The sequence below is a fragment of the Malania oleifera genome, chromosome 7 (genome assembly GCF_029873635.1).
Source record: "Malania oleifera isolate guangnan ecotype guangnan chromosome 7, ASM2987363v1, whole genome shotgun sequence".
In the NCBI taxonomy this organism is placed as follows: domain Eukaryota; kingdom Viridiplantae; phylum Streptophyta; class Magnoliopsida; order Santalales; family Ximeniaceae; genus Malania; species Malania oleifera.
Genome location: NC_080423.1, coordinates 110,096,270 through 110,168,358, shown reverse-complemented (window position 1 = coordinate 110,168,358; position 72,089 = coordinate 110,096,270). Strand labels below are relative to the sequence as shown.

The 72,089-nt window shown below is 36.0% G+C and overlaps 3 protein-coding genes and 1 pseudogene across 4 annotated transcripts; 1 reads left to right on the top strand and 3 right to left on the bottom strand.

The window, feature by feature from the left end:
- Positions 1-29,266: 29,266 nt before the first annotated feature.
- Positions 29,267-62,433, top strand: LOC131160730 (uncharacterized). Of its 2 annotated transcripts, none has more exons than XM_058116606.1 (4): positions 29,267-29,748; positions 35,961-36,171; positions 43,281-48,013; positions 62,217-62,433. In XM_058116606.1, exons 1-3 carry the CDS (start codon positions 29,560-29,562, stop codon positions 48,011-48,013), a joined length of 5,133 nt encoding a protein of 1,710 aa, XP_057972589.1. In that variant the 5' UTR covers positions 29,267-29,559; the 3' UTR covers positions 62,217-62,433. The 2 variants fall into 2 exon arrangements, with proteins under 2 accessions (XP_057972589.1, XP_057972588.1); XM_058116605.1 differs by lacking the exon at positions 62,217-62,433 and adding an exon at positions 52,147-52,564 and having other exon boundaries at positions 29,291-29,748.
- Positions 49,302-50,384, bottom strand: LOC131161009 (uncharacterized). Its single transcript, XM_058116867.1, has 2 exons — positions 49,697-50,384; positions 49,302-49,534 (listed from the first exon to the last, which is right to left on the bottom strand). Exons 1-2 carry the CDS (start codon positions 50,382-50,384, stop codon positions 49,302-49,304), a joined length of 921 nt encoding a protein of 306 aa, XP_057972850.1.
- A 4,087-nt stretch (positions 62,434-66,520) lies between the features above and the next one.
- LOC131160729 (beta-glucuronosyltransferase GlcAT14B-like) lies at positions 66,521-67,776 on the bottom strand (annotated as a pseudogene).
- A 661-nt stretch (positions 67,777-68,437) lies between these two features.
- LOC131160728 (NAC domain-containing protein 83-like) lies at positions 68,438-70,276 on the bottom strand. Its single transcript, XM_058116604.1, has 3 exons — positions 70,031-70,276; positions 69,128-69,405; positions 68,438-68,817 (listed from the first exon to the last, which is right to left on the bottom strand). The coding sequence occupies exons 1-3, from the start codon at positions 70,221-70,223 to the stop codon at positions 68,605-68,607; spliced, it is 684 nt and encodes a 227-aa protein (XP_057972587.1). The 5' UTR covers positions 70,224-70,276; the 3' UTR covers positions 68,438-68,604.
- Between the last annotated feature and the right edge of the window lie 1,813 nt (positions 70,277-72,089).

Sequence of the window (72,089 nt, the reverse complement as noted above, 5' to 3'; positions counted from 1 at the left end):
AACCCTCAAATGCCTCGTGGACCCCACATGACTTGTGGGCCCCACATATCTCCATTGGGCCCCACATAGTTTGTGGGCCCACATCTCCTGATACGCTAGCTCGGATTCCTACATCTGGTATGTAGACACCCCATTTTTTTCCAAACCCAATATAACAAAAGTTGTTGTTATTATTATTATTATTATTATCATAATTATTTTTATTATCTTACTTTATTATTATTATTATTACTTTACTATTATTTTTCTTATTATTATTGTTATTAATATTATCTTTATTTTTAAATATTATTATTATTATTATACTACTATTATTATTATCATCATTGACCTTATTATCATAGTTTTTATTTTGCATTATTATCCTTATTATTGTTATTATTATTTTTAAATATTACTTTATTATTATTATTATTATCGTACTATTATTATATTATTATTATTTTCAAATCTTGTCATTATTACATTACTATTATTATTATTATGATTATTATTATTAAGAATTATTATTAGTTGCTATATTTATTATTACTATAAAAGTATAAAAATAAAAATAAAGAAAATAAAAGAGAAGCTTTAGGCTTTTGATTTTTTATAAATAGGATGGAAAAGAACACTTTAAGGGGCGCACACACAGCCAAAGGGGGGCGCAGCGCACAGCTCAAGGGAAGCGAAAAAAAATAAAAAAATTTCTTTCCATCTTCTCGGCTGCTTCTTCTTCTTCGTCTTCTTCTTCTTCCCTCGTCCACAGACCACCATCATCATCTCTACTCCAGCCTCCACAGACGACCATCTTCCTCGGCCAGCCTCCATAGCTCCTCCGGCCATCCTCTACAACTCCGGCCACTTCATCCTAGGACCAGAACAAATCAGGTCCCGACCACCCTGTTGCTACAACCGCCACAGCCGAGATCCAGCTCCTTCGGCAATCCTCCGGCCGTCTGTTCCGTCGTCCCTCATTGCCACACCACTTCACGACCATCTTCTCCGGCAAACGGCAACACATTTGACGCACACTGCATCACTCCCCTCATATCTCCGTCCATTCTCTAACTCTTTACCTTTCATGCAGGGCAGCAGTCATACGACTTCACGGCACAGCCACGCCGTTGACTCTCGAAACACCATTGCCGCCACCATCACGCCAGCCTCCGGCCACGCACAGCAACTCAGCAGCTCCCTCACCGTCCTTGCCGTCGCCGTCGCCCCCTCACTCTCGCTGTCGTTATCGCTGCCACACCAGCTCCTGCTCCCGGCGAGATCCCCCTACACACACAGTAGAACACACACCAAAGCACACACTTTTACTCACAGCAGAACACACACCAACACAGGCCAAAGCACACACTTTTACACACAGCAGAACACACACCAACCCACACCAGAGCACACACTCACACACACGCACACTCACGGAGCCCACGACCAGTGAACACACCCACATAGACAGTAAACACACACTACACAACGCACACACGTACTCATTTGGCACATCATTGGTTTATATATTTGTTTATTATTTACATATGATTTATTGTGATTTTGTGCATATTGATTGCTTATGTTTATTTAGGTTTTCTTTTTTCAGATTATTCTTATGGTGCCATGGATTTTAGGGTATTGTTCTTCATGTTTTGATTTATTGTGTTATTCTAACACTTAAGGTGTTTATATTTAATATTTTGGTCATACATTTGATTTTTATCGTTTGTATATTTATTAAACGTCATGATATTATTTACGATTGTAAATTCCGGTTTATTGTATAGATTATTGTTATTGTGTAAGTTTAAGTTTTTATCATGTTCATTGCATATATGGGTTTTGGATTTATTGTCATCGTACTGGTAATATATTTAGGGTTTTTGATTTATTGTATTCACATCATTAGGTTTGTCTTATTATTGTTACATTATTCATATTTATTGTTTACATTTAAGTAGGGTTCTTGATTATTTAATTTTGAAGATTATTTACATACTTATACAATTATTGTTATTAATCGCATTGTATATTATTTCATATTAATGTGAAGGTTAATTTGTTATCATACTTATCCTTGCATATCTATATACTAATTCTAGAATTGATTTGTTTCCATATTGTATAGTTTACATGTTAATTGTGGGATTGATTTGTTTCTTTACTTTCATTAATTATTTCCATATTGTATATATCATCATTAATCGCATGTTAATATTAAGGCAGATATTGTATTATTTAGGTATGCCTATTATTACTAATATTATTATTGCTATAATTATACATATACATAGGTATATTTTTAAATGTGTGTTAACATTGTATTCCCTAGTACGCGGTATTATTAGTATTATCATTTTTGTGCAAATACATATATAGGTAAGTAGATGGTGTTATTACTATTAGTGTATGTACATATATTTGAATTACATGTTATTTATTATTGTCATTCATATGTATACATATGCTGGGATAGTGTTATTATAACCATGTATTATTATTATTAGCTTATAATTATTATGCCATAATTATTTACCTAGTGTCATTGTGATATTATTGTATGCTACTGTTGTATTATAACGTTGTACTATTGATATGATAATATTAGAATAGGGTTATGATTATAGTAACCTGTTTTTATAATTGTTTTTTGCAACGACCTCCTAAATTAACATGATTTTTTTTTCCACTGTAATAATTATCATACTCTGATACCATAACATTATCCTAAGCAGCGAGAAGCATAATACAAATAAACATTTCCATACATAATGATATACCATACTGTACAATACCAGAGTGCTATCATGTTTCCCAAAAAAATATATACATGTGTTACTAAATCCCCAAAATTGCCCTCAGCTAGCTAGGGCAAATACAAAAAACCCACCCTCCACTGTACTCACTTTGTTGTCAAGGCACTGCAGACGCCCCTCTACCTGCGAGCCTGATCTGCTCACCTACCTGGTTCACTTGAAAAAGGTTTCAACACTGGGATGAGTCAACGCTCAATAAGACGATATATGCTATTACTAGTGTGTGGCAAATGAGTCATCATCCGTTTCTATATAATCATGTATATCTAGATTTATAAATACTGTACAAATCATAATATTCATTACCATTCTCATGTCATTTAACACATCTGTATTTAAGTTACTATTCAAAATACTTCTAACATACATAAGTAATTTCCTTGTCTCTGTAAATCAAAATACATAATAATAATTGTAAACTTTCCCCTGTGGATATCTGTAAGTCATGATTTAACCCTTTATGACAGGGTTGTGCGGCCCGTAGGCGGGATCTACACTGGTTGGCCGATCAGGTAAATCACTATACTCCCTCGGTCGATCTGCCCACCTCTACCCATATCTGATGGGGAGCCTGTCCACGTCAAGGGCACTATACGATCAACCTACAGCCTATTATTTGAATAAGCGGTTGCACTTTGTAAACTGTATACTGCATGTAGCTACGGTACCGTGTTCTGTAAACTGTATGGTCCAACAGGGTCTGATATTATATACATATTCATATATATACTCTTTCACTGTTTTCATCATGTTTTCAAAATTATAATAACGCTATCTTTCTATTCCGTACATACTATAACTGTAGCATCTCGATGCTATCTCTGTATAACTGTCTATATATTCTGTAAATGCTCTCTCTGTATACTTTGAATGTTACGGTAATAGAAAACACGGCATGCTTTAAACTCTGTAAATCATAATACTAGAACTACATAATCATAATACAATATCCGTAATTCGTATAATCATGGTTTTAAAATCCGTAAAATCATGGTACTGTAATTCACATAATCATAGCCCTGAAATACATAAAATCATGAAACTACAATTCATAAAACATACTCCCATACTACATACATATTCTCAAGCCACACCATACTTGAGTACATAATTTTCATAAATAAATATACTGCATAATATTTAGAAATTTCCTAACATAGCATATATCCCTTACCTTATCTCTGAAAAACCCTTACTGTACTCTAATCCGATACCCGCAGGGCTTCCTACAAAACACCCTAAAACCATTATTTGCCAGAACTAAACATCAGTATTTTTCTACATGTATCATTTCCTATAACTACCACAAGGCCAAAAGAAGACTAAAAGACCTTACCCTAAATTTGGGATGATTTCCAACTCCGATTCCCCGACGATCCGCTCCGGTAGATGCGTGGAGAACTCCACCAGGAGCGTCGTGATAGCTTCGAATCGTCGATCCGACAACTGGTGGGGCTAAAATGAAGAGAGAATGGAGAGGGAGTCGTAGGAGAGAGAGAGAGTGGCGAGAGAAATGGTAAAAATCCCAGGTTTCCACTATTTATAGGGCCAGGTTCGTCGACAAGACACATCACCTCGTGGACGAGCCCTTCACAAAATTCGTCGACGAGACCCTGTGTTTGTCGACGAAATTCAGAGCAGCTCAAACCGTCTCTCGGTATTTTCTCGTCGACGAAGCCCTGTGTTCGTTGACGAAATTTTGAAGACCTTCATTGACAAGACCCTGTGTTCATCAACGAAGCTAGGCAATTTCCTGAATTTATGATTATTTAATATTATCTCCAAAATGCAATGTCGTTGACGAAGTTTACGGCCTCCTTCTGTTTTTGTATCTATTTTCTCTCCCTCTTATTATTAAAATGCTATTATTCTTCGGGTCACTACATTTTTATTCTTGTTACTTTCTATTATTACTAATATTAAATATTCTTAGTATTTCTTTTCTTAGGTATATTTATATTTTATATCATATGTAAGATATTAATATTTATTTTAAATTATTATTTATTTTTGTGTATGTATTTCCCTGTGATTTTAATGCTAGGGTGTGAGCTTTTGGGCTTTGCGTACCTTTAGTTCTAAGGGAATATGTAAATATTCATATATTGCATATATTTTTGTATTATTTATTTATTTATTTATCCATTTATTTATTTATTTATACTGCATGTATATTTGTAAATCTACTAATAAAGGGGTAATTTGAAAGACTTATTAGATTAACTTAGGGATAATTCCGAATTAATTAGGTACCGTTCGTAAGAACGAGCGCATAGGGGGTGCTCGTACCTTCCCCTCGCGTAACCGAACTCCCGAACCCAACTTTGGTAACATGGACCCATTCTACCCCTAACAGGGTAGTAATCATATGTTCTAACCACACTAAAAGGTTAGTGGCGACTCCGACATTCCCTATTTTTTCTCGAAAATATTAAACCCCATTTTTTATTTCGCCACCTCGGGGCACATGCGCGCCGAGACGTCGTGACATGGTGCAAGTTACCCCTTTTGGTACGCTAGCTCGGACCCCTATATCCGATGCATGCTAGCTTGGATTCCTATAACCCTCAAATGGCTCATGGACCCCACATGGCGCGTGGGCCCCACACACCTCCGTTGGGCTCTGCACAACTTCTAGGACCCTCATATTATTATTATTATTTATCTAATTTGTCAAATGCAAGCATGCTTTGTTCCCTCATCAACACTCACCACATGTCTTGTTTCCTTCCTTTATCATTCATCCCATGCTATATTCCCTTCATCATTCTTCACCCCATACTTTGTTCCCCCTATCATCACTCACCACATGCTTTGTTCCTCTCTTTATCATTCATCCCATGCTATATTCCCTTCATCATTCTTCACCCCATACTTTGTTCCCCCCATCATCACTCACCACATGCTTTGTTCCTCTCTTTATCATTCATCTCATGCTATATTCCCTTCATCATTATTCACCCCATACTTTGTTCCCCCCATCATCACTCACCACATACTTTGTTCCTCTCTTTATCATTCATCCCATGTTATATTCCCTTCATCATTCTTCACCCTATACTTTGTTCTCCTCATCATCACTTACCACATGCCTTGTTCCCCTCTTTATCATTCATCCCATGCTATATTCCCTTCATTATTCTTCACCCCATGCTTTGTTCCCCCATAATTACTCCCTATGTCTTCTTTCCCATGCTTGCCCCAAGCTAAGTCTATAAATAGCCTTCTCATTCCAAGCACAAGGGAGGAGGTTTTTCTTGATGGTAGAAGAAGATTTCGAATATTGAAATCTTATATTGTGAGTTTGTGAAGTTTTATTTTTTCTTCTTTGTGGATAAGGAGTGAGGTTACATTTCATTCTCTTAGAAGATCAAGCGGACAACCGATCTTGTTTCCTACCGGGTCGGGTCACCCTATCTGAAGAAAGCACTCCGTAGTGCCTCGAGTTAAAACTCACGAACCACCCTCGGAAAGACGCTGTAGACTAACCCCTGCAGATTCACTGACAGGAAAGGAAGATCGGAGGAGAGGAAGATGAGAGGTAAAACTAATGGACTTTCTCTTCCTATGTTACATCTCCGCCCCCTTTCCCGAACCGGCTTCTACCGGTTTATTTGATTTTATTTCGATTTTTTATTTTAAATAACTTCCTTTTAATTCATAAAAAAATTTTCATAAAAGACACACAAAAATTCAAAAAAGTTCTCAAAAAAATTCAAAAATTTTTAAGTCTTTGAAACTTGTTTACATTTGAAAATTTTTGAAGAAAATCGAAGAAAATTTCCAACGTGTTTTGCAAAGGTTAAATTTGTTTCCTTACATTCAAAATTTTCAAAAATACGTTTTAAAGTCATATCTTTAAAACTATGACTTTCATGGTTATTGCCTCAAATTTTGTCGTATTCTGAAGAACATTGGAAAACTCCGAAAAATCAATGGTCTCGACCAAGACCTTAAACTGGTTTTCCCCCAAACCGATCAACGTTCGACGGTTCACCCCGGTTTTTCCCTATTTCGCTTGTATACTATTATTATATCTAAAAAATTCACAAAAATCACAAAATTTTTAAAAATTCCAAAAATATTTTCACATTTTGATTTCAACTGAATTTATTTGTGTTATTTTGAAAGTTCGGGAAAAATTAAAAAAAAATCACAAAAATCATTTTCACACTTAGGAAAAATCACAAAAATATCTTTTTAGGCACAGAAAATCATTTCAATCCCGAACAAATTTCAAAAACCTTTCAGAATAGTATTTTTCTTACTTAGAAAAACCTATAGATCTCAAGACCCCTGGGAGCGTATTTTATATCCTATTTTCCATTTTCCTTCCCGATGAAGCTTCTAAGCTTTAGGATAATAATAATAATAATAATAAATATAATAATATATTTAATTAATATTAATAATATATTTTATTAATAAAAATAAAAATAAATTTTAATTATTTTTTCCTTTTTTTAAAATTCAATTAATTAATTAATTAATTATTATTTTTTTGAACCACTCCTCTAATCTTCTATATCCCTTTTTGGGGTTATTACAAAGAGGCTTCAGTCAAGTAAACTGATCAATAGAACCTCCCATCTCAGCTGTGGGACGGTCCTACCTCCTAACATTTCGCGTAACCTTCGCCATAAACTACTGGGCAAAGTCTCAAAACACTATTATAGAGTCACTGCTACCCTCATAGGCAGCTCCCTCACTGTTACTGCCTCCAGCATTGGCAGTATTATACTTAGACTCCATCCTGAAGAGACAATTGAGAAAATTATTTAGAATCTTAGTACCTTATATATATGCTACAACTACAATACCATAAGACTTACTTTAATAACTTATCATCCCTAATGATGACATACTTTGCCAATTTAATACTCTAATTCTAACTCAAGTTCCGCCCCTCCACTTGGAAACAAAACCGTTAATGGATTGCCATAATTTTTAGAATCCGTTGACTGATCTAGAAAAACACAAAAGTCCGCCAATGGATTTCTGTCTCCAGGCTTACGAAGCAAAACTCAATGTTCCTATTCTACCCATTCCTATCTTCCTATACTCTGGTATGACCTCCTAACCTCATATAATCAAGTCTACAAGACCTAATAATCAGGTTAGCTCTAATACCAACTGTAACGTCCCGACCTACCACGTGGACCCGGAGTGCTAGAAAACATAACATAAAACAAAAATACTCTCTGATACCATAAATAAGAGGGTCCAACCTAAAAGGGTTCACGGTTGCCCTTTCCATAAACAATATACAATAAAGTAGCGGAAAAGTTTCAATCTCCAAAATACCATACCAGAGTTCTAAGTCAATATTATTACACAAATACTTCCAATATTTCTATTACAACCCCAAAAAGATAACCTGGCCATAGTCCAGTATTTACACAAGTACTTACAAAAAGGATTCCCAAAAATACTACATGTCATGCCCCGAACCCCGAAATGGGACCCAAGGGTGAAAATGTAATTAACATGTCCCTGTATCTGATAAAACATCCAAAGATACAGTACAGTGGATGAGGGTCCGACCCCGTGGGGTTCCCAAGCAACCTAAACACATCCAATCACAAACATATACACAGCGAAAAAAAAAAAAAGTGATTCTATAATAACATATACAGTACCATACCAGAGTCTATACAAGAGCAAAACATGGCTCTACCAAAACGTACAAATGGGTGCCCACATACATCTCAAAATGGCTACCCAACAAAGATACAGTCTTAGCACTTACCCAAGCGTTAAACGCAGTACACCGGCCACTACGCTCCCTACACCAGGACGCTAGTTTAGTTTACTCGAAGGACCTGTAAAAATGTACGTACAGCAGGGGTGAGACACCTCTCAGTAAGGAAGAACACAGGTTATATCGGTGTGTGACATTTGAGTGTTATCATGATTCACTAACATGCATGGATCAATAGTCAAAACAACCAAAACAATTCCAGTATTTTCACAAACCAAGCAATACAATCTGGTGTCGTCACACCCTTCGGCCAACGCCGGCAGTCTGGTAGTATTTCATACCCTTCGGCAAACGCAGGTACCCCCGATAACCTGGCATAGCATCAGCATTGAACCGGTGCAGATCTGGTGTTCGCACACCCTTCGGCTCGAAAGCCGACCAATCTAGTGATATTGTGCTCTTCGGTAAAAGCCGGATTTTCAAACCTGTAACAATTCGGAACCCCATTCCTATTTCACCAAAATACAACATATGCATGCTTATATAACCAAACAAACCACACCCATTTGGTAATCTAAATCATGATTTTCCAAACAAATACAGTTTAAACAAAGTCAAGGCACGACCATCCCAATATCACAGTATAAATCAACATATACCCACGATTTTTAACAAAACCAGGGATGCAGCCTGTTGCCTCATTTTTCCCAAAACTGTAATAATGAAAAACCCATAGTTTTTCCTGTTAGATCCCCCCAAATGAGTAGCCAAAACACACACAGGACCGTGAACCACAGTTCCACCGAGTCTAATTTCAAAAATAACCAATATAACACAGTTTCCCCTTACCTTTTCCCGAATATCAAATCCCGAACTCCAAGGTCCCTAAACAGCGAACCGAGTTCCAAAACCTACAAATCACAGTACAGAATATACTCACAAGACCGTTCTCTATTAAACTACCAGATCAGAAATAAAAACCGAGCCTTACCTCCATTTTTCTCCAAAACCTGAAAATCTCCGAAATGAGATTCCAATCCGTAGAAGTTGTAGAGAATAGTTCCACGATCCTTGTGGTAACTTTAGATTCTCGATTCCATCAACGATCGGTGAATAAATCTAGAGAGAGAGAGTAGGGAGAGGTTTAGAGAGAGAGAAAGAGAGAGAGAGATATCTTTGAAGTTACTTAGTGAAGAAGTAATGAAAATTTCCTTTTATAGCCCTTTGACTCGGGTGAATTCGTCGACGAAATTGTACCTTACTGACTTCATCGACGAATCGATGGCCTCGTCGACGAATCTGAGATCGCCGATTTTTCCGAGACTCCTCGGCTTCTCCTCGTCGACGAGTCTCTAAATTTCGTCGACGAGAATAACAAAGGCTTCGTCAACGAAATCTGGCTTCGTCGACGAAATATGCCAAATTCCCAATTTTGCCCCTCTTTTATTTATTTGACCCATTTATCACGGTTCGGGTTCTTACACTACACTCCAAAACCCACTAGAACGCTAGGTCTGATTTCCTGCAGACCCTGAAACAAGATTTGTATATTGGGGTGAGACACTTCTCAGTAAGGTGGATCATATTACATCAATGTGTGATCATATGAGTTTATTCCAATAGAAAACAATAGTGAGTTTAACTGAAATAAATTACACATTTAAAACATTCTCAACCCTATAATATAGAAGATATATATATATATATATATATATATAATTCCTGCAAAAGACAGTGTGGCTTATTATAAGCTAGAATTTCGAGGTTGGGGTAGGATACAAGCCCATACATTGTAAAATTTCTCGACTTGGTACTCAAAGTTGTAACTCCAACCATTTTATTTTTAAATCATGTATATGTATATCGAACTCATCCCTGCCTAAGAACACCACATAAACACCATTTACTTTCCCCATGGTACTGGTTATACTGTAACGACCTCAAAATTCTTATCATTTTTTTTTATATAATAAACATTTCTACGCAGCGGAAACATATATCATAAAACCATTTATACATAAGCCATACAATACCAGATTCTAGAATATACAGACCATACAAAAATGCCACTCCAATATCATCTATCCCAAAAACATACACAACTCTGCCAAAAACTCACCCTATAACCAGGGTGACCAAACACTCTCTTTATCCGCGAGCCTGATCTACTCGCCTATCTGACTCACTTGAAAAATGTTAGAATAGAGGGGGTGAGTCGACGCTCAGTAAGTGGAAATATGCTATCACTAGTGTGTGGCAACTAAGTTAAGGATACTTTTAAAATAATAACTGAACGGCAATGTAATAATTCATCTGTAAAACATATCTTTCTTTCACAATTTAAAACATATTGTATCATCTGTTGTTCTACTGTTTATACTGGTAATATCATACTATTCTGTAAAACTATAAACATATAAATATTTGTACTTTATCTTTGAGACTATGTACGTCATGATTTGACCCCTCATGATAGGGTTGTGCGGTCCGTAGACGGGACTCTATCTGGTCGGCCCTCCAGATAGGTCATCATACTCTACACTACCTCAACCCAGCCAAACTGCATCCTCTCCTAAGCTCGAGACTGACTACTACCTCGTCAAACTGGCCCCCTCAACCCAGTGTACTGGGGAGCTGCATTGTGATGACACAAATATATATATATATATATATATATATATATATATATGATTAAAGTACAATAATAATAAAATAATAAAAATAGTCATTAAGTTAATATCAATACAGAAGTATTTTTCTATAGGATCCTTGAGTCCATGTTTGATGCCTAAGAAAGTCCTTATCTTAGCGAGTGCTCAGAGACCATTGCAGCTCAGTCGCTCCTTGGAGGTCGGCTTGGTCAAAATTGAATTTCATAGGATAAATAGGATAGACACTGTTTGTACACGTAAATAAGTATATATAAATAAAATAGTGTTTTGACAGACATAATTTATAAAAATACATAATAAGATGATAATAATATAGGTATCATATGCGGGGCCCACAAGACTGTGTGGGGCCCACATGAGTCCCGAAGCCGTATGGAGGTTTACACAAGTCTCAAAGCTATGTAGGATGCATAAAATCGTATAAGAGTTATTCGAGTTACGTAGGATCCATTTGGATCTCGAAGTTGTGTGGGGCCCACAAGACCATGTGGGGTCCACATGAGTTTTCAAAATTTAAATTTAATTCTTGTTCAAAAATAAATAATAAAATAAATAAATACTAAAAGTAGTTTAAAATTAATAACAATGATAATAATGATTAGAAAAAAAATAATAAAATAATTAATTAAGTAATTGATTAATTAATTAGGTAAGTAATTAATAAAAAAAAATTATTTAGTGGGAATGGTGGCAAGCACTCCCACATGGCCTCCATCCCTATCCCATACTCAACCCATACCTTGCCCATTCTTTAATTTTTAAAAATTATAATTTCACCCATCTCCCCACACTTTTATAAATTTCATTTCTTCCCCAAAATTTTCTTATAAATAGGAAGCTCTCAACCTTCATTTTTCACAACAATTTTCCAAGGAAGAGAAGAATTAGTGAGTGAAAGAAATTGTGGTGGAGAGAAAATTTTTGAGTAAGTTCTCAATCACCCACTCTTTCCGATCTCATTTCTTAGAGATAGTTACAGTGTTCGTAAGGAAGAAGGTAAGTAAATTTTGATTATGTTAGTTTCTTTTTATTTTAAATTCATACCCGAGTTTATATTGTACGTAAATTTTAATTATGTTACTTAGTTCCACAAAATTTCTATGAGTTTATTTTTACGCATATTTAATTATACCAGTTCTATCTTTAATATACTTGCATCTATTTTTGGGTTAAGAAATGTTCCAATCCCCTCAGGTAAATTTTCAGCATTTCTTTCTATTCAAAAATAAAATTATATATATTTTTAACACAAAAATTGTGTGGCATGAGTTTATTTGTACTTTGCATTTTTATGAAAATATGAGTAAAGATGAGATTTTCACGATATTATTTTTAAATTGCATAAATTATAATAAGATGATTTTAAAACCCCTTATGGCAACGAAAGTTCAAAGTTACAGATGTTCGGTACCGCAGCTTAAAGTGTATACGGATCAGAGTACACCCACACTGTTTACAGAGTGGTTATTTATGTTAGTGGATTTCTCCTGAGTGCACACCTGGTTCCGGACTAGGACTTAATAAGGAAAATCTCACTTAAAGTTTACGTACGTTGATTTAGTTTGGTCGGCCAGCCAGTTAAGTCCAGTTTTCGGACCGCACAACCCAGTCATGGGGGTAAACATGACTTAGGGCAAAAAGGCCTAAGGGTGGTTTTTATAATATATGTTTATACATATTTAATTACGTGTACAAAGTTATTGATGATTTGAAGGAAAAGTGTAAGTTTACTTGAAAATGATCATTCTGATACTTAAATGACGATCTAAGGAAAACGTATAAGGAAAAGTATATGTATGTTTATCATTAAATATTTTTACAGTTTTAAAGTTAAAAGTTTAATTTACCAGTTATAGTATATGATTGTAAAAATTAACTGTTGAAATTGATGACAAAAGTTTTATGCAGAAATTTTTAAATTTATGTTTATTCTAAAAGCAGTCTTGAAGTTATAGTATTAAATATTGTTTTACGAAATTCTTTAAAAGCTCATTTTTGGCCACACACTAATAATAATCTTATTTACTTATTGAGCGTCATCTCACCCCAATCATATTTTATTTCAGATAACTTTGAAGGACATGTCGAAAATCAGACTTAGCAAGCATGCGGGTGGGGATTAGAAAAATAGAGATTGATTAGAAATATTAGTATGGTTTCAGATATTTATGTTTGTGTAATTTTTTTTCTTTTGAAATAAATGATTGTAATATGGATAATTAGCGCGCTGGTTTGATAAAAATTGAGTTTATTTTGCTTCCGCTGTAAATTAGTAGTAAAAAGTTAATATCCCAGGCCCCTCGGGGTCGGGGTGTTATATTTGGTATCAGAGCAATAGGTTATAGGTTCTGTAGACTTTAAAGAAATAATTTTACCAGAGCATAGGATATAGGTTCTGCATAATCTAATATATAAATTTTATCAGAGCATAGGTATAAAATATGATTTGGGTAGGATTGGGTAGTTTAGAATATTTATTTTAGTTTGTTATATTATTATACGTTAATAATAGATTTTTGATTTTAAAATAACATTTGATCATTATTTAAGAATGGATCCTAAAGATAGTAGCATTGGAGGAAATGAGATTTTTGTGAAGGCTCCCAAGGACAGGTAATAATTATAAATTCTCTAAGAAAATTAGTACTATTATTGAAGACACGTTAATTAATTTAAATATGTTATTTATGTTTGTAGAAACACGTACCCATATTGATGATTCATAATTAATTGTCAAATGCAATTAATAATTTAAAATTTTTTTAATATATGAATATAATAATAATATCTGAGATTTAATTATTTTTACTGTTGTTATTTTCACTGAATTTATAAGAAATAACCTATTAAACCCTACTGAATTTAGAAGTATTACACATACAAATAGATATGAATAAACGGTCTATTATGAAATCTGAATTTACCCAAAATTTCTTTGCATGTATAAGTTGGATATGAATATGTATTTTTACATTACATATTCAGTTATCAACAAAACATTCAAGCTTAATTTAGGAATATATATTTTGACAAAATCTTTAATTTTTATTTTGTATTAGTATATAAGGAATTAAATATCATTTAAATACTATTCAATATATATATAATCCCTTAGCATGTGCAAGTTAAATATGTATATCTATTTTTTTCCCATTACATATTCAATTTCCATCAAGTATCCAAGTTTAATTTAGGAGTATAAATTTTGATGAAATCTTTAATTTTATATAAATTTATAAAAGTTAATACAACTTAAAATTTTCTATATAAAAAAAAAATATTTTTTTTTTGAAAGCAATATAAAAATTTACTAATTTCCTTCAAATAAATAACCAATGTCAAATCTTCAATCGGCCAAACATGCCCAACATATATTTGATATAATAATAATAATAATAATAATAATAATGAAATATATATAAGGGGTACTCTTGCAGTTAAAAAAAAAAGCGGGCCTCATGGGTGGAAATCATCGGCTATAGCTCACTTACCCCCGAAGCAAGGCCAGGGCATGAGACCACTTGAGTGTAGTGGGGACTCGAACCCGCGATCACATGGATGCACGGCCGGTTCCTTACCACTAGGCCACCCACCCAAGTGGTGATCTAAGGATGAAATTAATTATAGTTAAAGCATTAATAAAGATGTAAAAACATAAAAAGAACCTAGAGTCTGCAAATTTTGCAATACGTGTCGCTCGCTCAATTTCCGCGACACATGTCGCTATCTCTCGATTTGTGCAAAACGCGTTGCTCAATATCTGTGACACGCGTCGCTCTCTCTCGATTCTCGTGACACACGTCATTCTCCCTCGATTTGTGCAAAACGCGTGCTCGATATCCGTGACACGCGTCGCTCTCCCTCAATTCTCGCAGTACATGTCGCTCTCTCTCGATTTCCACAACACGGGGTCATTCCCTTATAAAAAGGGTACGCCCTCCTCAAACTTTAAGCATTACAGTTTTCTATCATCTTGAACAATCACATTTCGGTTTGTAGTGATTAGCTCTTCCCAACTTGTCTCTTAGTTGTCTCATTACTCGAAAATGTTGCCAAATCACCCAACTCCCCAAGTTGCTGAGAGCAGTACTAGATCATCGATTCAAAGATGGAAATCCAGTAAGGCACAGCTGGAGATTCTAGAGGAGGCCTTCCACAACAGTCAAGGGGAACTCCCTTCAGTGGAGCAGACTATCTTACTTGCAGCACAACTCCGACTGTATGGTCCAATCGAGCCAAAAAATATACGCTTTTGGTTTGAGAACCGTAGGCGTAGGCGGGGATCAGTTGGAGAAGCCACTATCTCAACTACTGCCCCATCAATTCTCCATATTACCTCCTCCGCCACTACCGACCCGAGTAGTGCCACTGCCATTCTTCCAACCCTCTTCCCTATCGAGAATATTCCAACTGTGAAAATTACAACTAATATCTCACCAATGAGCCATATCCTTTACAATGGCAATATCGCAGTCACCACACTAAGAGTTTCGGATAATGCTGGCCTACTTCACCATTTCAAGGAAATTCGATTCGCAATGAGACTCATGTACGGGCCACCAATAACTCGGGAAGAGAGCAGCTTTTCCTCCTTCGCCAAACAAATGGGCGTCCTCTCCCTTTTTCCGACCCAAGCCGGCGACATTATAAGAGGTCAACTCTACCAAGAAAGAACCCAGGCGGTTAGCAGTGACACCGCTAGTACTGCGATAGATGTTGACGTTGATCTAAGGCTCTAAAGGCCAGATCTCGTATATTTTTAATTTGTAAGACATGTATAATATATATAAATATAATTATCCTTTCCTACATCTTCTGAATTTTTTTTCCATTTCAACCCCTATTAGACCGACGATTCACACTTCAATTCTCAAAATAAAATACTTCGTCAAATTAACCCTCAATCTATTCTAAGACTTAGTTAAATCGTTAATCAATTTACTTTTTCTAATAGCGCAACCAATTATACATTACTCATTTTAAATTAGCAAATTTCGAGGACGAAATTTTTATAAGGAGGGGAGATTGTGATGACCAAAAAAAAAATATATATATATATATATATGATTAAAGTACAATAATAATAAAATAATAAAAATAGTCAGTAAGTTAATATCAATACAGAAGTGTTTTTTTTCTAGGATCCTTGATTCCATGTTTGATGCCTAAGAAAGACCTTGTCTTAGCGAGTGCTCAGAGACCATTGCGGCTCAGTCACTCCCTGGAGGTCGGCCTGGTCAAAATGACATTTCATAGGATAAATAGGATAGACACTGTTTGTACACGTAAATAAGTATATATACATAAAATAGTGTTTTGACAGACATAATTTGTAGAAATACATAATAAGATGATAATAATATAGGTATCATATGTGGGGCCCACAAGACTATGTGGGGTCCACATGAGTCCCGGAGCCACAAGACACTGTTTATATACGTAAATAAGTACATAAAATAATGTTTTAACTGATATAATTTGTAGAAATATATGATAAAATAATAATAATATAAGTATCCTATGAGGGGCCCACAAGATTGTGTGGGGCCCACATGAGTCCCGAAGCCGTATGGAGGTTTACACAAGTCTCAAAGCTATGTAGGATGCATAAAATCGTATAAGAGTTTTCGAGTTACGTAGGATCCATTCGGTCTCGAAGTTGTGTGGGGCCCACAAGACCATGTGGGGTCCACATGAGTTTTCAAAATTTAAATTTAATTCTTGTTCAAAAATAAATAATAAAATAAATAAATACTAAAAGTAGTTTAAAATTAATAACAATGATAATAATGATTAGAAAAAAAATAATAAAATAATTAATTAAGTAATTGATTAATTAATTAGGTAAGTAATTAATAAAAAAAAATTATTTAGTGGGAATGGTGGCAAGCACTCCCACATGGCCTCCATCCCTATCCCATACTCAACCCATACCTTGCCCATTCTTTAATTTTTAAAAATTATAATTTCACCCATCTCCCCACACTTTTATAAATTTCATTTCTTCCCCAAAATTTTCCTATAAATAGGAAGCTCTCAACCTTCATTTTTCACAACAATTTTCCAAGGAAGAGAAGAATTAGTGAGTGAAAGAAATTGTGGTGGAGAGAAAATTTTTGAGTAAGTTCTCAATCACCCACTCTTTCCGATCTCATTTCTTAGAGATAGTTACAGTGTTCGTAAGGAAGAAGGTAAGTAAATTTTGATTCTGTTAGTTTCTTTTTATTTTAAATTCATACCCGAGTTTATTTTGTACGTAAATTTTAATTATGTTACTTAGTTCCACAAAATTTCTATGAGTTTATTTTTACGCATATTTAATTATACCAGTTCTATCTTTAATATACTTGCATCTATTTTTGGGTTAAGAAATGTTCCAATCCCCTCGGGTAAATTTTCAGCATTTCTTTCTATTCAAAAATAAAATTATATATATTTTTAACACAAAAATTGTGTGGCATGAGTTTATTTGTACGTTGCATTTTTATGAAAATATGAGTAAAGATGAGATTTTCACGATATTATTTTTAAATTGCATAAATTATAATAAGATGATTTTAAAACCCCTTATGGCAACGAAAGTTCAAAGTTACAGATGTTCGGTACCGCAGCTTAAAGTGTATACGGATCAGAGTGCACCCACACTGTTTACAGAGTGGTTATTTATGTTAGTGGATTTCTCCTGAGTGCACACCTGGTTCCGGACCAGGACTTAATAAGGAAAATCTCACTTAAAGTTTACGTATGTTGATTTAGTTTGGTCGGCCAGCCAGCTAAGTCCAGTCTTCGGACCGCACAACTCAGTCATGGGGGTAAACATGACTTACGGCAAAAAGGCCTAAGGGTGGTTTTTATAATATATGTTTATACATATTTAATTACGTGTACAAAGTTACTGATGATTTGAAGGAAAAGTGTAAGTTTACGTGAAAATGATCATTCTGGTACTTAAATGACGATCTAAGGAAAACGTATAAGGAAAAGTATATGTATGTTTATCATTAAATATTTTTACAGTTTTAAAGTTAAAAGTTTAATTTAGCAGTTATAGTATATGATTGTGAAAATTTACTGTTGAAATTGATGACAAAAGTTTTATACAGAAATTTTTAAATTTATGTTTATTCTTAAAGTAGTCTTGAAGTTATAGTATTAAATATTGTTTTACGAAATTCTTTAAAAGCTCATTTTTGGCCACACACTAATAATAATCTTATTTACTTACTGAGCGTCGTCTCACCCCAATCATATTTTATTTCAAATAACTTTGAAGGACATGTCGGAAATCAGGCTTAGCAAGCATGCGGGTGGGGATTAGAAAAATAGAAATTGATTAGAAATATTAGTATGGTTTCAGATATTTATGTTTGTGTAATTTTTTTTCTTTTGAAATAAATGATTGTAATATGGATAATTAGCACTCTGGTTTAATAAAAATTGAGTTTATTTTGCTTCAACTATAAATTAGTAGTAAAAAGTTAATATCCCAGGCCCCTCGGGGTCGGGGTGTTACATGCATACTCTCCAAGCACGGCTGACGGTGCCCATATACTATCTGAGCTATGTGGTTGCACTCTATCTGTATCTAGCAATGGTACTGTGCTCTATAATCTGTATCTGTCTGTGTAACTTTCCTCAGGGATCTGATACTATATACATATATACATATATATACTCTTTTACTGTTTTCATCGTGTTTCCAAAATTACCATAACTTTGTCTTTTTGTATTGTAAACACTGTATCTGTAGCATCTTGATGCTACCTCTGTATATCTATTTGTGTATTCTATATATATATTCTGTCTGTGTTCTGTATGTTATGGTAATAAGGAAAACATGGCATGCTATACCACTGTTTATATATATACTGTTCTGTAATAAGCTGTAATGTAAAATACTAATTTGAGTATCTGTATACATGTATATGGATATATGTATATAACTGTTTCATGAAACCATCCATATAAAATCTATATATGCATGTACATTTCTCTACGAATCTAAATCCATATCTGTATAATTTCATATGCTGGAAAGCTATATTAAATGTATATACTATCTGTATCTTTGCATTTAGTATAGTATGATGTTTCATAACAACTGTATAAATTCATTCTTCTCATGAAAGTCTACTTAGGCCACACAAACATTTATGCTCATTTTCTATAAAAACTGAATAATAAACTAACATAAAAATATGCTTATGAAATCTCTATTAACTCTATTAAAACTCCTAACATAGCATATTTTTCTTACTTCAACTTTGAAAAGCACCTATAAAAATCTAGCTGTATACCCGCAAGATTCGTAACCCGACATCCTGAAAACGCAATCCCCCAGAACAAAAAATTAGTATTTCTTAGTTTACATCATTTTCTATAACTGTCGGGAAGTCAAAAACTCAATAAAAGACCTTACCCAGAATTTGGGATGAAATTCAACTTCGTTTTCTCGACGATGAAGAGAGAAGGGAGAGAGAGTCGTAGAGAGAGAGAGGAGAGAGAGAGTCGTAAAGAGAGAGAGGAGAGAGAGAGCTCGGAAGAAAATGATAAAAATCCCGGATTTCAACTATTTATAGAACAGGAGATTTCGTCAACGAGACCCTGTATTCGTCGACAAGTCCTTCACAAATTTCGTCGACGAGGCCCTGTATTCATCGACAAAATTCAAGCTGCCTCAGAACCCCTCTCGGTATTTTCTCGTCGACGAAGCCCTGTGTTCGTCGACGAAATTCTGAAGACCTTCGTCGAAGAGACCCTGTGTTCGTCGACGAAGCTTGGCAATTTTTCTGAAATTATTTTTATTTAATGTTATCTCAAAAATGCAATGTCGTCGACGAACGCGAAGTCTACGGCCTCCTTCTATTTCTGTATCTATTTTCCTCTCTCTTTAATATTTGAATATCAATATTTTCTGGGTCGTTACATATACGGTTCGTAGACCAGATCTAGCTCTGGCGGCCCACCAGTCTAATCACTTCAATGTTACAAGTCTGTTTTGGTCAATCCCACCCTGGATCAAACACCAGAGTCGGTGACCAATTGACTTTTCAAATACCCAGCCTTACCAATAAGGTGTGGTTGCACTGTATCATCCACTAGCAACGGTACCATGCTTCCATAGTAACTAGTTCCTTAGGTGGTTCATACATCATATATATAATTTATAACGAAAGCACAGTAACCTGTTTCCATTCCATAAAACATTTAAGCAATTCCAGTATTTTTCACAAACTTATTCATTTATCGGCATTGCCAGGCATTCACAGCCCTCGGTCTTAAACTAGCATCTCGTTTTCCACAATTACTAAAAATAATTTGGAACCCTAGTTCCCATATCTCATACAAATATTTCACTAGTTCAGTTCATTCACAATTACAATCTCATGTCACACTCATTTGATTAAATATGCTATAATATAATAAATGGTTCGGTAAATATCATTTAATTTAAAAACAAGGGTTCAAGCATCTCCAACCTTTAATATAGTAAGAATATATAAGTTTAAAGAAAAATGGAGACCAAACCCCAAAACCCTAACTTTCCCAAAACCATAAAATATAGTTTAACCGGTTCAGATTTCAAAAGTAACTAATGTAAGACAAATCCCCTTACTTGGCTAATAAGAAAACCCACTGGAAACCCCAAACTCCACGCCCTACGACATTTGTAGTTCAAAATCCTGAAACCACATTTTTCCCAAATAAATCAATTCAAACTCTAGATCAGTAACCATTAATAATTTCCTAGGCCTTCCTATAGTTTACAACGACCATAAAACCTTAAAATAACCTACTTACCCTGATTTTAGAGTAATGCTCGAAGAGCTCGAATCAAAGATCTATTTCGCTGGACTTGTAAAGAATCTCCCCTAGACCCTCGTAGTAACTTCCGATCGTTGAATCTGGCAAATGAGCGATGAGGAATCGTAGAGAGAGAGAGAGAGAGAGAGAGAGTGTGGGTGCGGGTGAGAGAGAGAGAGAGAGAAATTACGTTTCTTAATGAAGAAGCAAAAAAAAATTTCTATTTATAGACCCCTTGACCTGGTCAAATTTGTAGACGAATGGTGCCTTCATTGATGAGCCACATAAGGTCATTCGTCAAACAAAGGAAGGGCCTCATTGACGAACCCTAAGCCTGATATTTTTCGGGCGTTCTGGATCTCTTCGTCGACGAAGCTCTGAATTTCGACGATGAACCTTAGAAAGGCCTTCGTCAACGAGAACATGGAGTTCGTCAACGAAGACTGCTGAAAATCCCCTTTTTCCTTTCTTATTTAGTTTCCTTATTTTCCTGGTTCGGGTCTCTACAAGGTTGCTTGAATCAGCCTTGCTGAGAAGGCATTGCACTGTGCTCTGATACTATGAAAGCATTCATGATCCAAATGAAAATAGAGTGAGAGAAAAAGAGAGAGGAAGAGATTTAATTGTAATGAGAGAGAGAGAGAGAGAGTTGCTGCACAAGAGGCCATAGTATGTTCTTTGCTTTTGTGCTTTTTATGTATATATTGAATACAATTAGAACCAATGAATAAACCTAACCCTAATAATGGCACAAAGACTAAAGTGCCCCTTAACTAAAATATTACTTAAATACTTAAGATGTTATCTAACACATAGCTCATGAAGGCAATATAGGAGTGAGCATGATTCACCCATAATGACCCATCTTGTAACGACCTCAAAATCTTAATATAAAAATGTAACATAATAAATGGAAAAGTCAACCCAAACCCGTGGATAACGGGGACACCTGTCAATCACAGTGGAAACCTAAGTAGCAGTAATATAAAATTTCAATCATCAAACCATAAAATATAATACCAGAGTTTACTACATCTTCAAAATACTATATTTATACACAACTTTCAAAACATCAAAATAACTCTAGGATTATACAGCAAAAATTTCCTGATCCTAGATCAAAATCTTACCCTCCTAGTGGGGTAACTCACTAAGCTCAACGGTGGCCATAACCCGTCGGTCTCTCAGGGTTTCCTGAAAATCATTTAATGTTTGAGGGTGAGACACTTCTCAGTAATGGAAAATAAACTAAATATAATTGTGTGACAACATGAGTATATAATGTAGTTATACATATACAATACATTTCATACATATGTAAATATTCGTTATAACATACTGAATCATCATATACTTTCATATTTTTCTAGTAACTCATATCATTCATAAATCATCTGTTATATCTAATAGTACTGAAAACATACCCAGGATGAATAGCTAGCTAATATCATGTATTACCCCCCTGACGGGTTGTGCAGCCCAAAGGCGGGACCCGACAATGGCTGGCCGACCACTACTGAGTCAAAAATGTTTGTAAGTATGATGGGCCCCCCACACCCTGGTCCGGACTGCCAGGTGGTCGTTCACACTTTACTGAAAGCCACATCGACTATCCATCTCCCACCCCCTCATGGGGTGGTTAGCACTAATCTGATCATAGATATCTGATCCGTAAACTATGGTACCGTGCTCCTGAACTGAACTAAACTAACATCCGGGTTCTGATATCATATAATACTTGATAATATAGCATTTTTCATAATTTCATAAATACGGCCTCGTGCCGAACATTTCATAAATACGGCCTCGTGCCAATCGTCTCATAAATACGACCTCGCGCCGAAATCATACATAAATACGGCCTTACGCCGAAATCATACATAAATACGGCCTCGTGCCGAATATTTCATAATTACGGCCTCGTGCCGAACATTTCATAACATTATGAAAATAAATCAATTATCATGTATTTCAAAATCATCATATTTTGCATTATATAATTTTTGAAAACATGCTTATTTGTAAAATTGTTGTAACGTAATACATTTCATGAAAAATAATACTCATGCCACACAATGCTGAATTAAATCATACGTTCCATCTTAAATCGTAATTCCTGTATACAACGGTATTTTCCCAAATATACATTTAATCCATAATACTCGTATATAATACATGTTTTTCTGAAAATAATTTACTCATACATAATGATAATTTGAGTGGAAAATAATTATTTTAGTTTATTCCCTTAGCTGGCTATTGAGAAAGCCCCCCAAAATATCCTAGTCTAACACTCATAGGATTTCCTGATCAAAACCCTAAAAAGGAAAACTCGCAGAACTAAACTTCAGTATTTTCATGTATACATTATTTTCTATAACTATCATAAGACCAAATTTGGCTTAAAAAGTTATACCTCAACTTAGGGATGATTTTCCAACTTACTTTCACCAACGATCCGCTCCGACAGATTTGGAGAGAACTTCTCCAAGAGCATCGTGGTGACTTCGGATTGTCGATCTAGGGTAAATTTGGCCTGAAATCAATGAAAGAGAGAGAGAGAGAGAGAGAACCAAAGGGGGGGGGGAGAGAGAGAGAGAGGAGAGAGATTGCTTAATAGTGAAGTTAGAAATCAGGATTTTGATATTTATAGAACAGGGGATTCATCGACGAGCCACGTCATTCGTCGACGAAATTCAGTCCTCGTCGACGAAATTAAGTCTGCTCAAAACCTCTCTCGGCATTTTCTCATTAACGAATCCTGTCTTCGTCGACGAATTCTCTTATACCTTCATCGACGAATCCCCTGTATTCGTTGACGAAGCCCTGATGATTCCCTCGGTTATTCCTTTTAAAGTGCAATGTCGCGTTCGTCGACGAAGTCGACCTCCTCCTTCTATTACTGTATTCCATTTCCCTTCCTCTTTATTATTTAAATTTCATTTTTATTTGGGTTGTCGCACATCTGATGAGCACAACTCATGAGACACAAAGGAGTGGGCACAAATCACCCATAATGGTCCTTCTGATGAGCACAACTCATGATGCCCTGAAAACTTACCCACTTGATGAGCACGGCTCATGAGGCATAAAGAGTGAGCACAACTAATCTGTAATGGCCCATCTGATGAGTACAACTCATGAGGCCCTGAAAACCTGCCCACTTGATGAACACAACTCATAGGGCACAAAGGAGTGAGCACGACTCACTAGTAATGCCCCGTCTAATGAGCATTGCTCGAATAAGGCTAGACTGGTCATAATATGCTTTTTAGAGCTGCTGACTTGGATTGAGCCACGTAATGCAGAAGTTGACTTGAAGTGAGCCCGAAAGTAAGCGCATAGACTCAGATCAAATCAATTGAGCCAAATCACCTAGGGTCTGATTCGAATTCCAACTCTCGAATAAAAGAAATTTATTTCAAATATTCGAGAGTGTAGGGGGGCGGGGGCGCGAAACTGATACACCCAAAATTGATAAGAATGCTCATAGGGTTGAACAATTATAAAACCAACAATTGATGTCTCACGTAACCGCTCTTAAGTTACCTATAACTCCTCTAAATTTAATTATATGGTTACAGTAGAGCTACTATTGATGTCTTGTACGTATAACTTTCCTTTAGTTACTTATAACCCCCTAAGCATAATAGCATACTCATAAATGTCAAGCCAAAGGAAAGTTTGCCTCCACCACTATAAAAAAAGATCGTTGGAGAAGGTAAACATTTCACTCATACTCACTATTTCTACTGTTGTAATTTAAAGTCTTAGAGTGATCACCCGGGGTACACCCTAAGTCCTCCAAGTCATTATTGTTTTATCCCTTTTAGGTGATCATGATCAAGGAGCATCTTCGAAAGTCGTTCAATTTTCAAGTAGCAACAAAAATTAATTTGGTAATTAATTGCAAAAAAAAAAAAAGCTGATAATTGAAAAGGCAAAATTTATCTTTCAAGTGGAAAATTGATGAACTAAAAAATAATTTGGCAATAAATTACAAAAAAAAATGATGATTGAAATAGATATAAAAGAAAAAAATAAAAAAAGGAAAAGTTAAAACATAATTTAAATAAGAAATTGAAATCTAAAAACTAAATCTCCTATTAACTTATTCTTTTAAGGATCAGTTTGGATCAAAGATTTTACTTGAAGAAAGAAAAGGAAGGAAAAAAAAAAAGGAGGAAACTCATTTTTCATTATATTTTTCTTTTATATTAAATTTTATTAAAAATAAGAATTTATTTTAATATGAATAAAAATTTAAAAAAAACTAAATACTATGGATGTGTTAAACCAAAATTCTGTTAATAAATTTGGAATATTTTTTTAATTTTCTTTCTTACTTTCTCTAATAGCCAAATATGAAAATGTGAATTCGTTGATATTTTTCTTTCCTTTTTCTAATATTTTCTGAGTTCCAAATGGTGCCTTAATATTTTAAAAATATTCCGACAATTTTGTTTAAAAACATATAAAAATTTTAGTTGGTAGCCAAAAAAGGACATAGACCAATCATGCTCACTAGGCAAAATCTGACCGTGCACATGTAAAGGATGGGAACCTAACTCTATATATAGTAAGAATTCTTATAAGGCTCCAAAGCTTTATCGAATCACACAAATAATTATACTTTTTTCCTCTTATTTTATTTTATGTTATTATGAATTCGGGTGATTGCGATTCGGTTGCCTGAACCAAACATCTAAAAATCCAACCAAATTGAGTTGAAAGTTTTAGTTCAACGTTTTTTTGAATCAAAATTGATCCGAACTCTTTGCTTAACCGATTGTTCACTTAACCAACGGTTCGATTCGATCCGGTTATCTGATTCGAACCAATTTTAAAATTACTAAAAAAAAAATGAGATATTTTAATTGGATTTTGATTTAACGTGTAGATTATACTTCATTTATATAAATTAATCACTTATCCTCGTCCATACTATTTTATATTTTTTAACAATATTCCCACAGGCAATGCATCTTTTTTTTTTCTTTAATCTTTCGGCTTCTTTCAAGTCCTGTCCTCAGCTTTTTCTAATTATTCCTTCTCTGTGAGAGCTTTCTTTGCCACTAAGCCAATTGCAAGACTCCTTTTGAGTTCAGTCAAAAGGTACACTGTGTTAATTAAAGAGGGAAAAAGATTGAGGAAGACTACTGCAAATGCAAGTCACCTTCTTCCTCAATTAAATCATGCAAAGCGAATTTGTACCTTGCGTTTTTCTGCCCCCCCCCCCCCCCCCTCTCCTCTTCTCTTCCTTAGAGCTTCTTCTTTCCAAGTCTTTTCATTTTCTTTTGTTTTATTTTTTGAAGTTGTTGCTTGGGCATGAAGCAAGCTTACTACAATTTAGCTTGGCAAATAAATAAATAAATATGTGAAGTGTTTAAGTATAGAAGAAATTAAGTTCCTTCGATAGTTAACCTGGTTCTTCGTTAGGAAGAATTATTAGATTGGTCGGATATATCTAATAATTTTTTTTAATAGGTTTTTCTAATTTGTGAGATCACTCCAAAAGTATGGATACCATCGGATTTCTTATGCGTCTTAAAATATATGATTCATATGTGATCTATTATTTGAAGTAATTTTATTAGATAAGAAAGTCTGAATAGAAGACCACACTAGTGCCTTTTTTCAGAGAGATTGAGGGGGTCGTTTGGTATCATTATCAAAAGCCATAATAACGAAAATCAAAAATCAAAAATAAAAATTAAAAATCAGGAACCAACAATCTCTGTAATTAATATGGAACTAAAATAAATTAAAAACTCAATTAAAAATACTTATTTTCTTATTTAATTCAAATGACATTATAAACAAATGATTTAAATAATAAAATTGCAAAATAATACATTTTAAAAACTAAGAAAAATATAAATTCTTATAAATATTTTAATTATAATTTAAAATTTACTTTACAATAAAAATTATATTCAATATGACAGTTAAAAAATAGTAAAAATGTTTTGTAATTGGCTTTATTATCTTTTATAAAATTTACGCATATTTTATTTCAATTATATTTGGATTTATATGTTTATTTTTTTATAATTTTAATTAAAAAATGTATAAAATAAATTATTTAATCGAAAAAATTTATTTCTAGATATTAAAATTTTTGACAATATGCTACTAAAACAATTGGAAATTATAAAATTTGATTTTTAGTTTTTTTCACAAATAGTAGAAAACTGACAATAAAACTAAAAAAAAAAACTATCAATATAAACAAACACATTTTTATAATATGTTTTTTCACTATGCAGAAATAGAAACAAAAAGTAAAAAACAACAATGATACCAAACAGACTCTTAATTTTTTCTTCAAATGGGTCTAAAATTTGAATATTAATATGACATCTTGTAATTAGTGGATATAAGTTTTGAAAACTACCAATTAAACAATGTTACGTCATTGTGAGTGTAATAGTGTGGTTCTGCATAACTTTAATGGATTCAAATAATAATGTAATCGTATATAATTAATGAATTTTCAAATCTCACAAAAAGATTGTTGGTTTTAAATATTACTCCCTCAAGTTTTTGGTCCATTTAAAAAAAGGTAAGAAAATTAATTAGGTGGGCACTACTATTGTCTTCCTAATTTTCTTCTATCCAATAATGTTTTCACCACCTTCACATTTATTCTTATCATTTCCCAAGCTAAAAACACATTATAATTCAATTTAAATATTAAAAAAGTTTTAATTCTTTTCGAGTTGTTGATTCAATAAATTAATGACTCTAATAGGTTATCATGAGATCATTTATTTTTAGAAAAATCATAGCATACAATGCAAATACATTTAAAAAAAAAAACAAAGAATTTATTCAATTACATATTTTTTAAATAGCTAATACTAGACTTGAGCTATGTAATGTAAAATAAGTTAATTTTCTCTCATCTCTATCTCTTTTCACCTCTATTAAAATTTTGCATAACCTAATTATCTCTCATCACATACCCCTTTTCCCCAATTTTATAATTCAAACTTCAAAACTCTAACATAAAATTTATTAAACTTTAACCGTCATTTGGAACTTGGTAAATATTAAAGAAAGGAAAAAAAATAAAAAGGATTCCACTGTTTGGTTACCAAGGAAACTAAGAAAGAAAAAAAAAAAGTATATTAAATCAATAAACAAAATTTTAATTCCGCACATCCTTAATATTTGGTTTTTCTTAATTTTTAATTATATTAGATTTTTTTTTATTTTAAATGGTATTTGATATAAAAAAGATACAGTAAAAAATTAATTTCGTTCTTATTTTCCTGTCTTTTCCTTCTCCTAAATAAAATCCTTGATCTAAACTTGCCATAACTATTTTGACATTTTTTAAGTAGACATAAATAAAATCTTACTTGTGCTTTTTTTTGCAATGATTTAATCTTTATCGTATTTTAAAATTTTATTCATGAAAAAAAATAAATAGTACAATTTTTTTTTTAAAACATTGTAAAACCTCATAATTGAGGATGAAAAAATCCGCCAACCTTAAGATCACACAAAATTTATTTATCATGAAAAATTACAACAAAAATTTTCACTAGCATCGCAAAAATTTATAAATAAGTGTAAAAATCTTAAGTTACTTATATAGGACTACAAATGAGCCGAGCTAAACCAGTTTCAATATGTTTGAGCTTGACTTAATATAGTGGAAACTCGGCTCGAGTTTGGGTTTGGCTCAATTCAAGCTCAAAATATTGGGCTTGAGTTAACTTGAGATTAGGATGATGACTTTGAGCTTGCGCTAAAATTTTATAAATGACCTTGTGGGGTAAGGTTAAAAAGAACTTTACAATTTGTTTTGAACCTTTTTGATAATTTACTTTGAAAGAAAAGTCACCGTTAGTGAAAAAGAATTGAAACTTTTAACCATTTTGTATTGAGTTTATTGCCAAACTTATTATTAAACATCTTAATGATTCTAATAAATAAGTTTACTCGAACTAATTGAACTACTCAAAAGTTAAAACAAGCGGAACCCATTTGCATTCAAACTCAATTCATTTATTAATGAAACCTAAAAATTAGACTTATAAATTACTTAAATGATGGACAAGTCCGAACGAATTTTTATTGAGTCGAGCTCTCGAACCACTCATGAACAGTGCAGTCTGCTCGCAACCCTAAAGATGCATCACTTAGGAAAATATCCTGTGCATCCAATTGTAAAAATTGAAAAAAAAAAAAAAGGAAAGTAAAAAGAGAATAAAAAGAAAGAGAAAGGGCAAAAGAGTAAAAAAAAAAAGAGAAAAGAAAGAAAAAGAGAGGGAAGGGACTTGCCGAGTTGGCGGGAAGAATGGGAAGACGAGGCGACGACTCATCGGAGACTCCGTTGCCCGTACAAAATGGCCACCTTTTCCACGGCTCTTTTCGTCGCGTCTTCCCATCGTACGGACGATCGTGTTTGTGCGCCCCACCCTTCCTTCCTTCCTCCGTAAGCTTCTCTCTATTTCTCGTTTAAAACCAGGCAAATCATGGAAGTCTTTCTCTCACTCGCGCGCTTTCGCTTCCACTCACTTCCACGGTTCCACAGTGATCGATCATCGCTGCTCATTTCTCTACCCCGCGCATGAATTTGAGCTGTCGATCGGAAATGGCGACGGCGATGAGGGAGCACGTAGAGGAGATTCGAAAAATGAAGTTCTCGATCGGACAAGAGTTTAAGAATCCACTCACCGAAGACCTTCACCAGGCGGTGAAGATCTTCTCCGCTGAACTCTATGCCAAAGACGTCCATTTCCTCATGGAACTCATCCAGGTTCATTCATTCACATATAAAATTTTTAATTTTCATTCCTTCATTGTTTCTAATTAATAAACTACCGTCGCCGCATTCACGTGTCTACATCCGTTCTTCGTAAATCTCAATTAAGATCCTTTGAGAATCCTCTAGTTTGAATTTTTTTTGCTTCGAAATACTTTTAAAAATATTTAGAAAATTAGTTGTGCCTCCTGTGCCAAATTCGCATAGCAAGTAATGCATGTTGGAGCTATTAACCTTCAAATGTTCTAAGAGGCGAGAAATGATCTAGAGATGAGCTACTTCCGTTGTGTAGTTTCATTTTACGACCTTCAATAAAAAAAAGGAAATGAAATGAAAATTGATTCTGAAAATGGACAGGGAAGAATATCAAATAAGAGATGAACTCAGAACAAGACAAAATTTGTAACTTTCTCTTGCAATTTGATATGATCGGTTGGTTAATGAACTCAAATAATTCTAGGCACATTTTCGAAGGCATGCTTCAAGTACCTTGCAATTGATTGTTGCTCTTATTTTTACAAAAAAATTATATTAATATGTACCATTCATATTTTTATTACTGTTATTTAGACGTTCACATAAACAACTTGAGTAGGTACAAATTCAGAAGATATAGTAATTTCTACTTTATATGTTGAAGATTTAGAAGTTTTGACTTTGCAAGTTGGTATACTTCCGTATATATGAATTTAGCATTCTAATTATGCATAGTGGCTATTTATACCCACAATATTGTAAAGCAAGTAACACAATGAATAATACCAAGATTTGACTTTGTATCAGAGCCTCCCAAAAACCTCCATCCAAACTGTCACGACAGCCGCTGCACATTATTCCGGCAAGGAGGTGTAGGCGCCCCATCACCACTGAATCGAACCACCTACAGCTCCAAATCGAAGCACCTGCAGCTCCGAATCGAACCACTTGCATCTCTCTCTCTTGTTGTAAATTGCAATTGCCTTGAACAACCATCGCAACAAACAACTACCACCATATGGTTCCCGAATCCTCTACCCTCGAACCATCAACCCCAGTAATCTATATCCAATTCGAAAATTCTGGCTTCCATGCTAGAGCTGTCCTTACCAAAGTTAACTATGATGTATGATCCCAAATATTAGAGATGCAAATTTCAGGACGTGAGAAGCTCGAATATATTATGGGTAAAATTGATACACTGAAGGAAACTGATGCTACTTATGCAAAGTGGTATGTAGAGAATCAAAAGGTCAAGGGCTGATTGCTGGCCTCCATGTCGTCGAAGATAATGAAGCATTATCTGCGACTGCATACCATAAGGGAAATTTGGAGTGCTCTTGCCAAAGCATTCTGTGATGGATCGGATGAGACACAACTCGACCTCCATCAACTTATTACGGTGAGCTTGTCAAAATTTTCCAAGAATTAGATTATCATGATAAAGTTATCATGAAGGATCCCGATGATATTGTCACCTATAAGAAATCTGTTGCACGGTTGAGAGTGCACATCTTTCTTAGTGGCCTGGATGTAGAATTCAAACTGATTAGAGGTGAGGTTCTTCGAAAGGACCCCTCGATGGACCTCGACGACACCTATGCCTATGTCCGTCGAGATGCTGTACACCGAGCTACCTTAAATGCTGAACCCGATAATCCCGAGTCTTCCGCTCTAATGGCCCAACATGCTAAGTCCTAGCCTTGACAATCTGCTCAAAAGACTAATTCAGACCAAGCACGATCTCATAAGGGCAGTTATGATATAGGTGCTGCCAAACCTAAACATTTGTGCACTCACTATGGTGCGACAGGCCATACAAAGGCATGGTGTTATGACTTAATTGGCTATCCGGAGTGGTGGGATCCAACAAAGGCACCACGCAAGCGTAATTCGAGGCCAAACCACCAAGTCTCTGTTGTCGTGATCAAACCTTCAAATGATGTTGCAAATGCTCCCTCTTTGATTGCTACTTTAGGTAACATTGGTAAGGTTTTCCATACTGATAATTGATTCCGGTGCTACGGATCACATGACCTTTGACAGTCAGTATATTCAGTCTATGAAACAGTCCACCACACATTTAGTCTCTATTACCAATGGCAATCGCTCACCTATGATTGGAGAATGTTCAATTCCTCTCTCACATAATTTGAATCTTGATTCTGTTTTAGTTGTACCTTCCCTCAACCATAAAATTTATTGTCTGTCGCTCAAATAACTAGTGCGTTGTATTGTGTTGTGATTTTCTGGCCTAACCTTTGTGTTTTAAGACATTTGAATTCGGAAGACGATTGGTTGTGGTACTAGAAGGGGGAAAGCTGTACTATCTAGATTTGAAACCTACTAGCTCACATCAGTTGGCTCAAGCTTTTTTAGCGGATTAGATCGACAAGTCCTTCAAAATTTCGTTGTGGCACAAGCGATTGGGTCTTGCATCTTTTGGATATTTAAAAAAATTGTTCCCAAAATTGTTTTCTTAGTTAAAAACTTCAGATTTCAAATGTGATATTTGTGAACTTGCAAAAAGTCACCGTGTATCGTTCCCATTGAGCATGAATAAAAGTCCAGTTCCTTTTATGTTGATCCACTCTGATGCATGGGGGCCGGCTATATACCCTTACTTGAATGGTTCTCGTTTGTCTCATTTATTGATGATCACACTCGTATGACTTGGGTTTGCTTGATGAAATCAAAGAATGAAGCTAGCTCCTTGTTTCAGAAATTTCATAAGATGATCGCCACTCAATACCAATCTCTTATACAAGTTATTCGCACTGATAATGGTGGAGAATTTGTTAATCAGAACCTGAAGAAGTACTTAGAGGAACATGGCACCAAATGACCTGCCCTTCTACCCCTCAGCAAAATGGGGTTGCGGAGTGCAAGAATTGCCACCTACTTGAAGTTGTACGAGCCTCTTTGTTTGGAGCTCACATGCCCACCAGTTACTGGGGTGAAGCGCTCAGTGTTGCGGCTTACCTCATTAACTGTGTACCTACCAGCTCGTTGAATTTTCAGACTCCCTTTGAACTCCTTCATTTGACTGTAAGTGCTCTTATTGCTCCAAATTTATCACCTAGAATTTTCGGGTGCGTGGCATTTGTGCATATTCCTAAGCCATTGCGTGATAGGCTGGAACCACGAGCCCTACGATGTGTCTTTGTTGGCTATGCCACACTTTAGAAAGGCTGCCGCTACTATCATCCCCCATCACGAAAAATGTATGTCACTCTTGACGTTGTCTTTCATGAAAATGACATGTACTATATTGTTCCCAAGTCTTCAAATGAGGGGGAGAGCCAAAATTGATTGCAGACTCTAAATCTAATTCCTTCTTTGGACCATTCGGAAACAAGTGGTGAATTTTTGGATTAAAGTGGTGAGTGTCCAGAGGAGGAAACCGAGCTGTGTGAGCAACCTGTTCTCGACTAACCTGGCGTTCGTTTGAATGAGGAAAATAATTAGAATCAGATGGAAGCAACTCACCAACCGTATGTTCGTTTGAAAGGGGAAAATAATCAAAATCATATGGAAGCGACTCCACTTCAAGTACCATCTAACCAATTGTTTTATGAGGTCAATTCCTCTCCCGAACCCCAGGTACAACCCCAGGTATCTGAATCTCAATTCCTTCCAAAAGTACTACCTAATCGAGTCACTAGAGGTATACCTAGAGTTAACTATGAACTTGTTCTTAGTTCCACTCCTAAGTATCCTATGAGTAACTATGTATCCTACCATAGACTGTCAAAGGAAAGTATGTCATTTGCAAATCAATTATCTGCTGTATCTATTCCTACTAACATGGAGGAAGCTTTGGGAGATCCTAGGTGGAAGGAAGCTATGAATGAGGAAATGAAGTCACTTCAAAAGAACTCAACTTGGGAAGTTGTTGAGCTGCCTAAAGGAGAGAAACTTGTTGGATGTAGGTGGGTTTTCACAATCAAATACATGGTAGATGGAACCATTGAACGATATAGAGCTAGACTAGTCGCAAAGGGGTACACTCAAACTTATGGAATTGACTACATGGAGACATTTGCACCAGTAGCAAAAATCAATATTGTCCATATTCTTATATCCTTGGCGGTGAATCTTGACTAGCTGTTGCACCAGTTTGATGTGAAGAATGCCTTTTTTGCATGGAGACCTTCAAGAAGAAGTATACATGGAGTTGCCCTCCGGATGTAATATGCAGTCAGAAGATGGAAAACATGACTGCAGATTAAAAAAGGCCTTATATGGTCTGAAGCAATCTTCGAGAGCATGGTTTGGAAAGTTTACAAAGTCAATGAAAGCTTTTGGATACAAGTAGAGTAACTCAGATCATACTTTGTTTGTGAAACATAATAAATGAATGATTACTTGTCTCATTGTGTATGTTGATGATATGATAGCAACAGGAAATGATACAAAAGAAAGGAGCGCATTGCAGAACCACCTAGCCTGAGAATTTGAGATGAAGGACCTTGGTCCATTGAAATACTTCCTTGGTATTTAAGTGTCAAGATCAAAGGAAGGTATCTTTCTATCTCAAAGAAAATATGCCTTAGATTTACTAAGTGAGACAAGTTTGACGGCATGTAGTCCAGTTAGCACTCCTATGGAAGAAAATTTGAAGCTAGGCATATATTCGGATCAAATTCTGACAAATAAGGAGAGGTATCAAAGATTAGTTGGGAGACTGATGTATCTTGCAACCTGACTTGGCATATGCATCAAGTGCCGTGAGCCAATTCATCCATTCTCCAAGCGAAGAACATATGAATGCAGTTACTCGCATGTTGCGCTACTTGAAGTCATCTCTAGGGAAAGGGATTATGTTTAAAAAGGGGAATAATCTAGATGTCAAAGGATACACTGATGTAGATTGGGCTAGATCAATCAAAGATTGACGGTCTACAGCAGGATATTTCACGTTTGTAGGAGGAAATTTAGTCACTTGGTGAAGCAAAAAGCAAACTGTAGTTGCTCTATTTAGTGCTGAATCTGAGTTCATAGAAATGGTTAAGGCAATATGTGAATTGTTATGGATTCGTAATTTATTAGAAGATCTGAATATTAAGCGTGACAGCCCAATGAAGCTATATTGTGATAACAAGGCAGCTTGTGATATTGCCCACAACCTAATTAAGCACGATCAAACCAAACATGTGGAAGTTGATAGGCATTTCATCAAGGAGAAACTAGAAGCAAGGATCATTGAAACACCTCATGTCTCGTCTCAAGAACAACTTGTTGATCTACTCACCAAGGTTGTATCAAGTCGAGCATTTGATGATGGTCTCAACAAATTGGGAATGAGCGACATCTATGCACCAACTTGAGGGGGGAGTGTTGAAGATTCTAGAAGTTTTGACTTTGCAAGATGGTATACTTCCGTATATAGATTGATTGTAAATGTGTGTTTCCTAGATTAGAGATATGCTCTAATGGCTGACATATTTGTAGTCCTAAACTTTAGCATTCCAATTATGTATGAGTGGTTATTTATGCCCACAATATTGTAAAGCAAGTAACACAATGAATAATACCAAGATTTGACTTTATATATAAGAGAAGTGCAGAAGACTACAAACTTCATTCAATGTTTTGAAAATTAAGTCATAGATTTTTTGTCTAGCTGGGTTTACTAGGCGTAATTGAATAGATGCCTAATAAGCATGGACATATGAGATTTAATTTTAATCAATTTAAACATTATATCAATTGAATAAATTTCTAAATCTGCCAAGGGACTCATTTAGAGGCGGATAGAAAAAACTTAAATCATATTTGACTCTAATGCAGATTGGTTATGAGTCAGATTTAGTGTGGATTAATGAATTGTTATTCATTTTATCAAGTATATTCCCAGTTTGATACTGTCTAAGTGAGTCTGAAGGGATTATGAAGTTGGTGTTCTGGGTCATTAAAAAAAAAATTTCCTTAAAAAAATCACAAATTTGTTTTGATATTTGATTTTTGATGCACTTTATTTTTAGAAAATATTTATCTTTTTTTGAGGAGTTGACTATCTTTTTAGCAATTATTTGGAAGATTTTATAAGCCTTTTTTTTTTTTTACCTCAGGAAAGGTTGAAGATTTTTTAAGATTACGTTTATTTGGTTCTTGGAATGTTTATTCCGAGAATAGATTAGTTTTCCCAATGTGAATTCTGCAAATAAAACTGTTAGACTTAAATTTCTTAATTAATAAATGTCTATATGTATGTTAATTGGTATTAGAATGCTGAGGACAACGAGTACCCGGAAGGGGTAGACCCATCGTTGGAGTTCATAATCACGTCAAGGGACATAACGGGCACCGGAGCATCCTCGACTTTGCTGGTTTTCAACAATGAGAAGGGATTTTTGGCTAAGAACATCGATTCTATCTGCAGCGTTGGTCGCTCCACCAAGAAAGGCAACCGCAAGCGCGGTTATATTGGCGAAAAAGGTACTTTTCTAGTTTTTCTGAATCCTCTTTGTTTAACCTATCACCTATCGGGATTTAAGTCTTAATCTTCTTTTGTTGTTAGTGAGTAAATGATTGTGCTTATTTGAGTTTGGAATATTCAAACTGCAATGCTGAACTTGAAACTTGAATTTGATTGTCTCAAAAATTTTTAACTCCATTGAACTCTGGGCCTCTTGCGAGCTGCAAGTACCTAAAATTTTAGTTCGACTCAATTAAGCTTAAGTTGATTATATATTGAGATTAGACGCAGGATAAAATATAGTTGCTATATATAATATTAAACATATTTATATATTAAACTAAAAAAATAAAGTTAAAAAGTTTAATTAGATTGAGTAAATTATAAAACTTAAAATCGAATGGTTAAGTTACTTGTTGAGTGTTAGAAATACTTTTTAACATTACTCAAATAGCTCGAGTTCAACTCAAACTTGAGTAAAATCAAGTTGACTTGAACTAGAGATTGAGTTGAGTTCAAGTGACTCGCATGTAGGCTTACTTCAATTACACTCTTAATAAATACTATTTTTTAATTTTTTTAATGAACTTCAATTATAAATTCTCATTTATGAGTTTCATAAAAGAAAAAAAATATTGTGCATGACATGCATTTATTTGATGGCATGAAAAATAAATAAATAAATAAATAAAAGCTTTGACTTTGTCCAAGGAGAAAATTTCAATATCACACTTATCAGAGTTATTTGACTTATCTATCTTTTTTTTTTTAATTTATATTGGAAGTTCTTGAACTTTAGTCACATTACACGTTCATTAAATTTCAATTCATTATAAACCTTTCATGGTGATGTAATGCATAGAGTTAAAGCAGGTTGGGTAAAATGGAGAAGTGCTTCAAGTGTGTTATGTGATTGTAGAATACCCTTAAAATTGAAAGGGAAGTTTTATAGGACAGCTATAAGACCAACTATGCTATATGGATCGGAATGTTGGGCAACGAAGAAACATAATATTCAAAAAATAAAAGTTGCCGAGATGAGAATGCTTAGATGGATGAGTGGTATAACATTGAAAGATAAATTAAGGAATGAACATATTCATGGTAAGTTAGGTGTAACTCCTATAGAAAATAAAATAAGGGAGGGATGACTCAGATTGTATGGACACTTGCAACGTAGGCCACATAGTGCACTTGTGAGGAAGAGTGACTTAGTTACTGTGGGGGGGAATAGAAGGGGGTAGTGGTAGACCTAAAATAACTTGGGAGGAGATAGTGAGTAAGGATTTAATATCTTTGAATCTATAAAAAGAAATGGTCTATGATCGCATGAATGGTAGAAAAGGATTTATATAGCCAACCCACTTAGTGGGACTAAGGTTTGGTTTTGTTGTTGTTGTATAAACCTTTCATGGTGCCTTTCTAAGCCTTTCTTTACTCATTTCCATATCCATTTATGTTCCTAACCAGAGGTAAAATGCAATAGGAAGGTGTAAGTGCTAATGTCAAAAACCTTAATTCAATTTTGCAATTTACTTTATTTTGATAAATAAAAATGTTTATTTCTCGTACTTATTTTTTAGGCAAAAGTCACAAATCTGATTTGAAGTTTAGAAAAAAATAGAAATCTCTCTTGAGATTTTAGTTTCCTAATGTTTGTCTAAAAGACTCAAAATCTCATTTTTCAAAAATCTGACAAACCACTCCAGTTAGTTTATTAGACTTGTCTTTTTGCTTAATAAATGGAGAGATACATGTGTTTTCGGCAAATCTTATTAATGTAAAAGACTTGTCTTACTAACAATTTTTTTTATAATAATATTAATGTAAATGACTTCATTTTAATGTTATCTTCCTGAGTTTGAGTTTGGTTCGTTCGCCATTGTCATTGTTAAAAAGCTATTCTAATCTCTCAAATCTCACTCTCAAATCTCACTAACAGTTCTAGGTCTAGTGATCCTTGAATAAGAAATCACAGCTTCGGTTCATTGACCTATAGCTTTAATCATCATTGAATCAAAACTAGTTTAAACCTTTCGTTCTTAACATTAAATAGCAATACAAAGTAAATGTGATGGCAAAGCATTATCCGCATTTTTATTTTGTCCTCAATTTGTAAATTGATATTTTCTTTTTATTTTTAATAATCTTGGATAGCATGATGATATAATCATTATTATACAAGTCAATGTTTGTATTCTGCAATTTTTAGTAGTTATTGACAGGAATTTTTGTAGTGACTGGGAGGAGCCCAAGCAGGAAAATGAAATGAAAAAAAAAAAACTTATATTGTGCATGCATGCAGGTTAATGGTGACATTTTTAAAATGATATGAGTAGCAATATTAATGATTAGGACCAAAAAACCTTATTCTCCTCTATTTGTATCCTTTTTATGCACAGATTTGTAAGAGTAAGAAAAAAGAAGTATGTAAAGTTCATTTTGTAGAATGTAGACAACTATTTTTTGGGATGACAAGTGGTAATAAGAGGAACTTCTATTTCCCAACTGCACCTGCTCTTATCCCAATTCTAATATTTAGCACTATAGGGTCAGGAGGGGTGGGGGAAAATTAAGAAATGAGTGGTAGGCTCTTTTGTTAAAGGAGCAAATCCTCTATTCTCATCATTTATTTATTGTATCTGACCTTGCAAAATCACTATTTCTCCTTGATGTAACATCTACTCTTGCAAACCATATTAACTACTTTTTCGATCTTTTACAATTATTTCTTTTATCTATGAACATGTTCATATTTTTCGGAGTTATGTTATGCATTTATCTCAACAATCTAACTTTTGTCTACACTTACCGTTTATAATTAGCTTTTAGGCATGCTATTATATTTTTTTTCCCCATATTAAGTTACATTTTGATTCATATGACGTAGTTGATCCAATAATCACCTTAAACAATTTAAAAAGAAAAAATTTAAAAATATTAAATGGCCAGACAGCAAGCTAGGCTGCACTTTTCGATTGTTACCAACTACTTCAATCTTATGGTTAACTTTTTCTTTTATTTTGGAATTTCCTTGTTTGATTGATAAAATCAAGCAACAAGACAATTATTTTATGGAATTTCTTAACCTTTCAAATTAAATTTTTGTTCATTATCCTTCAAAGAACTGCTAAAATTACATTTCGCATGTTTTTTGATATTACTTATTTTCAAAACACTAGATTCTAAAGCTTCTCTCCTATTGCGATTGGAAATTCCTAATTTCCTCCTCCAGTCCTTGTGCTGGTTATTACTCCTTCCTATATATATATTGCTGCATTGTATCTGTATAACTACTGCCTCTCCCACAAACTTTCTTATCACCCTATCCTTGAGCCATTTCTAATCCTAGAACAAACAGGTGTGCATCATTGTTTTCTTCTTAAATTTCTAATTAATTTTTTGAGAGTTATATATACTTCATGTTTGATCTCCTTGGCATAAAAAAATCAAATTTATTTCGTGTCACCCTCTTTCCTTGATATTTGTTAAATTATTCTTTTTTAATATTTCATTGTGTGATCCACAAGTTTAGTTCATTGTAATATGACTATTTTTAGATGTTTCCTTTGTCTTTTTAGGCAAAAACTCAAGTGCTTTTCCTCCATTTTGTCCTTTCATGTAAAAAAAAATTTAAAGCATAGGATCAATGGTTCAAGGCTAAATTTTTTAGATTTTGTTTGGACACGGAGCCCAATGTAAAAAAATTAGGCATTCTCATTGTTCATGGGAGGGTCCAGAATAATGAATTTTAGGAAAATACATCAAAGAAATATTGTGTAATACAAGAAAATCCCAATAATTTCAAATTCATATATTATTATTTTCTCGTGGGCTTGGGGCCCCTCGACCTAGGGCGTTGTTGGGTGGTCTAGGGTCTTCTCAACCCCAAAAGTTAGCTCATGGGGTGAGGCTTTCCCTTGTAGGGAATTAACACGAAATTTCCAAATCTTGTGAGAAACAAAATAGAGAATGAAAAACACGCCAAAGAAAAATAATCACACGCACAAGACAATATTTACATGGTTAAGCAATTTTGCCTATGTCCACGGAGTTGCAGGGTTTCACTATTATCAGGAAGAAAATATAGAGAGTGCGACAGTACAATATTTTCTCTCACTCTATTTCAAATTGCGACAGCCATTTAACCCTAATCACCATAACAACGAATTTATATCCTGTGCACAGCAATAGGCTACAAAACGAGCCCAAAATATTTTCCCAAGGGGCCCAAAAGTACAGCTTGGGCCATCGGCCCAATCCTTCACTCCATGGACTAAGCCTTAGGATAAAAATCTCTCATTAAATCTCCCACTTGGAGACTAGTTCAATCACCAACATCAACTGCAATCCTCCAAAAAGGAACAATCCCTTATCCTTGCAACTCAACCTCTTGTCCTCAAGCTAGAAGGCCAACTGAAGCTGCACACAGCTTCAGCTTCTCTATAGTGACACCCTTAGTCAACATGTCTGCCGGGTTCTTAGATCCACAGATCTTCAAGTATTACCAGCTTATCTTCAATAGGGTAATGGATAAAATGATATTTTGTTTGTATATGCTTCGACTTTGAATGAAAAAACCGAATTTTTAGCAAGAAAGATTGCACTCTTACTGTCACTGTGTAGAATGTCCATTTCCTACTTCTTACCCAATTCATCTAAGAAGCTATGTAGTCAAATCATCTCTTTTCCAACTTCAATTGTTGCAACATACTCAGCTTTTGTAGTAGACAAAGTAACAATTTTTTGCAGATTTGAAGCCCAAGATATAGCCGTACCACCCAGAGTAAATACAAACCTCGTAGTGCTCTTTCTACTATCATTATCACCAGCAAAATCAGCATCTACATAACCCTGCAGTTTCAGACTTGCACCTTTGAAGCAAAGACATGTATCTGATGAACCATTCAAATATCTCAAAATCCACTTGACTACCTCCTAATGCTGCTTTCTTGGCCTGCTCATGAATCTGCTCATAACTCCCACTGCATGTGCAATGTCTGGCCTTGTACACGCTATAACATACATCAAGTTGCCAATAGCTAAGGCGTAGGGCACCTTGCTCATATGGTCCCTTTCTTCTTCTATCTTCGGTGACTATACTTTACTTAGTTTGAAATGACTACCCAAGGGTGTGCTCACTGGTTTAGTTCCATTCATGTTAAACCAGTTGAGAACTTTCTTCACATGCTCTGACTGTGAAAGCTTCAATGTACCATTAGCCTTGTCTCTAATATTCTCATACCAAGAATTTGCTTTGCAGCTCCCAAATCCTTCATTGGAAACTGTTTTGACAATTGCTTCTTTAGATTATTAATCTTCTCAATGCTAGATCCTGTAATGAGTTTATCATCTACATACAACGGTAAAATGATGTAAGAATTGCTAAAGAACCTAACATAGCAATAGTGATCAGTTTCACATCTCTTAAACCCAATTCTATGCATGAAATTGTCAAATTTCTTGTATCACTGTCTTGGAGCTTGTTTTACGCCACACAAGCTCTTTCTCAGTTTGCAAACTAGATTCTCTTGTCTTTGAACAATGAACCCTTTTGGCTGAAACATGTAAACGTCTTCCTCCAAGTCACCATGAAGGAACGCCGTCTTCACATCTAACTGTTCAAGCTGTAGGTTTTTTGTAGCCACCATTCCCAGTATCAGTCTAATTGTTGACATCTTCACAATTGGAGAAAATATTTTTGAGTAGTCAATGCCCTTCTTTTGCTGGAACCCTTTGACAACTAATCTGGCCTTGTAACGCTTGCTACCATCATGCTCATTCTTTATCTTGTATACCCACTTGTTGTGCAAAGCCTTCTTCCCTACTGGCAATTCAGTCAGTTCCCATGTCTGATTTCCCAACGGGAATTCATCTCAACCTTCTTCATGGCTAACTCCCATTTGTTTCAATTTTCATCTTGTAAGGCTTCATCATAACAAAAATGGAGAGTAAACTTACAACAATTGAAATATGCTATAGTTTACTGATAGTTTGTTGCAAAGAAATAGTAGAGAATATAGGGCTGAACAATGTGTGATAATCATGTTGAGGAGTCTGGAAAAGAAAAACCTAGAGTACTCTGTTTTGTGACCTAGAAGAAGAAATTGAGAAGAGAAGATTATGCCCTTTGGAATCCTAAAGCTCTGATACCATGAAGAAATTCAAAGTCTAGAAATTCATAGAGGGAAGAAAAATAAAGAAGGAGAATTGAGAATTGTATATTTCTTGGTGTGAAGATTACACTATACAGAGGCTCCTATTTATACACATTCTCTGTAGACAAATTACACCAATTTAGCCTAATCAGTTACCTACAATCAAGCCAAATCAATCAATAATATCAATCTCAATAAATCAGCCCTTATTTGCTTCTTTGATCAATCTCAAGAGTGATTCTCTTTCATCAATCTTTAATACCAAATCTTCCATATCCTTAACAGTCTTGTCATTTGAACAATAGAGCCCTCTTTCCCTCGCTGTCCAGAATTTCTATAAAAGTTCTTGTTGTAGTCCGTAAATCATCTAAAACTATCACCAATTCTGTAATTTAACTAATAGCTATCAAAACCATCTTTACTTCCATAAACCTTAAAACTGAAAACCTAGCCCACCTATATTGTGAGGATAGGAGTTCCATCCATCAATTACACCCTTAATCCACGTGGGGAAAATCCTCGATTAGCCAAGAAAATGTCATTTCGTGTCTTTTGTATCTGTTTAGTATCCGCCCATAGGAAGTTTGGTGTTTTTTCCTTTTCCATTCACTTTCAATTTAAATTTTCTTCAAGCATAAAATGTCCCATCTTGTTTCATTGGTCATAGAATCCAGTGGTATATCCTTAATAAATCCCTTATTATCTACCTAAATTATGCTTCCATTAATTTGCATGATTATAGTATGAAATGAATCATAGTCAAAGGTTATTTGGATTACTTAGCAATATGAACACCTTCATGCGCATTCTGCAATTTAATTTAAGCTATTGCTAAAATGCATGTCTGCTTATCATTTAGATGTATTCATCTTCCATTTTCCCTTTGGTGGAGGGGTGTTGTTTGTGGATTAATAAATTAGTCATTTAATCTCAATTTTAATCCTGACTTTTTACTTGTTGCTACCCTACAGGTATTGGTTTCAAAAGTGTATTTCTAATCTCAGCTCAGCCTCACATATTCAGCAATGGCTATCACATACGATTCAATGAAGAGCCTTGTCCACACTGCAATGTTGGGTACATCGTCCCTGAATGGGTTGAGGATGACCCAATTTTATCTGATATAAAACGAGTATATGGTGCTGGTAATGCCCTTCCAACCACTACAATAGTATTGCCTCTGAAGCCTGACAAGGTTATTCCAGTGAAGCAGCAGCTCTCATGTATCCATCCTGAAGTGCTGTTGTTTCTTTCAAAGATAAAGCAACTTTCAGTCAAGGAAGATAATGAGGATCCAAGGCTCAGTACTTTGAGTGCTGTAGCTATTTCAAGGGAGACTGATTTTGTGACAAGAAAAAACATAGATGCTGAGTCCTACACTCTCCATCTCTCTACAGATGAAGATGGTGAGAAGTTTCAGAAAGAATGCAGATACTACATGTGGAGACAGAAGTTTCCTGTCAAGCATGAAAATAGAGTTGAGAGGAGAATGGAAGTAGAAGAGTGGGTGATTACACTGAGTTTTCCGTATGGAGAGCGTCTCCGTAGAGGAACAAGCTCACCTGGGGTCTATGCATTTCTGCCTACAGAAATGGTTACAAATTTTCCGTTCATAATTCAAGCTGATTTTCTTCTGGCATCATCAAGGGAAACAATTCTCTTTGATGACAAATGGAACCAAGGGATTCTTGAGTGTGTGCCCCATGCCTTTATTAATGCATTTAAATCTCTGGTGGTGGCAAGAGAAGGTGTTCCGGTATCTAATTTGCCTCCTTTGTTTGGGTTCTTACCCATCAATAGCTCTTCCTATTCACCTTTGAATGCTGTGAGGGAGTCAATTAAAGTAATGCTAGTTGAGGAAAATATCATTCCCAGTGAAACATACACAGACCAGAAGTTCTTTCATAGACCTTGTGAAGTGGGTAGGTTAATGCCTGCTTTCTGGAATATCTTGAGCAAAGCAAAGATGCAAGGGGTGAGCTTGCATAACCTCTCTTCTCATGGAAGTTATATCCTGAATTCTTCCTTTGATCAGTCGAAGTATAACTCAATATTGAATTTCTTGGGAGTGAAAGCTGTTGATAATGAATGGTATGCAAAGTGCATCCGAAGTTCTAATCTTGTATTGGGAGTCTCAGAAGACGTATATTTGGAGCTTCTATGCTTTCTCGCTGAGAATTGGTTGTTGAGATTTCAAAATTCCAACATGAAGAGCATACCACTGTTGAAATATGTCGATTTCAATTTAAATGTCTCTTTATGCACTATAAATGAAGCTGCACAGAGGAAGAGGATGTTTATATCCCATGAAAATCATTGTATCTCATGGTTGATAGATTGGAACAGGGAATTCAGATCTGTAGCTGGTTGGGATTTTTTACCCAAAAGCACTCAGGAAGCTATTTTCTCCTCTTCTCAGAGGGCGACAATATCGAAATGGCTTATAGATATGGTGAATATTACTGCTGTTAAAGTTTATGGATATGCAGACCTCCTCGCTAACTCGCTCAATGGTGACCGGAAGCTTGCTGTAGCGTATGCTCACTTATTATATCACTCTCTTTCAGGAGACTATTTGACTGAGAGGGAGGCTAAATACTTGTGTGATAAAATGCCACTTGTAGATAATTATGGTTGCATAGCCACACGAAGGAATGGGGTTCTAGTCCCTGCTAATGGGAGCCAATGGGTGGAACTAATTGGATCTAACCCATGGAGAGATGAAGGCTATTTGGAGCTGGGCGAGGATTATTTGCACTCGAGCAAGTTTGCAGGTGTATGTACAGCCGGAAAAGAGATGATCAAGTTCCTGAAAAAACATGTAGCAGCTTCTGACATCCCTAATCTAACACCTCCAGATGCCGTGATACCTTCTGTGTCAACTCCACTTACTAAGCGAAATGTATTCTTGCTTTTGGATTGGATTCAAAACATGAGATGTAAGAGGATTCGCTTGCCTAATAGATTTCTGAAGTGCATAAAGGAGGGGAGCTGGTTGAAGGTTTCTTTGAGTGGCAGTCCTGGCTATAGGCCTCCCTCAGAGTCATTCTTACTTACCTCTTCTTGGGGAAATCTCCTGCAAAATGGATCAGTTTTAGTTGATATTCCATTGATTGATCAGGAATTCTATGGGTGCAGAATCACGGACTACCGGGAAGAACTGATAACAATTGGGGTGCGGTTTGAATATGGAGAAGCTTGCCAATTCATTGGGGAGCGGCTCATGTTTTTGGCAGCTTCCTCATCTTTAACTAGAAGCAATGTCTTTTCAATACTTAATTTCATCAGATTTTTGAGAGAAAAAATGCTTCCTGTTGATGATTTTGTACATGCTGTCAGAGAAAGAAGATGGTTAAGGACTTCCCGTGGTGACATGTCTCCAGTTGGTTCAGTACTTTCTGATAAGGAATGGAGAGCTGCATCGCTACTAAGTGATATCCCATTTATTGATCAAGATTACTATGGCAAGGAAATCCTTTCTTACAAAAAGGAACTTCAGTTGCTTGGTGTGATAGTTGGGTTCAATAAGAACTACCAACTTGTTATTGATTATTTAAAACCTTCAATGCATATAGATGCTAGGACATCTGAATCTTTTCTCTTGATACTGGAATGCATTCGTCATGTGGGATCATCCAACAAGTTTTCCAGTACTCTGAAGGATAGAAAATGCTTGAAGACGAATGTTGGCTTCATGTGTCCTTGTCAATGTTTCTTATTCAATGCTGAATGGGGCTGTCTTCTGAAGGTGTTCAACAGTTTCCCACTTATTGATCTAGAATTCTATGGAAGCAATATTGGTTCGTATGAAAATGAATTGAAGAAGATTGGGGTTGTTGTGGATTTTGAGGATGCTGCCAAAATCTTTGTTCATCATTTTCAAAAGCAAGCATCATTGTCTTCCATAAAAAAAGAGCATTCTCTTTCGTTTCTGGCATGTTATAAACATCTAGCCAGAACGTCAAACAAATTCCCAAGAGATCTCAAGAAAAGCATCTCTGAGGTGAAATGGTTACGGACTCGCCTCGGTGATTATAGATGTCCCAAAGAGTGTATACTCTCTGGCCCAGACTGGAAAGCCATCTCCCCGATTGCTCTACTTCCTTTCATAGATGATGGTGAGAAACACTATGGAGATGATATTCATGAATACAGAAAAGAGCTGAAGAGCATGGGAGTTGTTACTGAATTAAAATACGGAGCAAAGTTTGTTGCTGCTGGTCTTTATTTTCCATCAGACCCTGGTTGCATAACTCCTGCAAATGTGATGTCATTGCTGGAATGCATCCAGATATTACAGAAACAGCAAGAAGGCCCCTTACCCGAAGCTCTTTTGAACAAGGTCTCTAAAAAATGGATAAAGACCCATTTTGGTTACGCGTCTCCAGACAATTGCTTGTTGTATGATGGTATTTGGGGCGCTCTTTTACAACGGAATGATGGTCCTTTCATTGATGAAGAATTTTATGGTTCTAACATTGCATCATACAGAAAAGAGCTCAATGCGATAGGAGTAACCGTTGATGTGACCAATGGGTGCCCGTTGCTTGCCAGCCACCTTGACTTCCATTCTGAACTTACTTCTGTCATTAGAATATATAATTATTTGAACAAATTCAACTGGAAACCTGATGGTGAAGCTGATAGAAAGATTTGGATCCCAAATGGGAGTGACAGCGGAGAGTGGGTTAGCCCTGAAGATTGTGCTCTTCATGACAAGGAAGGTCTCTTTGGCTCGCAGCTGAACATCTTGGACAAACACTACGAGCAGCAACTACTTTCCTTTTTCTCGAATGCTTTTGGAGTTAAATTAAATCCTTCTGTGGATGATTATTGCAAGCTTTGGAAGGTTTGGGAAAGCTCAGAACACCAATTATCACAGGCTGAGTGTTGTGCCTTCTGGGGACATGCCACAAGGCACTGGGGTTTGAAGACTCCAAGAGCTCTTGTAGATAGCCTGGTGAAACTCCCTACTGATTCTGATTCTGGTGAAATTTTACTGTTTAACAAGGGTGACGTTTTCCTTGCTGATGATCTTCTGTTGAAAGATCTTTTTCAGCAGTCTTCCCCTCGGCCTATATTTGTCTGGTGTCCTCGCTCAAGCTTGCCTTCCTTGCCTCGTACTAAGCTCCTTGAAATCTACAGAAATATTGGGGTACGCACGATATCTGAATCTGTAAAAAGCGATGATTTGTCCATGATAAATATTGATGAGAAACCTGTGAATTTATTCAAGAAGGGGTTGTTCAAGCTCATTCTTGGGTTTTTAGCAGACCCCTCTGTCCGAATGGAGGTAGAAAGAAGGCATGAAGTTGCTAAACGCCTTGTTAGTGTCTCTGTTTTTGAGACACCGCAACCAATTGCAGTAAGCTATAGTTTGTCTTTGTCTTCTGGGGAAGTAATAACTGTGAGCGCAAGCCGAATGATCCGTTGGGATAGAGAGAGTTCTAAGCTTCTCATACAGAAGGTGGACAAGTCTGAAAAAAAAGAAGTCATTGAGTTCGCGACATATTTTGCTGAAGTAATCTCTGAGGGATTATTGTGGGATAAAGAGGAATGCATACGCGGTCTCTCTGAGCTTATAAAATTGGCCAGCATGCTAGAATTTGACAAAGAAGCAATTGAGTTCCTGATGAAGTACAATAATCTGCAACTTTTTGCAGAGGATGAGGACTTCATCTCTACCACATTTCCTTCAGATTAGGTTAGCACCATCCCTTCTACCCCGCCCCCCACAAAATAAAATAAAATAAAATAAAACAAGCTTCATCTCTCAGTCCCTCCTTTCTGCCTGTTTCTTTTTCTAATGTCTGTGATGTGTGTTATGGTGTGCTAGTAATACTAAGAAAATGTGGGAATCAGTCCGTATGTAGATATTTGTGTCTAGTAAAACTTATTGGTGTTGCTTATGTGCCTGCCTTTCTTCCCTTTAGCTATATATTTTTCGCATCTGTTCCTCGCATAATGTATGCTCTTTTTGTTTGATAGTTTTCATTCTTAATAATCTGTTAATGCTAAATGGAGTACGCTGAATCGGTCTTAAATTTTGACCGATCCACATTATTCATTCAGCCCACTCCTAAGTACATAATTGTGTGGGTTGTAAGCAAAGGTAATTGAACAAAGCATAATCCCTATTGAATGGAGTTGCCTATGTACAAAATGAGTTCGATTGCTGTAGTCTTTCATATTCCAATGTACAAATTTTGTTATTTTTAAGATCCAAGGCCTACTTTTATTGTTCTTCATTGTCAACTGCACCAATCTATCACATACAGGATGCATTGCATGCATAATGTCTTTATTTAATTTGCTCATAAAATTAATTAACTATTTACTTCTTATTTTCATCTGTCAATGGACTATATTTTAACATGCTTAATTGTAGATACTAACAATATGCCTAGTCATGCATTAATATGGGTTAGTTATTGATATTTGTCTGTTAGATACAAGTAATCAGGCCTCTGCCCTCCATCTCTATCTATCCAAGGGATGGAAGGACAGGGCAGCTTTAGATTTTTTTTCTTTTGGTCAAGGAGTTGAATAACGAAAACGGATGGTGAGTGCCTAATTGAATTGATCGAGTCATGTAGGAACAAGGTTTAAGTCTACTGACACCACTTCGCATGCATGTAATAATAATAATAATAATAATAATAATAAAAATAATAATAATGCAGGGGAAATGGAATGAACTCATGAAGTTAGTTTAATCAATTAGAGTAGTCTAACTACATGGCAATGAACATGGCCATGGGACATCCTTTCTCTGACCAATTCATAGAGAGTTACATTACACCTTTACTTTTGGGTACACTTCCTGTTTATGCAAAAGAACAGGACTAGTGACCTAGAAAAAGACAATAGAGAAACCAATACCCCCTCCCACAGTCCCACCTCCCCCCGCCCCTGCCCTCGCCCTCTCACCCCCCCCCCCCTTCTCAAAAAAAGGAAAGAAAAGAAAGGCTGTTTGATTCTTCAATGCATAATCAAGCAGCTGCTTCTTTTGTAAGAAGATGGGTCCTGTCATGGTGACTGCAAGGTGGGTAATAGCAAGACCTCACATTCAATAGGTTCATTACAGCAACTGGCCTTCCTTTTGGTATCACCCTCCCAAATCTCCTCTTTTTACGTTTCTGCTTTTTAGTCTCGGAGTCGTCGCTCAAATCCTTTGACATATCCGTCTCATCATTGTGGGACTTCTCAGAGCTATCAGTCTTGCCTGCTTTGCACATATAAACAAGTGTAGGATGAGAAAAACAGAATGGTTTCTTAATCTTTATTCCAGAAACTAGAATATATAGATTGGGCATCTCAGCTCTTTGCGTGTTGGTATCACTAAATCTATTTCATTTTCAATCTAGGTTGGTAAATGCTCACTTACCATCATCATCGTAGTCGTCGTTTTTATTAGCCAACGAGTTTAGATAATAGATTCGGAAGCTCGGTGATCCAGGATAAAGGTATTCCAAATCCTCGACGTTGCCATTAGTTTTCTCCTCTCCTCCACCTTCCTTTTCTTCTTTAACCTTCTCTTCTTCCTTCGCCTCTGTCGTTGCTGTGCTCTCCATTGCAATCGCTCCGCATACTCTCCCTCTACTCTCATTCTCGGCTTCCATGCTTATTCCCTCCTGTTCTGAAGGCTCTTCCTCCATTCTTTTCTCACACTTGATCTCCCCCTCCATTGTGGGTTGCACTTCCATGGATGTTTTAGCCTCCAGCCCTTCCTCCTTCAAAGCTGCTACCAATGCAGAAACTCCATTTTCCTCTGCACAAGACACCAGATTCTCCTCTGCAGAAGGCTTTTCATTTGGAGAAGCAATATTTTCTCCTGCGGAAGAAGAAATACTTTTTGGGTCATCACAGTGGAGAGACTTGTCAGATGGGGAGGAGTTTTCATCCCCCTGTTCTCCTTTCTCTTCAAGAAGCAGCTCCTTGTTGGAGAGGGTTGGGCCTTTTATTGCAGATTTTCTGTGCCTTCGGATCTCCTCAAACCTACACCGGAGAAGAGGGCGGATGTGAACAGGCAATGCGTTGGCTTCGATGCCCAACTTTGAGGCCCGGCAGCCCATTAGAGAGAGCTAGAATTGTCAAATGAGAAAAATGAACAACACATAGGCAAAGGAGAAACAGAGACAGAGAGACAGAGGGGAAGACAGATTCAGAGGGAGATTGGAAGAAATGGGGGAGAATCGGGAAGTGGGGTTGGGCATTAGAATGCAATGGGTTTTGAAGGAAGAGTGGTCTTATAACGTACAACTGTAAAACAGTTGGTGGCAGTTATATTTAGATAATGAATTTTGGGACTGACTTGGATTTTCCTTTTTTGAACTTTCTCCCTTTGAAGATGCTGTAATGTGTAATTCCTCCCTGTATTGAGACTGGCTTTTGTGCATTTACAGGGTAATTATTAATTAGAGCCCCTTCAAAGGTCATAGGGTAGATCCCAAAAATCTCTCAGGACGACTGTTTTAAAGTACCATATCCTAAAGGCCTACAGTTGTTTTGCCCATTGACCATTAATTGAGGGAGTCCTGTGACTCCTTAAAATACGCCTAACAACTAGGAAGTCCTTGTCAAAAAGAGTAATTCTAAACAACTCACGGACCACGTGGCAGGATCAGGCCGGATCAAGCAAATGGGGTCAATTTGTTTCATCTGTTGTGATCCTGCCACGTAGACCTGTAATATCAGACTCATAAAACAGAGCCTTTTCCTATCAAAAATACCATAATAATATGGGTACTTCAACCCACATGTTTTCAAACATTTATCCTTTCAATAAATTTATATATATATATATATATATATATATATATATATATATATATATATTAAAGTAGATTTTGTGCTAGTATTTAGTGAAAGCATGTCATGTGAATTCAAACGATTAGAGATTCAATGTAGGACTGTTTGAAAACATGAATTTTAGGCTTTGGATTTGAATTTGCGTATGCATATAAGGGTTTTTTTTTTAACTAAAGGAGGGCAGCACTTCTAATTATTTATTGATATACCCTCACTTTTGACGGAGTAATACCGTAGTTACAAGACAAGTAATGGGAGATTACAGATAAAATAGACATTAAAGGTCTCCCAAAAACAACACCAACAATCAACTAAAATAGGATTACAAATTCAAACAAATGCATTTAAGTTTCAGTACATTTTTGGATTCCCGATCAAACATAATATTAGAAAATTTTCATCCCTAATCCATCAGAAAGTAATATCTATTGCCAAACATTTTCTCATGATGTAACCGCTCTGAAGACAAAACATGTCACGTCACATATGCAAGTACCATCCTACTTGAATATTCCTTGTTCATAAAAAGTAGAAGATAAAAACAAAAGAAAACTAATTTAAGAAAATAATATCAGATTATCCAGGGGAGCTGAAGTGGGTTCATTAGTACTCTCATAATGGAATTGATCTGTAGTAGTATTAACAAAACCTATGTTGCTGTATCTGAGTATGACAGTGGATGAATAAATTGATGAAGGAAATTATCTTCACATAGAATATTTCTGGATTGACCATTTGGTTTGGCTTCTTGATTCACCACATTAATTTTATCGGTATGAAACTAGCACTGCCACAGCAGTGTTAATTTGATGCAAGGTGTTCTGAAGCACATCATCAGAAAGTTAGTATGCAATAATTTGCTATCTCTGAGCATTTTGAACTACTCTTACATAGTTTTTCGCCTATTTTACTTTTCATTTGGTCAGCTTCCTTCACTATTTGGTCTCGTTGACCTACTTTGCTATTCTGTTGTCCACCTTAATTTTTTCCCTCTATAGATATATTGATATATTGTTAGTTCTCCAGCTTCCAGCTTCCATCTTCCTATTTCAACAACGGGATCGATAGCCTTCCTGAATTGTTCATCCCGGGATCATACCGGGGAGACTGAGGGTGTGACTCCAGGAAGTCTAGTTGCATCATCTCAAATATTGAGCGAGAGCTAAGTCTGAACTTATCCCAAGTTGCCAGTTACTGCACATTATGCAGCGAAGTGAGCCTCGGTTGAGTCGGCTAGGCATTCACAATACCAACACATCTACTGCTTCTCTAATTCTACAACGTCACGGGGTCGCAATCTAAATATTTTTATTTTTTCCTTTCTTTTGGGGGGTAGTGAGGAGGGAGGGGTGGGAGAAGTGTACGTAAAAGCATAGTAAATTTTAAGAGTCAGCTTATAATTTTGGCTTGGTTATGGAAATTCATGCTGCTGCAAGGTTGCATCCTTTTTAGTATCCCCTCTTTATTAGTAACGATTCTAACTTTATACAATGCCAAATTTATTATGGTTGATATTGTATTATATGTATGTGTGTATTTATGTATATATATATATATATATATATATATATATATATATGATAATAAATTGAATTTTCATGATTGTGTGCATGAATATTGATATTGCACATCATTAATATTTAATTTTTCTTAATTTTTAATCATATTAAAATGAGTTTTCATTTTTGATAAAATTTAATGGAGAAAATATATATATATATATATATATATATATAAAAGGGGAAATGAGTTTTTTCCTTATTTTCATTTTCTTTACTTTTTCCAAGTAAAATTTTTGATCCAAACATATAGTTAGGAATTATACTTTTTGAGCATAAAAGATAATATACCAAATTTATAAATAAAATATTGATATTACACATCATTAATATTTAATTTTTCTTAATTTTTAGTCATATTAAAATAATTTTTTATTTTTTTGAAATTTAATAGGAAAAAAATATGAGGGAAAATGAATTTCATTATTATTTCCATTTTCTTTACTATTCCTAAGCAAAACGTTTGATCCAAACAGACCTAGGAAATAGGAATTGTACTTTTTCAGCACAAGAATTTGAAGGGAAATAAACTAATCCCACGCCATACACACACACACACACACACACACAAAGTTGAAGTTGAAACATGTTGCGTCCAGCAGCCTTCCCATTTTTCCCCTCTTTCCATCGTCATTGTCCTAATTATCATTATCAAATTGTTCTTTTAACTTCAATTTTCATTTGGAAAAGTAAAGATTCTTCAAACCATTCATTAAGTTTATAGAACCACGTTCACATTAACATTAATGTGAACATTTAGGTATTTGCTTTGAGGTGAGACGTATATGCATTGGAATTATTGAAAAGTAGTAAGTGGGCTTTCAAACAAAAATATCACTGGAGATTTTCAAAAAGAATTAAAGATGAGCATCAAGAATTTTCACATTTGGCCTCAAATTGTCTAAGCTCAGAGACATGCACACTTTCATATTGATTGTTGTTACTTGTCATTGTTTGTTTTTTGTCATCGTCAGTGCTCTATTAGATCTCTTGCTATCTATGGGATCTCTCTTTCATTCATCGTTCATGCACGCTTATATCAACTCTCGGGCACCCATCAACACTATTCGCACATATCATCATAGGTTGCCAAACTCCTTTAAAAAAAAAAAAAAAACAAAAACCTCAAATTTATTGATAGCCATCATTTATGGCAGAGGAAAATCATGATTACAAATATTTTTATATTATTTTTTAACTAAAGGAGGGTGGCACCTCCAATTATTTACTGACATACTCACTTTTTGTGGAAGAATACCGCAGTTACAAAACAAGTATTGAGAGATTATAGATAAAAAAAAATATTAAAGGTCTCCCAAAAACAACACCAACAACCAAAACAAGAGATTTACAAATAAACTAGTAAAATCATCCCAAACAACAATACCAAAACAAATCTAACAAAACCCGTACCAATATCCAACTAAAATAAACTAAATAAGACCATATGAATCAAAACAAAACAAACGTTGAAAGAGTAAACTTGACGGTGGACGGTGGCAGCAAAAATTGACGACGGCTGTCGACCAGCTGCTTCTATTGATTGGCGGTCACAAACCTCATCTATCAGCCGCAATCTCTGATTATTTTGGTTTAGAATCTGCTACAAATAGATGTGTGTGTGTGTGCAATGTAGTATGTGGTGTAAAGATGGTGAATAGCCAGTAAGCAAGAGTGTTTTTGATTCCTCTGTAATTTCGTTTTGTGAAATAAATTGATAGTGTTTGTTGTGCAAATACTCACTGAGTTTCAGTCACAACCAGTGACTAAGTGTCCCTTCCACCCATCACTGGTATCAGAGCGTCCAGGAACGCCGAAATCTGCCAAACAGAGATGAACAGAGAAGAATTCAATTTTCTCCCAGATTTGAAGTTGCTCAAAATCCAAAATTGAGCCTACCATTGTGAAATTCGCCTCAAGATGATTCCAACGGTGGAAACCACATCTCAAACATACTCCGGGAAATGCTGCATGCGCTCACATGCACCTCCAGCATTTTCAGCGCCTTTTCCATGCGCCACATGTGCCGATGAAGACTCTAGCCGCCGGCAACACGTGCTCCAACTGCCTTACACGCGTCTTCCTCGTTCGGTTAGTGAAATCCGACCCAGCCACGCGATCCGACCCGGCCACCTGATCCGAGACTCGGCTTAGTGACTCGAGACCGGCACCCGGCTCCGTCTCCAAGGCCCGACCCGCCTTCTGACTCCCTTCCAACTGCCGACACACGGCATGTGCAGAAGCTGCCATGTGGCTCTACGGTAAGCATTAACGTTATTAAACGACCATTAAGTTAAACCGACCTAGTTTAAAAACCACCCGAAATTCCTATAGTCGGTTTAGTGATTTTTGGACCGGTTCTTTGCAACCCAAAATCGGTTTCTAAGGTTTTTCAACCTTCTAAACACATTTGCCAAAATCAACCCCCATATATTTGTTTTTATATATTAAATTCAATGGCGAACAGTGCTACCCAAGCAGTCATTCCAAAATTGACCCGGGAGAATTATGACAACTGATCTATTCAAATGAGAGCCCTTCTAGGTGCTCAGGATGTCATAGACATCGTTGAAGATGGGTACCGAGAAAGCCCATCAAAAGAAGTCGAAGCAGCTATGTCCGATGCTCAAAGAACGACCTTGCTAGCCGATCGAAAGAAGGATTGCAAGGTGAAGTCCATAATCTACCAAGACCTTGATAAGGTCACGTTCGAAATCATCGCCTCCGCCAAGACATCCAAAGAAGTTTGGGATTCTCCCCAGCGAACACACAAAGGTGCAGACAAAGTAAAGAAGATTCGTCTTCAAACATTGTGAGGTGATTTTGAATCTCTAAAAATGAAATCTACTGAATCTATTGCTGACTACTATACACGAGTTATGGTAGTATTAAATCAATTGAGAAGAAATGGAGAAACTCTAAATGACGATAGAATTTGTGAGAAAATTTTGCGATCTTTGGATCCAAAAATTGATTATATAACTGTAACCATAGAAGAAATAAAAGATTTGGAAACCATGTCTGTAGAAGAACTTGTGGGCTCACTCCAAGCCCATAAGTAGAAAGTCAACAGAAGGAGTGATGATAAAGTACTGGAGCAAGCCCTCCAAACGAAGTTGTCCCTCACTGCAGATAGATACGACAAAGGGGGGACGTCACAGCAAAGAAGAGGACGAGATATAACAACCTTATTATAAAGATAAATTCTCTACTATTTTAAATTAAAACAATTTCCTACACAGCGGAAAACAAATAACATGAAACACAACCTTATATATATATACACACACACACAATACCAGAGTGTCTAAATATTCCACAAATATTACATATTTCACTGTACTCTCAAGAACTACTCTTTTTAATACCAAGGCTAACAAAATTGTACCCCAAAAACACTCACCCTAAAAAAGAATAGACTAACAGCTCCTCTATCTGCGAGCCTGCTTTACTCGCCCAATTGGCTCACCTAAAAAATAATTCAACACTGGAATGAGCCAAAGCTCAGTAAGACGAAACATGCTATCACTAGTGTATGGCTACTGAGATGTGGATCTGTAAAAATTAATCCGAGTTAAGATTAGTACAAATGACTAAAGTTGAAAATGCTGATACTACATAACATATTATAAAACCTTTAACTACATAATTTAACATGTCAAACTGTATGAAATTACTTTTCATAATAATACTACTATTTCAGAAAATCTGATAATACCATAATATTTGAGAATATTTCCCTGGATGGCTGTATGCCATGATTTAACCCCTCATGACAGGGTTGTGTGGCCCGAAGACTGGATCTATCCTGGTTGGCCTACTAAGGTAAACCACTCTACTCCTTGGTCAAATCGGCCCTCCTCAACCCATATCTGATGGGGAGACTGTCCACAACTAGGCACGATCGACCTCATACCACTTACTACCTGAGTTAAGTTGTAAGAACCTGAATCGTGATAGATGGGTTTAAATAATTAAGAGAGGGGTAAAATTGGTATTTGAACAGGCTTCATCGACGAAGCCATAGTTTGTTGACGAAGGCCATGCATCTCTCGTCGACGAAGTTCAGAGGCTCGTCGATGAGGAGTTCGGGAACCGGTGATATCAGGGTTCGTTGACGAATCCTCCGTCTCGTCGACGAGAGGACTATAGAGCCTCGTTGGTGAGGACACCATCTCATCGACGAGTTTTGTCGAGTCAAAGGGGCTATAAATAGAAATTTTATTACTTCTTAACTAATAAAATTCAAATATCTCTCTCTCTCTCTCTCTTTAGAACTCTCCCTACTCTCTATCTCTTTAGATTTCCTTACCGTTCGTCATTGGAATCATGAATTTGAAGTTACCACGAGGATTGTGGAAGGATTCTCTACAAGTTCTACGGATCAGAATCCCGTTTTGAAGATTTTCGGGTTTTTGCGTAAAATCGAGGTAAGGCTCGATTTTTATTTCTGATTCAGTAATTTAGTAGAGAACAGTGTTGTGAGTATCTTCTGTACTTCTGGTTGTAGGTTTTGGAACTCGATTCGTTGTTTAGGGATCTTAGAGTTCGGGATTTACTATTCGGGGAAAAGGTAAAGGGAATTGTGTTTATATCGGTTATTTTTGAAATTGGACTTGGTAGAACTGTGGTTCACAGTCCTATGTGTGTTTTGGCTACTCATTTGGGGGAATCTAACGGGAAAAACTATGGGTTTTTTATGATTACAGTTTTGGGAAAAAGGGGGCGACTGGCAGTATCCCTGGTTTTGTTGAAAACCAAACGTATATGTTAATTTATACCGTGTTATGGAGATGGTCGTGCCTTGACTTGTTTTAAACTGTATATGTTTGGAAAACCATAATTTTAGATTACCAAATGGGTGTGGTTTGTTTGGTTATATGAGCATGCATGTGTATGTATGATTGTTTAAATGCTAGTAGCAAATGCGGTTCCGAATTGTTCCATGTACTGAGAGTGTCCGACTCTATATCCGAGGGCGTATGAAATCGCTTGCCATAGATTGGCAGAGGTCCGACTCTATATCCGAGGGCGTGAGCCTATTCCGGCAGATCAGGCCGAAGGGTGTGGATCTGTGACGACCTACTTCATTTTCCATATATATATATATTTATATATATTCAATATCACAAATCCCAGCTCAGCATATCATAATACACCTGGACCCGTAGGTACCAGAGATAAATCTGAACACAACACGGAAGCCTAAGTAGTAGGAAACATATAATCACAATATTATAAATACAATAACATCCATCTCATTACCACAAATACCAGAGTCACTATATCCACTGTATTTCAATATATACATCCCAAAAGAAGTAAAATCTAGGGACACTTCCACAAAAATCCAACTGTCCCTACTAAAACTTACCCTTCAAAAAGGGCAGACAACAGCTCTAGTTCAGCGGGGCTTTTCCCGCTCTATTATCTGGGGCTCTTGAAAAGTTTATAAATTCAGGGGTGAGACACCTCTCAGTAAGGGAAATAAACTAATACCAGTGTGTGGCAACATGAGTATTCCGTGTTCTACATATACCATACATAACATATGCTGTAACTGTTTTATCAAATATGGGAAAACATATATATATATATATCAAATCATGACAGAACATACTGCATTTTCATAAACATATCTCATCTCATATAATAATAATAAGATAGAAACAATCCTGGTAGGTTAGCTGGTTGTTGTCATGCATTACCCCTACATGACTGGGTTGTGTGGCTCGAAGGCAGGACCTGACAATGGTTGGCCGACCATTGCCAAGTCAAAAGTACAGTCTGTAAGTCTGATGGGTCTGCCAAACCTAGTCTTTACACCAGGGGCGATTACACACTTCTTAAAAACCACATTGACCATCCAATCTCACACCACTCCGTACAACGGCGTTAACACAAATATCATGATCACGAAGACCAATAACACATAACAACGGTATCGTGCAAGTGCTAGCCTAGACCAAGCCTATAATGACCCGGCCCTTTACACGGACTCAGGTGTCACTCACATACATCAAATACCTATACCTGTTCAAGATATGGAAACAACCCGCCCTAAACAGGGACATACAGGTGTAAATCATACATAATCATGATGTAAATGTTGCGGAAAAACATAAACATCCATTGGGATTACTACTAGTCTTATACCAGAGTTCACTAATACATCCATAATTTACATACATTCGGACTTAGAGTAATCGTCATATTACAACCCTCCAAAAAGGACTTTCATCAAGTTTAGTACAAAATTTAGATGCTTACGTAAGCTAACCAAAATAACCACCCCAGTCCCTTTATCTACTAGGACCGACGCACAGACAGACCTGAAAACAAAGGTTGTAAAATAGGGTGAGACACCTCTCAGTAAGGAAGAAGGAGTTACAACAGTGTATGACTGCATACATGCATATTTTCGTTCAACATCTGGAATATAAATCAAATATTTTCAATACAGTAATGCATCAGGTATATCATTATTCATATTACAAAATTCCCACATCTGTCTTTCGACCATTTAATGATTTATTAGATGACCAACAGCAAAATATCCCTATAATCAGTTTTACCCTGTGGCTCGGGTTGTGCACTGGTACTCGTCCAATGCCCTGTTCGTGCAGAAACTGCCGAGTACCTACATACGATCCGACTGCCCCCATTGGCCCAATATCAGCCAATGGTTTCACCCTGCTAGCCGACCATCTTGGTACCCACATCGTTTAATATGTGTGGTTGCACGTGTACATCTAGCTACGATATCGCGCCGTATCATATAACAGTAGTTTATTTCAACTCTGCAAAGAAAGTATTTTTCAACCCTAAATCAATAGTATAGAAATAATCCCAGTAGGTTCAAACCGGCGTCTTTCCACACAGTTTACCCCTCTTTGTTTACTGATGCGGCTCGGTGTATCACCAGCCTCTGTTTATCACATTGTCAGTATAACAAATTGGAATTTCATTCCCATATTCTATATCAGTAGTATAGAAAATACATTCATTTCCATTTCAACATATATCACACAAGTTTAATATAAAAACCCGCTAAATGATAGAAATTCAATATACATAGTTTAACTGAATAAATAAAGGATTCAAGTCTCTCCTACTATAGTATAAACACAAATAAACGATGCTTGTAAAATTTTGGAGATTACACGTCGAAAACCTGGTTTTTACCAAAAATCATAAAATCGTCAAACCGGCATCTCTGTTCGGTAGAATTTCACAAATAAGCAGTTAAATCATAGATAATAACATAAACTAGCTTTTTACCGATTTAATTTTCCAAAATAACTGTTGTAATCAAATTCCCCTTACCTTATATTCGAAATGAAACTTCGTACGAAAACGGTCCAAAACGACAAGCCGAGATCCCGAAAACCTAAAACTATAGAACATAACCTTACTATGTTTTCTACTGCTATCCAAATATCTAATCAAAATTAGGATCAGATTCCTACCTCGATTCTTGAGAAAACCCGAAACTCTCCGAAACGACGATCCGATCCACTAAAAGTGTAGAGGTTCCTCTTCTGATCCACGTAATACCCTCCGTTTTTGGAAACGGACGACGAACGACAAAGGATCTTAGAGAGAGAGAGAGAGAGAGAGAGAGAGAGAGAGGAGAGAGAGAGAGAGAGAGAGAAGAGAGAGAGAGAGAGAGAGATAAAAGGAGAGAGAGAGAATGAGATAATGAGAGAGAATAAGAGAATTTATAGAATAAATCCTAACTTAATCCCTAAGTAATCTAAATAAATATCTCCTCCAAGATATTTATATATAAATATCTCAAAATATCTCTTTTCAAAATATCTTCTCCAAAATATATATTTTATTTATTTATTATTTTTTTTTCTGGGTCGGGTTACTACAAAGCCAACCAGCTTATGATACCATATAACGTATATTGAAACTGTGATACATGGATATTTCATATCATTAATTTTCACATCAATCATATCATTTTGCATATATACGTATATCATGAAAATCATCGGCCCGTATGCCGGTATTACACATTTTATCATAGCACGACCCGTACGCCAACAAATCATAGCACAACCTGTACGCTGGCAAATCACATCATAGCATGGCCCCTACGCCAGCAACATATCATAGCACAACTCGTACGCTGGCAAATCACATCATAGCACGGCCCGTACACTGGAAAACATATCATAGCACGACCCGTACGCCGGAAAACATATATAAGAATCTTGGCCCGTACGCCAGTATTTTCCCATTATAAAAATCCGTATCATAATCCCATTCCAAAAAATAGTATTTTGTAACATTTTATACTCATGCCACACTAACAGATTTTCACATATTCAACATACCATCATTTTCAACAGCATTTTCCCAAATATAAATCATATATATATGTAAACATATTTACTTTCCTGAAATCAAATGCTATATATATACATTTTCTCAAAAGAATTAGTTTAGTTTATCCCCTTACCTGACTACTGAGAAAGCTCCCAAAATATTCTAGTCTAATACCTGTAGGATTTCTTGACCAATACCCTGAAAATGAAAACTCCCAGTATTAAACATCAGTATTTTCATGCGTACATCATTTCCTATAATTATCGTAAGACCAAATTTGACTTAAAAAGTCTTACCTCAATTTAGAGATGATTTCCAACTTACTTTCACCAACGATTCGCTTTTGCAGATTTGGAGAGAACTTCCCCAGGAGCGTCGCGGTGGCTTCAAATTGTTGATCCGGCATAAATTTAGCCTAAAATCGAAAAGAGAAAGAGAGAGAAAACCGAAGGGGGGAGAGAGAGAGAGAGAGGAGAGAGTTAGCTTCATTAGTAAGTTAAAAATTTGGATTTTGATATTTATAGAGCAGGGGATTCGTTGATGAGCCACGTCATTCGTCGAAGAATCCTTCAATAATTTCGTCTACGAAATTCAGTCCTTGTTGACGAAATTCAGTCGGCTCAAACATCTCTTGGTATTTCTTCGTCGACGAATCCCTTGTGTTCGTTGACGAATTCTCTTATACTCTCATCGACGAATCCCCTGTATTCGTCGACGAATTCTCTTAGACCCTTGTTGATGAGTCCCCTGTATTCATCGACGAATTCTCTTATACCTTCCAAAGTGCGATGTCGTCGACGAAGCCAACTTCCTCCTTCTGTTATTGTCTCCATTTTCCTTCCTCTTTATTACTTAAATTCCATTTTACTTAGGTTGTTACAGGATCCACTTGTTAGCGTCGGTACGAAGCCATGGGAGTCGGGTACTAGCCATGTGCCGGTGGCGCCATGTTACGCTGGTTGGCTACGGGCCAACGCCCTATGTCGCGATCTGGCTTCGGGCCGATGGGTGTGATGACAATGGGTTTGCTGATCATGTGTGTGCATGCGTGTATACACTGTGTAGAATTAGTACTGAAACTGCATTTAATTGCGTGTATGTTGTATCGTGATTACACTCAAATGTCACACACCGATATAACCTGTATTATTCATTATTGAGAGGTGTCTCAGCCTTACTGTACGTATATTTTTACAGGTCCTTTGAGTAACCGGAACTAGCGTTCTGGTATAGGGAGCGTAGTGGCAGGTGTACTGCGGTTAACGCTTGGGTAAGTGCTAGGACTGTGTTTTGATGAGTTGCCATTTTGGGATGTGTTGGGCACCTAATTATACGTTGTATAATAGAGCTTGTCTTTGCTTTGTATAGATTCTGGTATGGTACTGCATATGTATATATAAAATGACCTTTTTCCGCTGCGTATATGATTATGTTTGGATATGTTTAGGGTGCCCGGGAACCCCACGGGGTCGGACCCTCATCCTTTGTACTGTATCTGTGGATGATTTGTATGATACAGGGACATGTTAGGTTACATTTTCACCCCTGGGTCCCATTTCGGGGTTCGAGGCGTGACATAAGTGGTTGCACTCTAAACTGAATATCTGTATATCAGTAGCTACGGTACTGTGCTTTGCTGTCTGATCCATTAGGTTATGATACTATATAATACGTTTCTATATACAACTAACTGTTTTACAATGATTCTGTAATAATTGTATAAACCATGATGCTGTAATAATCCGTAACTATATCAACTGTATTTTTCTGAGATAACTGTAAATCTACCTGTTATGGTGTTGTAAAACTATAAAATCATGGTATTCTAAAAGATACTGTAAACGTATTTTCATTGTCTGTATATTCTGTAAAACATATTCCTAAAAATATTGTATAAACATGTTTCTATACTGTATTCATACTTTCATGCCACACAATAATTTAAAACACTTTAACCTCAATAATAAATTGCATAAATTTTTGTTTTGAATAATAATCTGGTAAAAACATAAACTTCATATTGAAATCATACTAGGTTTTCCTAACATAGCATGTTTCCCTTACCAAACTGTCGAAAAGCCCCTATCGTATACTGATCCTACATCTGCAGGGTTTCCTATTCCACACCCTAAAAACCATATTTTTCAGAACAGAATATCAATATTTCTTGGCCTACATCATTTTTTACAACTGCCATAAGGTAAAAAAATTGAATAAAAGGTCTTACCTTGATTATAGGGAGAAATTCAACTCAATCCCACCAACAATCCACCCTAACAGACTTGAAGAGAACTCCGCTAGGAGCATCGTGGTGGCCTCAGATCGTCAATCCAATGACTAACGAGACCGAAATCAAAGAAAAAAGGACGAAGAACCATCCAGGAGAGAGAGAGAAGAGATTTACGCCGAAAATTATGCGTATAAAGCAAGTTTAGGCTATTTATACTGCGGGTTTCATCAACGAGCCATGTCACCTCGTCAACAAGGTCAAGAGACAATTCGTTGATGAAACCTGCCCTTCGTGGACAAAATTCAGGGTCGCCCAAATATCCTCTCAGTATTTTCTCGTCAACGAAGCTCGCCTTCGTTGACGAGGTCTTGCTACACCCTTGTTGACGAATCTTTTGTATTTGTCAATAAGGACCAAAAAATTTTTTTTGGTTATTACCCCCAAAGTGTAATGTCGTTGACGAAGTCTGCCATCTCCTTCTGTTTCTTTTTCCATTTCTATCTCTCTTTATTATTTAAATACCATTATTCTTCGGGTCACTACACGAGACCGAGGATCTCATGGAAGAAATTTTGGAAACTTTGAATCCAGAGAAGGTGGCAGAGGCGGAAGAGGTCCCACTAGAGGAGGACCCAATCAACAAAACTATGTTCCACAAGGTAGAGGACAAGGAAGAAAATGAGGATACAATAACTGCCCGAATGTAGACAAAAGAAACATTCAATGCTACAACTGCCACACGTACGAACACTATAACAATGGGTATTGGGGGCGACAACAAGAAAAGGTTAGCGAGGAGGCTAACCTTGCCGAAATTGAACATGTAAATGGAGAGTCATTATTGCTAATGGCGCATGGCTCAACCCAAGACCAAGCTGAATCTTCCAAAGATGAGGAATTGACACTTGAAGGAGAAGAACCCACACAGAAAAGAGAAGTGGCTATCGAGTCACAAGTTCCCGAGCTGCAGACACCTCCACATGGTTCACCACAGAGGAACGAATCTCCATCACCAATTGAGCGTGAAATCTCAGACATGAGGCCTAAAGGAGCGCGTAATCTAACTGATCTATAGGAAACTACAGAACTTATAAAAGAGTATGTTACTCTATACTATCTTTTGCTAACTAGTGACCCGATTTGCTTTAAAGAAGTTAACAAAGAAGACAAATGGAGAAAAGCGATGGATGAGGAGATTCAATCCATCGAGAAGAACAAGACTTGGGAGTTGAGAAATCTCCCGAAGGGCTGTAAAACTATTGGTGTGAAATGGATCTATAAGACCAAGAAGAATGCTCAAGGAGAAGTTTAGAGATATAAAGTAAGACTTGTCTCCAAAGGCTACAAGTAGAAGAAAGGGATTGATTATGGAGAAATCTTTGCCTCGGTTGCCAGGCTTGAAACCATCAGATTACTAATTTTATTATCAGCACTAAATGGATGCAAGATTTACCAATTAGATGTGAAATCAACATTCTTGAACAAATTTCTAGAAGAAGAGATCTATATCGATCAACTACCTGGATATGTGAAGAAGGGCAAAGAAGATAGAGTGTACAAGTTGAAGAAAGCACTCTGTGGCTTGAAGCAGGCACCTCGCGCGTAGAACATAAGGATTGATGACTACTTCTAGAAGAATGGATTTGAGAAGTGTCCCTACGAGCATGCGCTATACATGAAGATGGAGACAGACGAAAGCATGCTGATAGTTTGCCTATATGTTGATGATATGATCTTCACTAGCAACAATCCAGAGATGTTTGTCGCTTTTAAGAGGAGCATGATCAAAGAATTTGAAATGACAGATATTGGCCAGATGACTCATTTCCTTGGCATAGAAGTCGTGCAAAGCGAGAAGGGAATCTTCATCTCTCAGAGCCACTGTGCAAAAGAAGTACTGAAGAAATTTGGGATTGACAAATGCAACCCTATGATTACTCCGGTTGAAATAGGATTGGAATTGAGAAAGAATGAGGAAGGAGATGTTGACCCCACATATTTCAAGAGTCTGTTTGGAAGCTTGAGGTATTTGACGTGCACTAGACCAGACATACTCTATGGAGTTGGGCTTGTCAGCAGGTACATGGAGACTTCTAACCAATCCCACCTGAATGCAGCGAAAAAGATACTCTGATATGTCAAGGGTACCATCACTGATGGTATGTTCTATTCATCAAGAGGTGATTGCAAACTTATCGGTTATTCAGATAGCGATTGGGGAAGAGATCTTGATGAAATAAAAAGTTCGATGGGATTCACATTTTTTATGGGAGATACAGCGTTTACATGGTCTTCAAAGAAGCAACCCATTGTAACGTTGTCATAATGTGAAACTGAGTATGTTGCTACCAATTCAGCTGTTTTTCATGGTATATGAATTATGAATGTACTGAGGTATCTGGGATTTCTTCAAGATAACCCAACAGAAGTCTACATCGACAACCGATCAACGATTGCACTTGTGAAAAATCCAATTTATCATGAAAGAAGTAAACATATTGATACTCGGTATCATTTTATCAGGAAGCATGTCAGGAATAAAGAAGTAGAGTTGATATCGTGCAGAATATGTGATGAGATTGCTGATATTTTCACGAAATCACTCAGGTATGATATTTTTACAAGATTGAATACAATGCTCGGAATGACAAAATTAGGAGAGTCAAGTTTAAGGCGGGATGTTGAAAGAGTAAACTTGACTGTGGACGGTGGCAGCAAAAATTGACGACGGCTGCCGACTAGCCGCTTCTATTGATCGGTGGTCATCAACTTCATCTACCAGCCACAATTTCCGATTATTTTGGTTTAGAATCTGCTATAAATAGATGTGTGTGCGTGCGATGTAGTATGTGGTGTAGAGAGGGTGGATAGCCAGTGAGTGAGAGTGTTTTTGATTCCTCTGTAATTCAGTTTTGTGAAATAAATTGATAGTGTTTATTGTGCAAATACTCATTGAGTTTTTCACAACCAGTGACTGAGTGTCCCCTTCACCCATCAACAAACACGGACAAAAACAAAATACCTGCAACAATTTTACCGCAACATAACCTGCCAAAAGACACGTGATCGTGCTTTGTTTCAAACCCACCTGCAGACCCTTATGAATTGCCCTGCATGTAATGGCTCTAGAATACCTATCTAACAATGGTGAGGCCATAGCTGCATCGAGCATCAATGCTCCTCCCTTGGCTACAATTATCCAGTAAATTATTGGAGAACGGGCACTTTGAACTTTCTATTTCATTTTATTTCCAATATGCCTCAATGAAATCTATTTACACTGATTTTCATGAAAATTAGGCGAATCAACCATCCCAGATATGAGTCATCTGATTCTTTTAGCCCCTGGTCCGGGTTTGAGTCTTGTAAGGTCACCAACCTTGGAACAAAGTGGTTTTCCTGCGCACCAATCACCAAGAGTGAAGCTCCCGTTTTTTCGGCCAAGTAATTCCTTGTCAATCGTATCCAAGACGGGGTCGTGTCGTTTGAATTTCAGGGCAAAAGGAGCACCACTTGCAATCATCTTATCTATGTCATTAATGGAGAGGGTATGCGGGTGTTGTTTTGGAGGATTGTCCCAAGAAATGTGGTGCATGTCATGATTGACAGCAGTTTGAACAAACGCAGGCACAGTGCATACGACAGTCTGAAAGTAGCCTTCAGGGGAGGATACAAAGTTTGTGCAGTAGATGAGAAGGGTTCTTGGCAGATTGTCCCAACCCCATATAAAATATTCAACAAAAGAACGTGTGAGGATCATCCATGCTGAACCAGTGAATAATTTAAAGGCTGTACGCAAAGTTCTCCGTGGTGTAACCCAGAAAATATCTTACTTTGTTGACATGTAAAGCCCAGGGTCTACTATCAAAGGCATTGCCCTTTGATTTTCCTTTCAACCCAACCGGCTTGTGTGCTCAATGAAGTTCAGGTTCCGATCAAAACTCGAAAATGTGTAAAGAAGATCTGCATAATACAAGCATCCTGAGTCACAAGAGGATAATCTGAAGCACTGAGATTAATAAACCAATCCCATTCCTTACTCCTCTTGAGAAGAATGGCACAGGCATGAAGTGTATTAGCAACCATGGTGGGCCCTCTATATGTAACCACATTAGCTTTCTTAATCGTGAAGACATTCTGAATTTTTGCAAAAAAATGGATCCTTTTCTATTCGGGAAGCAAGCTCCAATCTTTCTTCAGCTGGTGATTCAAGGTCTAAACGAACAACATATTGGTTCCACGGATGATATAATACTTGAAGAGTTCTCCAAAGCTTGTCTAAATCACCTCTTGATCCTGAAATCAGATAAGCAAAACGAGGAATGGCAGGCCCAGCGGGAGGAGGAGATTTTACAACCTTCGATTCAACAATGACAGGGTCTGTTTGGTTGCGAGTGGGGAAAAATGAGAAGATTGAGTTGATTGTGTGTAACTAAAAGAGACAAGACCCATGTTGAAAGAAGTAGCAAGAAGGAAAATGCAGATGAGGGAACTTATGACAAGAGGAAATACCCATTTCTTCTCCATGTTGAGTGACCCCATCACTAAACCTTATCATGGGTTCAATATAACAATTTTCACATTCCAATTTTCCTTGATTGCTTCTCAGACTATTGCTTTTGAATTTATAAAACGGAATATCAGGATTGAATGGCAAAAAATATTCACACAACCTTCCGAATCAGATCACGCCGTCTTCATAGATATTCAATAATTTGAACTTTCAACATAGCTGGTTCTGATGCAGAAGGCCGTCTATCTAGAACAACATCACCACGGAGAGAGAGAGAGAGAGAGAGAGAGAGAGAGAGAGTGGCTACCCAACTCCACATGCACCTCATGAATGGCCATGCTCCACCTTACTCCATTGCTCCCTAAGCCATCTTCCTTCCCCTGAACAATTGGCTAACATATTAAAGCACTCTATTCTAGTCGTTTTCGGCACTTAATTTCTAAACTCAAGTTGGTCTATTTATCTCCTTGGATGTAATAAGATAGGTCTGTAAATATAATTATCATATGTGATTCATGTATGTAAATACATACCTGGCTTTTATGAATTAATCTATGCTTGTAATTCATATGTGTAAGCACATCGTTTACATTGAGTCCTTTGACATCGAGGAAAGATGCAATCATTCAATCGTTCATTCAATTGTTCATTACAGAGAACATTAAGAGCAAGTTAAAAATTCCCAAATTAATCTAACACTCTTTCTCATTGAATTTCCCCATGATCACCACAAATCTTCTTGCATGTTTTGTAAATTTCATGCATTGCTCACCAAATTACATACACACATTCATACGTACATTATAATATATATATATATATATATATATATATATATAAATTCAGCCAGTGATCCAGCTAGAACCAGAAGACGAGAAAGCTGGTGACAAAGGACAAGAGAGATCTAATTCCAAACCAGTACTACTACTGTTACTGTTGCCTTCAACATCATCCCTCCTCTCCTCCTTTCTAATTTCTTCTTCTTCTTCTTCCCTTTTCGTTGCTCTAATTTTCTTCAAAAAAATGCGGCACACTACCCAATCTTCCGTTTGTTTCTGCAGAAAATTAAATCAAGAAATTATTAATTATATGGGTTAATCCAATGGCAAACCCAGAATTTATGACTTCGAGCTAAGATTATTTCTGTGCAAATTAACCCAATGTACATATTTTTATAGACATTACTTTTATGTCGAGCGTTGATGCATATATATATATATATATATATATATATATATATACATATATATATATATATATTCATATTTAATTTGTTCCAACAAAATAAAATTTCTAGATCTATCACTGCATCTCCAAATGTTTATATATGCACAAAAACTAGAACTGACTTAAAATTAGACCTACTTGGGTTGATGAGTTTCCTTCTCCTATACAGGTGAGGCAATACTCGTGCATGACCCAATTCGTTCTTGACCCATGAGGGGACTTCCCTTTGAAGAAAACTAGGGTTTTTTTCATCCCCATCATTTTTCCATTGCCGCTGATCTCATCATCACTTGGATATGGTATGTGTTTGTGCATGCCTGTGGCCTTCCAATACCCCGAACATGTAGTTCTCTTCGTTCGATTCCCATTTTTCGCTTCATTCTTGCTGAAAAAGTACCTCTCTTGGGACGAATTGCCTAAACACAAATTGATTACTCATATCCATCATCTAGATATATACTATCTATTATATATCTATATATTCTAGCTAGAGATGGCTAGAAAGTAATTATTATGAGAAAAATGTGTGTATAAAATGCATGCTCCAAATTGTTACTTTTGTTTTTATACATTTAAAAACTTTTGGTTTAATAATAATACATGGGAGGTCAACAGAACCTTCCTAGATTCAAAAACAATCTTAATTACTAAATTAAGATTGGCACAAATTATTATGGTTTCGATTTTTTCTAATAATATAATAAAATATTTGATGTTATTCGAAAAGTTAATTATTACAAAATCAAAAACAAGAAAAACTAGGAACACATGACTGCATGAGGAGAGAACCTGCCTCCTAAAACAATCTTATCAAATGAATAATTATCCCAACTACATTTTTTTTGGCTCCAACTCCTCTCTATGGATTGGAGATGACAGGGAACCTATAGAACAGGAAAGACTCTTCGGACTCTTACCTTCTTGCTAAACCCAATGAGTGAACTGATCATGCCCGTCACAGTCAGTGCCAAATAACCCGAATGTGACTGTTTAGGCCTTTGCGGGTATTAGTGTTAAACCATGCATGAATGAATATAGTACCTGGCAAGTCCCAAGGATCAAAGTTGGAAAGATTAGCGATGAGGGGAATGACAGAGGCAGGCAAGGGGTATCCAAACACCTTGTGCTTCAAATATTGAAACACAAGTTCTTCATCTGTTGGCTGGAACCTGAACCCCGGAGGCAATGATCTAATCATGCTTCCTTCTTTGCTCACAAACTCTAGCCTCTCCATTGAAGAAAAAGAAGAAGAAGAAGAAGAAGAATTAAGAAGAAGAGGGAGAGAAAAGAGATGGGTTTTGTGAAGAAAGAGTTCTTAATTTATAGTAATGGGGACATAGCAAAGCCTGATCACTTTGATGGATTTTTTTTTCTTTTTTTTTTTCCCCCACTTCTAGATCCAATGAAGCATCCTTCTACTACTGCATTTTTGTAAATCATGCATGCAAATTAGTGAGATTGGTCCTTGCATAAAAGAAAATTACTAAATGCAATTATATGCATAACTGGGTGCATGTGTGTGTAGCTCCCAATGCAATTTTCCCTTTTTTGGAAATTCTTATATTAAAGCACCTCACCTTGACATTTTTATTGGGTTGCTGCTCACTTTTACACATCAATTTTTCTATGAAAAGCAATGAGACATACTTTTGACACATCCTTCAGCTTGTTTTCATCTATTCTTTTATTTCCTTTTCACATTTTAAATTGTATTTGGCTTTAGAATCATGGGCTGACTTTGTCTATGTAAAAGTGCTTAAAGGCATGCAGGAGGGACGGATTTGAAGGGCATGTTTAATCAATTATAAGAAGGAAAATGTTTCACTCTTTAAAGAGTTTTACCTAAACTTCGAATTGTATAATTGGCAATGACTTAATTGTTAGGCTTCCAGTTAAATAATACACCTTGAATTTGGATTTGTGTAAAATAATTTGTTCAAGTTTATGAAATGTTAGATTTATTAATATATGGCTCTTATTCAAAGGGTACTTAACAAGTGCTTGGTTTTAAGAATTACAATATATTTGAGAATAATGTCATTCTTCATGAAAATTCATACTATTATGCTGCGTTTGGGAGCATGAATTTCGGATCTTGAATTGGGTTTGGATGAATTTGAACAAATTTCAATACAATTTTGTTTTACATTTCATCCAAATTCAGGACCTCGAGCTCTACAAACATAGGGTTAGAGAATTATTAGGGATTTCTTAGATGAATAAAAAGTTGATTCCCAAGGATTTTCAGGTTACAATCCCTACAATTTTTTGAAGATTTCTTAGAACAAAAGGCTTATCAAAGTCTTAAAAAAGTGGTGGTGAAGGTTTCATATGGAAGACGAGAGTCCCAGATGATGTATTTTGAGGATGGCATAGTATTTATACATGATATATATGGTGGGGGGGGGGGGGTATGTCAAGGTTTTTTATCACAATCAAAATAAATATACTTGTAACCAATGGTTGAAACATTAAGATTATATTCATTTCAAAGTAGTGGAAAAAATTTTGCAAAATTGTATAGATATTGACATTTTTTTTTTGGTTTCTAAGCTACACAATGTGAAGGATAGCTCATTTCCCATCCTATATTGATTCTCACTCTCGTTCAAAATTGGAACCTGAAACAACATCTAAAAGTTTCAAACGCTAACTGTGATATTTGTTTAGAGACATGACATTAATTATTGTATTCTTCTTTCTTGTTCTCTTCAACTTTTACTATTTAATATATATATATTTGTGTGTGTGTATGTGCGTGTGTGTGTGTGTGCATATCCCAAGAAGTCGATCTATTCTCACAACTCAATCCAAAAGTCGAATTCTATTCTCCCACACAACATAATCCTTGCTTAACCCCTAAATTGATGTGACCGACTTAGCCAAATTTATTTAATTCCTTATTTCGTCTTTCATATTTTTCTTTCTTCCATGTTTAACCTTTGTTCTAGTAGGTAGCTGGATCATGTTTAACCCTTTAAAGCATTCTAGATTTCTGACTTTGCTTACTTAAAGGTTATGAATGGCTGATGACAAATAAAGGTTTGCCCATTTTTAGAGTTAAAAAGAAAGAACTTCTTTCAGGGATTTCCAGCTAGCC

Bases quoted from the DNA above. Each gene is read 5' to 3' on its own strand.
- LOC131160730 (XM_058116606.1), top strand. From the start codon at position 29,560: ATGAATTTGAGCTGTCGATCGGAAATGGCGACGGCGATGAGGGAGCAC. The intron at 29,749-35,960 runs GTTCATTCATTC...AATTGGTATTAG, and splicing joins TCCTCATGGAACTCATCCAG to AATGCTGAGGACAACGAGTA. The intron at 36,172-43,280 runs GTACTTTTCTAG...GCTACCCTACAG, and splicing joins CGGTTATATTGGCGAAAAAG to GTATTGGTTTCAAAAGTGTA.
- LOC131161009 (XM_058116867.1), bottom strand. From the start codon at position 50,384: ATGGGCTGCCGGGCCTCAAAGTTGGGCATCGAAGCCAACGCATTGCCT. The intron at 49,535-49,696 runs GTAAGTGAGCAT...TGTGCAAAGCAG, and splicing joins CGACGACTACGATGATGATG to GCAAGACTGATAGCTCTGAG.
- LOC131160728 (XM_058116604.1), bottom strand. From the start codon at position 70,223: ATGGAGAGGCTAGAGTTTGTGAGCAAAGAAGGAAGCATGATTAGATCA. The intron at 69,406-70,030 runs GTACTATATTCA...ATTTGTGTTTAG, and splicing joins TGATCCTTGGGACTTGCCAG to GCAATTCGTCCCAAGAGAGG. The intron at 68,818-69,127 runs GTAGGTCTAATT...AATTTTCTGCAG, and splicing joins AAGGAAACTCATCAACCCAA to AAACAAACGGAAGATTGGGT.